The sequence below is a fragment of the Dasypus novemcinctus genome, chromosome 2 (assembly GCF_030445035.2).
Source record: "Dasypus novemcinctus isolate mDasNov1 chromosome 2, mDasNov1.1.hap2, whole genome shotgun sequence".
NCBI classification, from domain to species: domain Eukaryota; kingdom Metazoa; phylum Chordata; class Mammalia; order Cingulata; family Dasypodidae; genus Dasypus; species Dasypus novemcinctus.
This window is the reverse complement of record NC_080674.1, coordinates 157,996,502-158,068,590: the sequence shown is the minus strand read 5'-3', so window position 1 is coordinate 158,068,590 and position 72,089 is coordinate 157,996,502. Positions and strand designations below refer to the sequence as shown.

At 37.4% G+C, this 72,089-nt stretch overlaps 2 protein-coding genes, 1 long non-coding RNA gene and 1 pseudogene across 3 annotated transcripts; all 4 read right to left on the bottom strand.

Moving 5' to 3' along the window:
- Positions 1-2,120: 2,120 nt before the first annotated feature.
- On the bottom strand, positions 2,121-12,299 carry LOC131280209 (uncharacterized). Its single transcript, XR_011645303.1, has 4 exons — positions 12,214-12,299; positions 11,055-11,080; positions 8,940-9,070; positions 2,121-2,299 (listed from the first exon to the last, which is right to left on the bottom strand). It is a non-coding gene; the product is annotated as an uncharacterized lncRNA (long non-coding RNA).
- An 11,071-nt stretch (positions 12,300-23,370) lies between these two features.
- On the bottom strand, positions 23,371-23,830 carry LOC101434295 (ubiquitin-conjugating enzyme E2 D3 pseudogene; annotated as a pseudogene).
- An 18,289-nt stretch (positions 23,831-42,119) lies between these two features.
- Positions 42,120-46,814, bottom strand: SPINK9 (serine peptidase inhibitor Kazal type 9). The gene is made up of 5 exons (XM_004460682.4): positions 46,714-46,814; positions 45,435-45,628; positions 44,621-44,649; positions 43,311-43,438; positions 42,120-42,311 (listed from the first exon to the last, which is right to left on the bottom strand). Exons 2-5 carry the CDS (start codon positions 45,487-45,489, stop codon positions 42,266-42,268), a joined length of 258 nt encoding a protein of 85 aa, XP_004460739.1. The 5' UTR covers positions 45,490-45,628; positions 46,714-46,814; the 3' UTR covers positions 42,120-42,265.
- Positions 46,815-56,689: 9,875 nt separating this feature from the next.
- SPINK7 (serine peptidase inhibitor Kazal type 7) lies at positions 56,690-60,213 on the bottom strand. The gene is made up of 4 exons (XM_004460683.2): positions 60,153-60,213; positions 59,282-59,307; positions 58,415-58,539; positions 56,690-56,968 (listed from the first exon to the last, which is right to left on the bottom strand). The coding sequence occupies exons 1-4, from the start codon at positions 60,211-60,213 to the stop codon at positions 56,923-56,925; spliced, it is 258 nt and encodes an 85-aa protein (XP_004460740.1). The 3' UTR covers positions 56,690-56,922.
- Positions 60,214-72,089: the final 11,876 nt, after the last annotated feature.

Genomic DNA, 72,089 nt, shown 5'->3' with positions numbered 1-72,089 from the left:
GACTCAGTTTTTCACTGAGTGGGGCTCTAAATGTGCTATCATCAGTTGGAACAAATATTCCACACAAGTACAAGGTGTTGATGGTGGGAAGGTATATTGGAATCCTGTATTTTGTGCATGGTTCTTCTGTAAACCTGAAATTTCCCTAATAAAGAAAAATAATCAAGTCTTTACATATTTTTAAAGCCCTTCTGGGTATAGTGCTATTCCACTTGAAAAGCACCAGGTTAGATAAAGAGTGACTTGATTTGGAATCACCTGAGGATTGATCCAGAACTTCTTAAATTCTTCAAGAATAAGGGGAAAAAAAAGATTTATTCTAGATCCTGACCCTAGACTGTGCTTGCCAATAAGTTGGGGGCAGGGAAGAGGATGAAGTCATAGAATCAGGTAGAACCTGAAAGCAGGTAATAGAGCATCCCTGGTTGAGGAAAGGGAGTATTAAAATCAGTTTCACCTAGGATGCTCTGATCCCACTTTAGGGAACCGTTTTCTTTAGTGCCTCTTGGGTTAGGGTGTTGGCTCTATATGCAGATTCTCAGGTATCATCTTCCAGTCTGTATCTCTGAATCTACTACATAATATTATCTACTTTATTTTTGGAACAAGGTAGCATATGAATCAATGAATGAATGAATAAATAAATGAATACAATAGGCACTACCCTTTTGTTTAAGTCTCCAAGAATCATCTTTTTTCCATATTCTTCAAGCCTCAGTAAATGCCTCTAGAGAGAAAAGGGACAAAAAAAGAGATTGAGAGATAGGGATGATATTTTCGCCACTTTAAAGTTTCACATTTGCCAATGCCCTCCAGCCAAAGACCAACAAGAACATACCTGTAGTTGATGAAGTTGAGTTTTTTCCTCATTGTAACAAGGGAAAATATATGAGAATGATGGCCATTCAATGAGAGTCAGAAGAAAGGACTTAATAAGATTCAAGCTTGGTAGGTGATTAGGGACAGGAGGTTTACTCTGGATTGAATGCTTTTAGGAAATGGGGGTAATTCCATGATTGGATAGCTTAAAAGATTGTATTTAGAGGAAGAAAAAGTTAGTCTAAGGCTAAAGTTGTAACTGATGAAGTAGTGCTTAATTCATATTAGTCTAGATAGGTGAGTGCTTGATATTTTGTGGCCTTGATTGTGTTCATATTTTGCTCGCATTCAGTCATGATTGTGGAGTGGCGTTTTTCTGTCTTGATTCATTGTAGTCACAGAGGGAGTTTGTCGACTGTTTATATTCTGGAAATTTTTTGTTAAACACGAAAACACTAAGCCTAGCTGTGAGTTAACTGGTCAGCTTCTAGCAATAGAAAGGTCAGTTCCAGGATGTACTGGGTTGTTTTTCTCTTTCTCAGGGTTTTTCATTTACAATCTTGCTTCCTCAGTGCATTATAAGCTGCACCGTAGCATACATCTCTTTTGCTTACCACCAAGGATCCAGATTCTAGTAAAGTCTCTCAATGTCATAATACTCAAACAATATTTAATGGATAAATGAACCAGTTGTCCAATTAGCCTATCAGGCTATGAGGTGCTCAAAATCAGAGGTCGTGTGTCAGAGTTCTCCAGAAAAACATAACCCACAGGATAAAATGTTTGTATGTGTGTATATATAGATTTATTATGAGGAATTGACTCACATGACTGTGGGGGCTGGTAATTGCAAATTCCAGAGGGCAAGCCAGAAACTAGAAATTCTGAAAAGGGTAATGTTGAAGTCCTGAGTACAACTCTTTAGACTGGGAACTGAGAATGAAGTAGAGGGCATAGTCTTGTGGCAGAATTTCTTTTTCTCTCTGGAACCCCTAGTTTTCGCTCCTAAGACCTCCAAGTGATTGGATGAGGCCCACACTCATTAATGAGAGTAATCTCCTCTACTAAAAGTCACCTAATTATAGATGCTTATCCTGTTTGTGAAATAACTTCACAGCAGCAATAAGGTCAGTGTATGACCAAACAACTGGACACTGTAACCTATCCAAACTGACATACAATATTAACTATCACAGGTCACTTCCTATTCAACTCTGATTTTCTGGAACCAAGCACAGTTGTGGCACATCTCATTAAATATTTCTTGAATTAAAGAGGAGCTTTCTATAGAATATGATTTATTGAATTAAGTAAAACAACAAAGTAATGTAATATAACAAATTCTTCGTGAAGAAAAGATGACGTTTAATTCAAATGGATTCACTCATGATGAGTTGAAGGAAAACCATGTCATATTCAACATTTTTTGGTCTTTATGCATTTTCCGTGGTACTGAACTTTAAGAGTGAATTTCAGAGCTCTAAGAGAAATTGATAAAAATATTTAGAGAACAGTTGTACACAATATAACCTTTTCCCCTCCTAGCCTAATTGTACCACTCAACAGGGATTTTTTTTAAATTATCTTTTTTTTTCAAAGATACATAGATCACTTAAAATGTTACATTAAAAAATATGAGGTCCCCATATGCTCCCACTCCCCCCCACTCCTCCCACATCAACAACCTCGTTCATCGTTGTGGCACATTCATTGCATTTGATGAATACATGTTGGAGCACTGCTACATAGCATGGATTATAGTTTACATTGTAGTTTACACTCCTTCCTAATCCATTCAGTGAGTTAGGGCAGGATATATAATGTCCTGCATCTGTCCCTGCAATATCATTCAGGACAACTCCAAGTTCGGAAAACGCCCCCACATCACACCTCTTCTTCCCTCTCCCTGCCCTCAGCAAATCCCATGGCCACTGTCTCCACCTCAGTGATAAAGTTTCTTCCATTGCTAGAGTCACAGTAATTCTATAGTAGAATACCAGTAAGTCTACTCTAATCCATATTTTATTCCTCCATCCTGAGGACCCTGGGATGGCCATGTCCACTCCACCTCTAAATCAAGAGAGGGATTTTTGAGAGAGGAGAGACCTTGATTTGCAAGACCCTGACTTTCAAATAATCCATAATTACAAATACTTGCCTCTTTCCTCATTACTCCCTTCCACCCTGGAGATGCCTTGCCTTGTAGCCATGGTGAAAAGTCATCTAGGCTTTTAGCAAAATAAATCTGTGTGTCAGAAGTAAAGGGAAGGGAAAGCAAAGCAGCTTAAAATAGATATTGTATGAAAAGGATGCCAATAGGATGTCTCTCTTATCCCAAAACCTTTCTACAGACAGCCTGAATCTTCTCCTAGCTCTGTTATAATGCATGATAGCCCACTATTTAGAGAGTCATTGCAATTAATACACTTCATTTTAATTTATAGTTCTAATAGAATTATAAAGATTTCAGACATTTACATCTACAGTTAACTCTTTTATCTGTTTGCTTTCCTTTCCTAACTTCTGGCTTTCATTTATGACACTGATAGAACTTTTGTTGGAGGAGAAGCAAAGGTAGATAATTCTGAAATAATAAGTTCTTCAGATGTCAGGCAAGCCCTGGTGGAAGACCATAGAGTTATCTTTGGGACTCAGGAGGCTACTGGGAGCTTGGAGAGAGATGATAGGAAATAGTGGCGGGCTCCCAAGAGTAAGCTAGGAAGCAGTCAAAAACACACTTTAGTTGTTTCAAGATATTCTTAAGAATCACCTTGGTAGTCAGGAATTGGAGAAGAACCTCTCTATCACATAGCTTAACTATATCCTTCCAGATGTCAGGATGGCAGGTTGAGTTATATTACAGGTTAAATGGGTCTGAGGGTGTCGACAGTGTAACATCATAGTCAAGAACTTGGGAATTAGCCAGACCTTGGTTTGAATCCTGGATCCTCTTCCAAATTGCCTGTTGTGGAATTGGGTTAATCACTTAACCCCTTAAACTTCAAATTTCTCATGTGTAAAAGGGGATGAAATTCTACCTCATGATTTATTAGGGGGATTAGGTTAGAAAATGTGAATAAAGGACTTAGTACAGGTCATGGCCTACAGTTTCCACTTCAGCAAATGGTATGCTGCTAATGACTTCTGGTCATGGAACCCATTTCCATTAAGTTATATAGAGATTTTCCATTAAATTATATAGAATTCTCTAACACAGATTTGCAGGACAACTTGTTCTTAAACAGGGACTGTCTATGTTGGAAGGACATTTAACTTTTAATTTCCATCTTAGTTTATGAGCCAGTCTTATTTCAAAGTCTGTAGGAGAACTGTGTGGGATGAATAGGCCAGATTCTGTCTCATGAGATTGATCCAATGGCATTGTGATGTAGTAACCTCATAAGATGTGGTCATAGCAAAACTAAATTTAAAATCCTCGCTAAGGGACTGAGTGACCATGGAAATATCTTTTCACTTCTCTGAGCCCAAATTACTTGTAACATAGCCATAATTCTGGATACCTCTTGAGATAAGCTCTTCTGAGACTCAATGTGAAAGTGTCCTATGAACTGTACTTTTTCACTTCTTACTGTTGGGGCAAGAGCTATAATGGTAAAGAATAAGATAAACACTGGAGTGTGGAAAATGTAAGTGAAAATATGTCTTCAGCAAAAAAGGTGGTAACAGCAAAGCATTGACTACATTGTGTGCTAAATTATAGTCAATGGACTTTTCCCACATATTTCATAGAAATGGGATCTGTTTTTCTTTTTATTTAACAATAACCACATGTGAAATTGAAATGATAAGAACACTGTTCATCTTTTGTAAATACTTTCTATTTGACATTGGAAAGGCAGTTGACTTTGGACTCTCAATTTTTTCATTGTTACAAAGGGAATGATAATCTCTTCCCTGCCTATCATGCAGGATTGATATGGAGATCAGGGGGCCCTATGTGGAAAAGCACTTTCTAAGCTGTATAGCAGGTTTAAAATATATATTTTTTATTGTAATAACCTGAAAGAAATAATATCTTGTTCTTTTTTGTGACCTGTACTGGATCTGGAACTTCTAGGTGTGCAGTAAACATCCATGGGACAAATTGATAAACTAAGAAATTGTTTTGGAAAATCCTGAAAATGTTGTCCAATATAAGATTCTGATCACGAAACAACATCATGGATGGTTAAGCTTGTGAGCTCTGGAAGTCAGAATTTTGTACTATTGCAGTTTCACCTCTTTATGAGCTCTGCTGTCTTGGATAAGTCCCTAAAGCTATTTAAGCCTCATCTATAAAATGGAAGTAAAACAATAGATTGATTTGAATATTGAGTGAGATAATTCTTGTGTAGCACCTGGCACAGTGCCAAGCACTAAAGACAAATGAATTTATAGGTTTTCAAAGATTCCCCAATCCAGTATTCTCTTTAATATTTCATATTTTTGTATATATGTAACAAATATATTTTCAAAGTCTGATCATGCTCTCTGCATCATTTTATACCTTTTTAAGCTTAATGTATCATGAGACGTTTTAGAAAATTTGATATATAATGTCTAGGGGGTATTTTTTATCAGTTGCATCTAAAAAAGGATTTTAAAATATTGCCAGAAATCTTTGGTGTGCTCAAGCAAATCAAACTGATTATCACAGGGTGCAAAGCAAATATCCAGGCTGAACCTGAACTGGGCCTAGAGAATGAATGGGGAGGCATATGTGCATTTAACATAAATGTGTTCCTGCTCCCATTCCCCAATCGTGAACATGACCTGGCGCACATTTGGAATACCCTGATACTTTCAGGAGAAGGAAACTGTGGGCTAATGAAGGTAAGTATGAAAGTTGGGGACTCAGATAATTCTTCTGTGTGTACTCCCTCTGAAATGGTCAGGCATGAGAAGCAGAATGGATTTCTCAAATAACTTGGGGCAAAAAGAAGGTGGGCAGAAGGACCCAGGTAGTCTAAGCATCAGGAAATTGCATGGACCAGATCTTTAAGTGGCAGCACCACAATGGGTATAAGAGCAGTTTTTGTTTGACACAACTGTTTTCTCCTCCAGTCTCACTGTGGTACCTAGAAACGCTTAGAACTATTTAGGAAATGGAAACCTGGAACAATACTGAACTTCTTGCTAGTAAAGCCAGGACAGTGGGTATTGGAGCATTGATAGTTATAGTATTACAAAAAACAGTAAAAAAATTGCCCTTACCTAACTGCTTTAGACAATGACATATTAATTACAAATTTACTATAAATGATTGAACTTGATCCTCTATTATTTGATAATAGTTTTTTCAGGTATTCTACTCTTAGAACTATCATGCTGGACAGATTCATGTAATTATTTGACATCTTTAATATTTCCAAAATAAGCTAAGGAGAAAAAAACCCACTGAAGTTGGAGGTCTCACATTTCTTGATTCCAAATCTTACTGCAGCACTGCAGTAATCAAGAACTGGCATAAGGATAGACATATAGATCAATGGAGTAGAATTAAGAGTCCAAAAATAAGCCCTTATATTTATGGTCAATTGATTTTTGACAAGGATGCTAAGAAAATTTAATGGGGGAAGATTTTTTCCAATAATCAATGTTGGGACTACATGCAAAATATCCACATGTAAATGATGAAGTTGGACCCTTATCTCATACCATATACAAAAACTAACTCAAAATGGATCAAATAGTTAAGCATGAAAGCTAAAACTATGAAAGTCTTAGAAGATTTATGTTTTTTTAATGTAACATTCCTTGTGATCTATTAACTTTAATTTAAAAAAAACATCAAGAATCATGCTAAAAAAAAAAGAGTCTTAGAAGAAAGCATGGAACTACATCTTCATGACCTTGAATTTGGCTCTGTTTTCTTAGCATACAAAAGGCAAAAGACCAAAAAATAGATAAATTGAACTTCGTTAAAATTTAAAGTTTTATACCTCAAAGGACATCATCAATGAAGTGAAAGGACATTCCATAGAGCGGGAATAATAATATTTGCAAACCCCATTTCTGATAAGGAATACATTTCTAGCATATATAAAGGGTTCTCACTACTCAACAGTAAAAACAATCAAAAAGAAACTAATCCTTTTAAAAATTGGGCAAAGGATTTGAATAGACATTTCTTCAAAGAAGGCATAAATGGCCAATAAGCACATGAAAACATGCTCTATATTATTAGTCATTAGGAGAATGCAATTCAGATCCCCAGTGAGATACTTCATATCAACTAGGATGGCTAAAATAAAAAGGATAACCAAGGTATTGGCGAGAATGTGGAGAAATTGGAACCCTCACACATTACTGGTGGGATTGTAAGATTGTGCAGCTACTGTGGAAAAGACTTTGACAGTTCCTGTAAACGTTAAATATAGAGTTTGCCATATGGTCTAGCAATTCTGCTCTAAGTGTATATCCAAGAGAAAAGAAAATGTATGTCCACACAAAAACTTGAAAGTTTATAGCAGGATTATTCATAATAACCAAAAAGTGGAAACAACCTGGATGTCAACAAGAACCCAAATGTCCATGAAAACATTATGCTAAGTGAAAGAAGCCATCCATAATGGGCTATATATTATATGATTCCATATATATGGAATGTCCAGAAAGAAGAATTCATAGAGACAGAAAATATTAGTTGTTTCGCCATGCTGAGGGGATCAAAAACAAGTATGGGTTTCTTTCTGGGAAGATGAAAATATTCCAAAGTTAGATAGATCTTATGGTTGCACAATTCTTTAAATATTGCTAAAACCACTGAATAGTATACTTTAAACCAGTTAGTTTATTATTCACTGTTACTAAAAATTATTCCTAAATACAAATTCTTAGCACTGAGAATTTTTTTTTCATTTCCCTAAAACATTGGGATCCCAGGAAAAAAGAGTAGAATGTAGATTTTGAAGAAAGAACAAAAGGTAGAAAGCTGTCATAATATATGTGGTGCCATGTAATTTTCATGATGACCACTTTGGAAGCACATAAAATGAGATTTGAGATGTTTTGGAAGGTACTGCTGTACTGGTTGAATGTGTCTGTGATAGAGGTTATGTTATTCTAGTGAGAAAAAGAGTCGATAAATAAGGCAGAGTTCTAGGATCTAGGAATGAAAGCATATTGGTGGTAGGGTGGCCAGCCATTCTGGTGTGCCTGAATCCTGGTTTTAGCACTCAAAGTTTGTGTCCCTCAGTTCTGGGAAAACCAGGACAGTTGGTCCCCTAGTTGGTAGCGACACTATGACACTGATGGCTGTTGCTTACTAAGAGACTGCTCTGGGGCTGTCATTGATTATACTAAGTTCTTTTTACTCACATTTTTCATTCCTCACAACCAACCTCTGAGGTATTTACTGCAGCTAAGTTCCCTGTCCTAGGTCATATACTTTAGATAGCAGAGCTGAGATTCTAGTCTTCACTCTTAACCACACATTATTCTAAGAGACTGAGCTCATACAAGAGATAACATTTATAAAAAAATTACCTATAAAGGGTACTTTAAGTTTACAAGCACTTTTTATATCCATTATCACATTTATTATTACTATAATACCTTTGGTTCATTCATTCATTCACTTGACATTAAGTATTTATTCAGTGCATTCTAGGTGCCAGATACTGTCAAGTGCCAAGGATAAATTATGGAACAAACCTGTGTTCTGACCTCAGAGAGTTTTCCTTTGGGGGCAAGTAAAAAATAAGTAACCAGAAAAATGAAATATTTTGGAGTTATGATAAGCATTATAAAGAAAAGAGCAAGGGACTAACATGGAAAATATCAAGGATGAATCTATTTTAGATTGGAAGATCATAGAAGGCATCTGTAGGGGCCAGATATTTAGGTTAAGATCCAAATGATAAGATAGGCTTTCAAACAACTGAGGAACAGAACTTTCTTTCTATAAAATCTCATATAGAAACCTAATATTCAAAACAGGTGAAGGGAAGCTTCTCTGCTGAAGATGGGGGTGGCCCAGAGTCCCAGCTGTTTAACCCCTACAACCCGCACTACCCTCAGGTTCAGTAAGTGGAACTGAAACTCCAGTGACATCTTGAGGTGTCATGCTTTATATTCTCAAAAGCAGGTTCTGTATTTGGTTTTCTGTTTTTACTTACATGTTAGCGAAGCAGTACACGCAGGAGTTAGGATATGTAATGTTATTGGAAGCACATAATGGGGAGGTCCTTATGGAGCATATGTGTCTCTTGTGTTCAAACTTCTTTTGATAATGACTGCATACAGGGGCCTAAAACAAAACTCACAGGTCAAACCCTCTACCTTCAGTGATCTCTTGAGAGTTTCTAATATACATGCTCAGGTACTTTATTTTGTTCAAAGGGCAGATAATGATAAAAAGATGTTTTGTTTTAAATCCCAAACATCAAAACTATGTGATCTTAAACTCAGCAACCAGAACCTAGGGTTTCCACCTCAAAGGGCAGCTAAAGTCACTCAGCTCAGATCCTTGGCTGCATAATATATATCTGCAACTTATTGCAAGTTATTGGAAGAATATAAGACCATCTTGGGAAATGACAAAAATTACTAAAACCACTGTTCTGATGTTTGCTTCTGGAGACATTTTAGTTTATCCAAGCCTCACTTAACCTGCAGGCTGTGGTCCTATTCTGGCATTGGCGATAGTTCAGAGTCCTTTGAGAACTAGGAGACTGAGATACTAAGGAAAGAAATTACCAAGTTTAAAATTTCCCAATATTTCCCCAATTTATTTTTGCCTTTCTTAATACTGCTAGAGTTAGAGTAAGCTGTTCCTTAGAGCCTCAAGTGACAGGATAATTTGTCTCCAGATAGAAGGGAGCCTTGGGAAGATCATGAGCACAGTGTAATGAGCAGATTAGGAATGCGTTACTACAGTTTCCTACTCCATTGTTTTGGATGATAGTATATCCATATACCCAATACTGTCCCATCTATAAAACTTCAATGGCTCATGTTACTTATTGCAATATTTTCCAAACTTCAGTCATTTGGCCAATAAATCTTTCTGTAACCATATACTATTTTTCTTTAAATAGTTTTCTTTAAATAGGCTCATTTTAAAAACTTGACTATACAGTTTAGATTTTTCCTTAGCATGAATACCCATGGTATCTTGGCTTTGAAGTTGTAATTATAATTTTGCTAACACACATTAAAAGAAAAAGCTATAATTATTGAAATAAAATATATTGGAATACTATAGTCATCACTAATACTATTAGAAGGCACTCAAAGCACTCTTTGTGAAACATTCTTTATGTCTCTTATGTCCTTTGTTAATGATTAAGTTTACATGGTATGTTTGGAAAGTGTTTACTAAAGAATTGCTACTTTCCTGGGCTCTTAGAGTATGATTAGGATTTTGAAGTTGGATATGAGTATGGGAGTAGGATAGTTTAATTAAAGGGAATTATATACAAAAAGACACAAAACTGAAATAGCATGGACCCAAAACAGTTTAAGGTAATTTGACCCAAGAGTGAGAGAAGGGGAGGTCTCCCTAAAGGGAGAAATGGATTGACTTAAGGAGAATATTGTAGAGCATGCAAAAAAGTTTCTCCTGACTGTCCTGGGAACCACTGTTTTAATTAAGATGTCCAGTCAGATTTGCATTTTAGAAAGTCCACTCTCAAGGTGTAAAGAGTGGATTGAAGTAAGAGTTGCCAAAGTTTTCCTATAAACAGCCAGTTAATATTTTAGGATTTTTACACTCTGTATGGTCTGTTGCAGCTGCTCAACTCTGTTGTTATAACCTGAAAGCAGCCATAGACAATATGTAAACAAATAAGCATGGCTGTGTTCCAATAAAATTTTATTTCTAAAAACAGGTGGCAGGCTGGATTTGGCCCACAGGCCACAGTTTTCTAACCCCTGGATCAGAGGATATAAGACTAAAGGGAAGGAGATGGTAAGATTGGTAGTGCAATATTAGGGGCAAGAAATGAGAGGACTTAACTGAGGCAAAAGCAATGAAGTTGGAAGAAAAAAAAAAGAGTAGGAGCTTTAATTGTCAGTGGTCTTTAAGGGGATGGGGGAGTAGTAAGAGGGATGAGTCCTCTTTTTCCCCAAGATCTATTCTGACAGAAATATTTTGATTTAAACATATAAAATCGCCATTGTTTTAGAAAAAATATGGTCAAATATTAGTATTATATGGTTTAATATCATTCAACCCAAGATTGTAAAAATGGTAAAAGTAATTATTCTTATACAGGAAGTTGAAAACTTACCTTATGTGAAGTGGTAGCAAAAATATCTGAAACAAAAATGTTTGGAAAAAAGAATCAAATGAAACAATGTGGTATTGAAATGTGGACAGCTAATTGGTCTATTAAGTAACCAAATATAAATAAATAAAAGTTATAGGAAGCAAAGTGATTCCACATAAGGTTATCTGGCCATGTTGGACTCCTCAGTACTGTTTAACTTCCTCTCCTCATTCCTGGGACACTTAATGTCTCACCTGGGAACTTAGCCTTGGCCCTTTTGCAGGTTTAATGCTGACCTAGGCAGGAGAGATTTAAACCCAAACTTCCTCTGCTGGGACACAGCATCATCCACTGCTTTGCTGGTTCAGACCCCGCATAGACCCACTTTAGATACAGATCTAGTACTTTGCAGTCATCATGGCTGCCTACTGATAGAAATGTTAGATAACTGCCATTGTTTCTGATTTTTGCCTATTGTAGGGTATTCCTTTTTTCCAAACCCTACCTGCTTGTAAGGAAGCCTCTTCCTTTGTTTGGGATTTCTGTATCAACTGCTTATGTGAATTATTAATGGTTCCTATTACCTTCATATTTTCTCCCTGACCACCTGGATTTTTTTCAGCAGCTGCTGCTAAGCTTCTTCCTTGCCTCCCCCTGTACCTGAACAATTTAGCAGACAGTTAGTTCTATATCATAGGCTCCCCTTGTTAGTAACATTTCACTGGAGTTAATCAGAATGGTCTGGGCTTTTTCTTGAAATTTTATAACATCCAGTTATGCTCTACTGATAAACCATATCAGAAGCTGACATTGCTTTATATAGTGTGCATGTGTGTGAGAGAGAGAGTATGGTGGGAAAGAATTAGGAAGAAGAGGGAGGAGAGTTGTAATTCATTATTAACTCAGAAAGCCAAATTATTTGTCAGATGTTGACTACATCTCTCATAGATTAACTCTCAGAATATTTTGAATCTGAATCTGGCTCAACATTCTTGGAAAATAAAAAGTGTATTCAGCCACTGATATTCATTCTTGTTAATGTAATGAATTTTTCATTTCCAAGAGAAGCCTTGAAGTTTCAAAAATCCCTACATGTTGAAAATAGTTGTTAGCTTGTTCCATCCTCTGGTATCCTTTGATATGTTTGTTCCCTCCCCAAGGTTCTTTGGAAAATCCTTACATGAGAAATAGCCAATAGACAAGATAGCCATGAAGAAAGTTTTCATCTTTTCCATAAGGAATACCGTAATTCATCCACCTGAGTTCCTTCCATCAAATTTCCCAAGTAAATTCCCAATGGCTTAGATCTCTTGCCAGTGGAGGGCTCTTGCCCCATTATGAGAATCTCATTCCCCATTATGAAGTCATTTTGCAAATGATCTATTTACATGTGGCACCACAGACCAAGAAGGCTTCTAAGGGAAAATACTTCCTTCTTAACAGGCTGTACAGTCCATGGCATGACAGCATGGCTAACACAGTTTTGTTCATTTAGTTTTCAGTTTTATAGAAGTAAATTCTGTTGTTGTTATTTTTTTAATAGTGAGAAGAAACAAATATAGGAAAGATTAGCATAGAGTGAGTATTTCTGGAGTACTTTTTCAAAATTTGCATGTCTTCCCTTTATCGCTGCTCCCCTTAACCCAGATATTCTCATTCAGAAGGTCCAGGGTATTACATAAGAGAGTCTGATTCACCTCTTTAATTGATAATCAGTGGATTAGGGGACCACAATCTGACACTCAAGAGCTATTTATCCCAGTCCTTTCCTCCCCTAATCCCTAAAGGCAGTTGTTTTGTTTTATTGAGTAATCCCATTACCCCTTGTCGTTATCATACCCATTCCTAACTCTTTATCCATATACCACATAGTGTTTCATAGTTCACATGAAATATATTAAACAGATAGCCAGAGTGTCCTTATTATGTATGATTTCTGTTATAATGCCTGGTTTGCATAATAGGGTAGGGTTCTGCGGATCATATAAATCAGAAAGGGTGTGTTAAGACCAGTTGTAATGGGGCTCAGTTCATATTGCTGCAAAGACAAAAACATGAGAAAGCCAGGCCTAACTATTTATTTTGAAAGTCAGAATTAAATTTTATTTCATATTGATAGAAACTGTGAAAAAGATTTACATTTTCCTACACTACAACAGAACTTTTTGATGGAATAAGATATTTTACTATACATAAGATATTGCTGATTTTTATAACCGCATATAACTATTTTTCAAAGTAAAGGACAATATATTTGCTAATGTTTAAAATTGTTAAATCTGGACATAAATATATGGATTAAATTTAACATTTTATATTGTACACTGCCAAATTATTTCCATTATCAATTAGGATCCATATAAATTGCATATAAAGAGACAATTCCACCATTGTTTTGATCTGTTGCAGTACAGTCAAAAAATTAACAGTTCAAAATACCAAGCATGCATTGCAATTAAATATTGAACTATATGGTAATTATACCATATATATCAAGTTCTGTTTAAGCATTATTGTCCAGAAATTTGTTTTCAAATAATTTTTGCCAGCAATCTGAAAATTTTGACTATGTAAAATCAAAGGAATACTATTTTTATGTTTACATGAAAACTAAAAAATAATTTGACTAAACTCAAAATTTCAAAGCAAAATTTTCTAATGGAGTCTAACTTTTCATAATGTTGGTTTCAAATATGTACAAAATTAGTAAACAAATTCTAGGCTACTAGGAAAATCAACTGAGACCAAATCATCTTAGAAATTACAGTTTTTAAGATGAATTCTTAAATATTTCAGAACATATTAGAGTATGATCTAATTATTCTTCCAGTTGGTTACAGAAAATTGAAATCACAGGATTATTCCTGTTACCTGAACTAAAGAGTCTAATAATTGAAAAAGTCTAAATTTGAACTAAGATGCCATTGATAAAATAAATAGTGCTGAAGTTTTAAGTGATGATGTTTGGTTACATAATCAGTATACATACCATAAAGCTGTGATTCAGAATTTTAAATTACTGCATTTATGAACACTAGGTGTCTATGATAGGGACCAAAATTTGGCCCCCTATGAAAGGTAATAAAAGAAGAATACATCTCTTCTAGAGAGGAGAAAAGAACATTAAATGGAATGACAGCCAAAAAAAGTCTGGTCCGCAAAATAAAAGGGTCAGTAATTGAGGAGAGCAATAATATTACTCTTTCATTAACACTTAAAAGTATTATCCCTATTAGTAGGAATAATATTAATATAATGCCATCTAATTTGTATTTTGTATTACAATTACTAAATATATATGAATACATATATAAAAATATGAGCACTGTATGGTGACTAGGCAATTTTAGAATAAAGCCATAGTTTAAGTCACAAGGTACTTAGATCATTTATATAATAACTGCTCATTTATATCAGAACAAATTTTCATTAAGCAAATTAATATTTTCCAAGTGATGTATTAAAACTTCTGGTTACAGCATTTTATTATTTTTCTGAATTACATTTGAAAAAAGAAGCTAGTCTACTTCACCTCTTTTAATACTAGTATACTCTGGAATTATGTTTTACAAAAACATGTAAACTTAAATGACATAAATTTCCCATGAAGAGACATTATTTAGTCTATGTCTTTGGTATGTATGTATTTGCAAAACATTCTAACACTGCAACAAGTTTAAAGGTTTCTAGTCTACTACAGTGATGCTGGTGTACTTCTACACAAGGCCTATTTGTGATATCAGTTAACCGATGTTAGGAATTTATCAGTGAATTGTTTGGTATCAACCATTCCTTGGTTACATGAACTGGGTATCATGCCCTCATAGTTTTGAAGGTTACATGGACTGGATTTCCCAATGTTTTTAGCCTTTCAGCATTAAGAGAATGAAACGTTAGGGGAACTAAAGGGTCACAATCTCCATGGCTCTGGACAACAGAAATATCTTTATTAGAACCAATGATAGGACCCTGTGGAAATGAACCTTGAAGGGGAAGCCAGCAACTGAGTACAGCAACACTTCAGGTTCTCCTGTGTGTTAAGAGCAGTGTATTAAGATATAGCTCCTCCTTGAGAAAATCCTCCCAAAATAATCATGTTGGAAGGAATTCCATTCTTTTGGTCTAGCCAAGTGTTGACATTTTCTGCTGCCTGCTTAATTCCAGATTCAAAATAGGCTGCCTGTTTCCTGGTAGCACTTAATGATTTTACAAGCACAACAACAGTAAGAAATACTTCAAAATTTATACTTTATTAAGTAACTATATGTTCTGGGCACTTTCCTTCCATATGTTGTCTAAGTCTTAGACTAATTTTGTAATGTTGGCATCTCTGGTATGATCTTTAGTCCTATGCATGAGAGACCCTTTTTTCCTGGATCCCCAAAGTTTAGAGATCCTCCTTCTGTCTCTTCTTTAGTCCTCACTTTTTCCCATGGATCTAAGAGCTTGGAGGTAGAAGTCATCTTCACCACCCTCCAAGCTTGTAATGCCCTTTTAGACCACCCCTGAACCCTGAATTACTGAATTCCCTTTACTAGCAGCCTTGAGTCTGCTTATAGCGCCCATCTCCACTCTTACGCAGGTTCATTCCCCCGAGGCTGGTGATGTTGCTGCCAAGAGCGATATGGGATGCCTGTTACAGAAGTTGGATGAAGTTTGGACATTTAGGCTTTGATGAGCACAAGGCTCCTTATCATGTGTGTGATAGAACTGGGGTGGATACTGAGATGATTACAGGCCAGGACAGGGGACCAATACTTCAGGGCCAGCTTTCCCCATACATTCCAGCAGGGAACTATAAGATGCCTGAGAATTGTGTATTTTAACCTGGGCTTTCGTGTTGAAAGAAGTTTTACTTGCCAAGGTAAGGGGATAGAACTTTTTCTTCATTTTTAAAAATATTGGATAAGTAATAGATCTACAGGAAAATCATACAGAAAATAGAGAGTTCTCATATACCTCCCTCACACATGCAGTGTTTTCTCCTATCAACATTTTGCATTAGTGTGGGACCTTGTTAGACTTGGGGGGAGGAATATTATTTTAATTATGCTGTTAACTATAGTCCGTAGTTTACATTAGAGTTCACTGTGTTGTACAGTCCTATGGAGGGTTTTTTTTTTGTTTATTTTTTTATTTACTAGCAGAGAGGGAATAACTCAGTGGTTTAGCTCATACTTCATATGTATGAGGTCCTGGGTTCAATCCCCGGAACCTCCTTAAAAAAAAAAATGTTTGTATGTATGTATGTATGTGTGTGTGTGTGTGTGTGTATCCTAACAATACTCAGTAGGACACTGGAAAAATAAATAATATCCCTTCATTAAACATAATCATGTAGGTCACTATATATTGTTAAAACATTTTTATCCTAGTGGCATATATATAACAAAATTTCCTCTTTGAACCATATTCAGATGTATACTTCAGTGGTATTAATTATATTCACAATATTAGCATCATCCCTATCCATTACAAAAGCCTCTCCATCAACATGGATAGAAACTCTATCCATTAACACCCCATTTCTGACCCCATTGCAGGCCCCTGGTAAACTGTATTCCATGTAATGATTCTGAATTTGCTTATTCCAATTATTTCTTATCAAAGAGATCATATACTATTTGTCCTATTGTGTCTTGCTTATTTCATTCAACATGATGGTCTTCAAAGTTCACTCATTTTGTAGCATGTATCAGAACTTCATTCTTTTATGGTTGAATAATATCTAAGTAGTATTAATAATAATAAATAGTATCTAAATACCACATTTTATTTATACAGTCATCTGTTGATGGACTGCATGGGTGGCATCCATCTTTTGGCATTGTGAATAATGCATCTGGGTATATTCGTGTGCAAGAATCCCTTCTTTCAGGGGCATATACCTAGAAGTGAGATTGCTGGGTCATTTAGTAATCTTATACTTAACTTTCTAAGGAATCCCAAAACTGTTTTCTACAGTGGCTACACCATTTTACATTGGAACAAGTGTTCCTGTTTCTCCACATCCTCCCCAAAACTTATTTTCCATTTTTAGGATAGTAGCCATTCTAGTGCGTATCAAATGGTATCTTATTGTGGTTTTGATAATGCATTTCCCTAGTGGCCCAAGATGTTGAGCATCTTTTTATGTACTTTTTGGCTATTTGTATATCTTCGGAGAAATGCCTGTTCAAGTCTTTTGCCCAGTTTTAATTGAACTGTTTGTCTTTTTGTTCTTCCATTGAAGGATTTATTTATATATTCAGGATATTAAATCCTTATAGATACATGGTTTCCAAATATTTTCTCCCATTCTTGTAAGTTGTTTTTTTAATTTCACAGTGATATCCTTTGATGCACAAAACTCGCATTTATCAGTTCTTTTATTGTTGCTTATGCTTTTGGCATAAAATCGAAGAAACCGTTGCCTAACTCAAGGTCCTAAAGATGCTTCACTGTGTTTTCTTCTAGGATTTTTATAATTTTGCTTCTTATATTGGGGTCTTTGATTCATTTGGGGTTAATTTTTACATGTGGTGAGGTAAATATTTTAATTGCTGTTAAAAATGTAATTGGGTTGCATTGATTCTGAAAATCTTTTTGGGTAGAATTGATATCTTAGTAATTTAGTTTTCCAATCTTTGATTATGGAATGTCCTTTGACTTATTTTAGTACCATTTTGTAGTTTTCTGTGTATCAATAATTTACATTCTAGGTTAAATTTGATCCTAGATATTTGATTCTTGTAGTTGCTATTGTAATTGGATTTTTTCCCTTGTACTTCCTTCTTTCCAATTTGTATATATTTTATTCCTTTTTTCTTAACATATTGCACTGATTAGAGCTTCTAGAACAATGACGAGTAACAGTGGTGATAGTGGGCATCCTTGTCTTGTTTCTGATCATAGAGGGAAAGCTATTAATCTTTCACTATTAAATATGATGTTAGTTGTGGGTTTTTCCATCATGTTATGGAAATATCTTTCTGTTCCTAGTTTTCTAAGCATGTTTATTATGATGGGTGTTGGATTTTGTCACATGCCTTTTCTGCGTGAATTGAGATCAAGTGGTTTTTTATCCCTTTGTTCTATTATGTGGTGAATTAAATTAATTGATTTTCTTATGTTGCACCACCCTTGTATACTGGGAAAAATCCCACTTGAACATGGTATATAATTCTTGTAATACGATGTTGGATTCAGTTTGCTAATATTTTGTTGAAGATTTTTAAATTGATATTCAGAAGGAATTTTGGTCTGTGTCTTAGTCAACCCAAGGGGGTGCTGATGCAAAGTACCAGAACTCTGTTGACTTTTATAAAGGGTATTTAGGGTAGAAGCTTACAGTTACCAGACCCTATAGAGCCCAACTCAAGGTTCCATAAGAGGTACTTTCTCACCCAGAGTCTTCTGCGACATGTTGATGCAAGATGGCAGGTGAGGGTTCAGCCTTCCTCCTTCCTCTTTAAGGCTCCATGGTCCAAGCTTCTTTCGATCTCATCTGTAAGGCTTGTCTCTCTCCCTGGGCTGGACAAGCATAAGGCTTGTCTCTCTCCCTGGGCTGATTTTTTTTCTGGATTCAGCTTCTCTGTTGTCTCCACGAGGTCAGTTGTGGATTTTCAGGCTCATCTCTCTTTCCGGCCATGCCTATGGAGCAGTCTCTCTTACTGTATATCTGCTTCTGTTCTCCTCTGTGTGTTTAGTTCCATGTGAGCATGTTTTATCCTGAGGGGCCTGGAACTCTAATGATGTGGTTGGATCAGAACCCTAATTTTAATATAATCAGACATCTCAACTGAATCTAATACAATTAAAGGGTTATCATGCCAGAGGAATGACCAGTTTATAAACATAATCTATATTTCTTTTCATAATTCATAAATAATATCAAATTACTACAGTCTGTAATTTTCTTTTCTTGTTATAGCTTCATCTGATTTGGTATTAGGGTGATATTGGCTTTATAAATGAGTTAGGAAGTATTTGCTCCTCTTTAGTTTTTTGGAAGAATTTAACCAGGATAGGTTTTAATTCTTTTTGCAATGGTGGTATAATTCATAAGCGAAGCCATCTGGTCCTGGGTTTTTCTTTGTTGGGAGGGTTGTGATTATTGATTCAATCTCTTTACTTGAAACTGGTCTCTTGAAATGTTCTGTTTGTCCCAGTGTTGGTGTAGGTAGTTTCTGTATTTCAGGAATTTGTCCATTTCATCCAGGTAATGTAATTTGTTGTTATACAGTTGTTCATCATATTCTTATAATCCTTTTTATTTCTCTGTGGTTGCTAGTAATGTACCCTGTTTCATCTGATTTTAGTTATTTGCATTCTCTCTTTTGTCAGTCTAGCTGACGGTTTGTTGTTTTAATGATCTTTTCAAATAATTTTGATTTCCTATTGTTTTTGTTTTTTTTTACTTTTAATCAATTATTATTATTAATTTTTTTATAATAGTTTACTCTGTAGTTCACACTCTCCCCCAGTACATTCAGTGGGTTATGGCAGGATATATAATGTCCAGCATCTGGCCCTGCAGTATCATTTAGGACAACTCCAAAGTCCCAAAAATGCCCCCTCATCACATCTCTATTTCCCACTCCCTGCCCTCAGCAATTACTGTGGCGACTTTCTCCCTATCAATGATATAATTTCTTCTTTTAGTAGTCACAAAAGTTTTATAGTAGAATAGCAGTAAGTCCACTCTAATCCATATTTTATTCCTCCATTCTGTGGGCCCTGGGATGGTGATGTCCACTCTACCTCTATATTGAGAGGGAGCTTAGATGTTTTTGGTTCTTTATTTCATTTTTATCTATTTATCTTGACACGATTATTTCTTCCTTCGGCTTGTTTTGGGTTTATTTTCTTCTTCTTTTTCTAGTTCCTTCAGTTATGAGACTAGGTATCTGATTAGAAATTTTTCTTCTTTTTTAATGTAAGCAAACATTTAGAGCTATGAATTTCTCTCTCGCTGTTGTCTTCACTGCATCCCATAAGTATTGCTGTGCTGTGTTTTCATTTTCATTTGCCTCAACAAATTTCCTAATTTTCCTTGATATCTTCTTGACCCATTGGTTGAATGAGTGTATTGTTTAATTTTCACATATTTGTGATTTTATAGTCCTTCTCTGTTTTTGATTTCTAGGTTCATGCCATTGTGGTCACAGAATTTATATTGTATGATTTCAATAATTTTCTTTTTCCTTTTTGAGACTTGTTTTCTCACTTAACATATGGTATATGCTGGAAAATGATTCATGAGCACTACGAAGAATGTGTATTCTGCTGCTTTTGCTTTTAGGTAAAATATTTAGGTGAAGTGTCAGGTCTGATTGGTTTGTAGTCTGCAAGTCATTTATGTCCTCATTGGTCTACTGTCTAGATGTTCTATACATTATTGAAACTGATATATTGAAGCTTCCTATTATTTGGGTAGATTTGTCTGTTTCTTCCTTTAAATCTATTAATATTTGCTTCATATATTTTGGGGCTCTGCCTTTGGGTGCATATATATTTTTTAATAGTTAAGTAAGTCCGTCTTCTGGTTGAAGATAGTATGTAGTGACCTTCTTTGTCCTTCATAATAGGTTTTGACTAAAAGCCTATTTTATCTGAAATGAGTACAGCTACCCTAGTTCTATTTTGTTTACTATTTGCATGGTATATTTTTTTCCATCCTTTCACATTCAGTCTACTAGTGCCTTTGAATTGAAGGTGAATCTCTTGTATACAGCACATAGTTGGGTCATGCTTTTCTATCCATTCTACCAAGCTCTTTGTTTTAACTGGAGAATATAATCCATCAAACATTTGAAATAACTGCTGATAATGAAGGGCTTTCTTCTACCATTTTGGTTTATTTTCTCTGAAAGTCTTATACCTTTTTATTCCTTACTTCTTCTGTTAGTGCCTACTTCCTTATTTATTTTGTTCTGTTTTCATTTTTTGTAGTGAACCATTTTGAGTCCTTCCTCATTTTTTCTATATATTTTACATATTTTCTTTGTGATTACTTTATCATCCTAAATCTATTACAATCATGTTTAATTTAATAATGACTTCAATAGCATACCCAAACGCTGTTCCTATACCCCTCCATCCCATATCTTTTTGTTGTAATTGTTTCAGATTTTATCTTTATGCAATTTTATATTCAAAATCATAGATTTATCATTACTTTTTATGAATTTATCCAAAAATACAATACAATAATACTGACATTTATAATTACCCATATGATTACTGTGGTAGTTTGAGGCTTTTCTGGACCCCAGATGATGGCATGTCCTTAGAGTTAATCAATTCCAGTGGGTATGAACCTATTACAGATGGGACCTTTTAATTAGATCACTTCAGTTAAAGGACTTTGATTAGATTGCTTCAGTAGAGCATGACCCAGGGTGGGTCTTAATCATCTTATTGGAGTCCTTTATAAACAGAATGCGTACAGAGAGAAGGAGCCCTATATAGAGGCAGAGAAAAACACCCAGGAGCTAAGAGAGGAAGCCCTGGAAGCCAGAAGCTTAAATCAGAGGAGCTTTTAAGAAAGAAAGCCACAAGCTGAAATCTATGAGACCCAGAGAAGGGAGAGACAGCAGATGATGCCACTGTGACCTGCCATGTGACAGAAATCCAGGATCACTGGCAGCCAGTCTTTAGGGAGAAAAGCATCACCCAATGAAGCTTTGATTTGGACATTTTCATAGTCTCCGAGCTGTAAGCTTTGGTTAATAAATCCCTATTGTAAAAGCCAATCCATTTCTGGTATTTTGCCTTGGCAGCCTGTAGCAAAGTAAAAGAGGTACCTTTATCAGAGATATTTTTTCTTTATGCCATTTGGATCCACTGTGTAGTGCCTTTTCCTTGCAGTCTAAATAGCTCCCTGTAGTATTGCTTCAAGGTAAGTAGTGTCAATGAAGTCCCCCAGTGGTTTTTTTGTTTTGTTTTGTTTTGTTTTGAATATGGTAATGTTTTAATCTCTCTTATTTTTGAATGAAGGTCTCACCAGATATAAAATTCTTGGTGGCAATTGTTTACTTTCAGCCCTTTAAATATTTCTTCACACTGCCTTCTTGCCTATATGGTTGTTCATGGGAAATCAACCCTTATTCTTATTGGTCTTATTGGGGCTCACTTGTACATAATATGTTGTTTTTCTCTTACAGCTTTCAGAACTGTCTCCTTATTAAATAGGTTGAGTACTATGTGTCTTGCCTTGTTTTTTTCAAGTTAATCTTTTTTGGTGTTTGGGATTCTTGAATATGATATTCATGTCTTTAAATTTTGGAAATTCTCTGCCACTATTTCTTTGAATATTCCTTCTACCCCTTTCTCTCTTTCTTCTTCTGGTACTTCCATAATGCTTTTTGGTGTCCCACAGGTCTTTTAGGGTCTGGTCTTTTTTTTTTTTTAATTCTTTATTTTTTCATCTCAGCTTGTGTCATTTCAGTTGTCTCATCTTTAAATCTACTAATTATTTTGCCAGCTTCCATCTGTGTTTGAAGCCCTCTAGGGAATTTTTCATTTCATATTGTTTTTTCAATGGTTTATCCAACTTTAATGAAGAAAAACAAATCAATTACTAGCAGAGCTATTAGTTGATCACTCATCCATTGACAACTTGCTTCATTTATTCAATGCTATATTAAACAGTGTATTGGAAGATAGATTAACTAATAGCTCCAAGCTTCCTAACAATTTAAATGAAAAAGACAAAATGTTTTGTATTTTGGAATACAGAGGGTGATTGACTTCCTATTTCCATTCTCTGTAGAACAAGAACAGTTCATTCCTTTATTGACATGCATAAAATAATCACATTTTCTGTTGTGTTGATGCTATAAATTCAATACCAATTCTCCAGCCATATCAGTTATGAGCATAAAGTTTATCATGTAACCTTAAATCTCCAACAATGGAAGGCTTAAAAAATGGATGTTGCTATAGAGTAATGCTGCTTCCTTTGATGTGACAACGGAACATCCGTCTCCTTCCCCCTCAGATGACTTCTTCAGCATGTTAGAGCAGTGAGGAATGGTTTTAGTCTCATAACCAACTTAGAGTGAAGACACTGGCCACATAATGCACATGCTCCATTTTTTAAAAAAATTCTGAATCTTGGGCAACTTTTCTTATAACTACTTTATAGTTTCTAAAAGCAGTTATTGTCCAAAGCTGGAAGAACTTAAGTCTTCTCAGATGAGCATGTGAATGGATGGAGTGAGGTAAACAAAATAAAAAATAAAAAAAGATGAGCTCTGATAGGGGAGCAGCTGGATAAGAAAATTTAAAAAAGGAACAGTAATTTAAGGTTTATTCCAGCTATAATGCAGGTTATTTTGACTTTAAGGTAGCATCACATGGCATACTTCTGAGTCTATTCCCGAGATATTCTTACCAAGATGTACTTACCTCTTTCTGTTTTATGTATCCATGCAATCTCTGGCACTAAGGGGTCATCTGGGTTCAGATCACATAGCAGTGAACAGTTGGATAAAAGAACTTTAGAAATAGTTAAAGCAGAAGACCACTGTGATCTTAGAATATTGAGACAAATGCTGCCATTACTGTTAATATTTGGATGATAAATTCTTGTAAATGCAACCTTCGGTGGTCTGAAGGGGTAGTCTGTAGGAAAATGAATTGTCAAAAAGAATACACCGCCTTGATATGGACTTTCGTTAGGTCCATAATTGGCAAACCATAATTGTGGTTTGCCAATGAAACACATCATCCCCAACTGGACCTGCAAAACATTGTGCTGGGGGGATCCTGGCCACATCACTATGTTCCTTTTTAATCCGTTTCAGCACCATAATCTGTGCTTTTCGTCTGGCTCCGCACTAGCTCAGTGTGCACTCAGTGGTCTGGCCAAAACTTGATTATCAGGGCAGCAGGGAAGGATCCTATCTTCGTCTCACACAGGTTCTGCCAGACACAGGCACCTTTTGCAAAAACGGAGCAGATCAGCACTCGCACAGGCCCCAAAGAGACCCTGATGAATCCAGGTCCCTTAAAACGGTTGCGATCCGGGGTGGGTGGGTGGCAAAGCCACCCACAGCCTCTCTTCCGTGCTTCGGCCTCAAGTGGGAGCGAGGGTAACGGGAAGAGCAGAGGGGTGACTACAACTTTGACTTCCCGGCCTCTCGAGAGGAAGAGACCCGGGTGGGAGAGGAAAAGGCATAAGAGAAAAGGGACCATGCCCTGCAGCCCAGCAGAGGAGGAGCCCGGGCCTAGTCGGTGTCACTAGGGCAAAGAAAGGCAAGGGGGGGGGGGGAAATAGGAGACTCTCGGGAGCGATGCCGGGATGCTTTCCCTTTCTGCTTAAAGGTGTGGCCGGGAGAGGAAGGAAAGAAAGGAAGCCAGGCTTGATCTGTGTTGCTGTCCCGCATCTAAAGCTGTTCTCTAATTTCATATTGTGGTCTCCAACTTTAGTAATACTGTTTGTTTTTTAAGTTTCCATCTCTTTATTGAGATCTTCATATTTTTCATTCATCATTTTCCTGAAATCCTTTAGTGTTTTCTCCTGTGGTTTTTTTTTGTTTATTTTATTTCCTCAAACATGTTGAAGATCATTCTTTTGAAGTCTTTGGTAAATCTGAAGTCTGGTCTTTCTTGATGATTTCTGAATTTTTATCTTATACTGTTGGCTGGTCCATTGATTTCTGTTTGTCTTGTAGTCTTTTGTTGCATACTGTATATTTTATTATTTTTAAGAATGAACCTTGAATTTTGTTCCTGAGCTGTATTTTTCTTCCGTTTCTATATCTGTATCATAAATATAACAGAGATATCCTCAAGTTCCAGGAGTAAAATAAACAGACAAAACCATAAACCAACTTTCAAAGTCTTTGCAGAATGACTCTGCGTTGTTTGGTGTTCTCTGTCAGAGTTTATAAAGTGCAGGATCCTCTCCAACTTTTCTGAGCCTGCATCATCTTCTGTCCTTGTGCCTGCTCATTGCCTTAGGATTTCCCCATTTACAGGAATCTGAAAGTTTACTCTCTAAGAAGTAGACTTTTTCCTTATTCTGTGTCTCAAAGTCAATTATACTTTGCCCCAGGTCAATGTGAATCAATTGTTTCTTAACTGCTTTAGCTGTCTGCATGCTGCTTCTACCTGCAGGGCAAATTTTGAGAGGGCAAGCCAAAGATAAATTTGCCTGAATAGTCCTGCAGGCTTCCTTTTGATAGATTGCCACTGACATACAGGCACTGAAGTAAGTCGTAGGGGTTACTATGCTTACCCGGGAACAAAGCGGGGGCCCACAATAGGAGCACAGGCTGCTCCACACTGTGCCAGAAGGGGCTGGGGAGGTATCAGCAAGGGCACCTCAAGCTTCTTCTACTGTTTATTAAAACTGTGTTTTTTTTTTAATTTGGTACTCGCCTGGATGGTGCAATACTTAAACTGTCTTCCAGATTTTTGAGGAAGATGGTAATGCCAGCTTTTGCTGGTTATTCAACAGTTCTGTGGGGGATTGACACCCTGGAACATCAAATACTACCATCTTTGCCAACCCGAAGTCCAGATAGAATTTGATTTACAAGTTTGTTAGCTATAACTTTTAAATAGTTTTGCTAAATATATTGCATGCATATGATACATGAACTTCCATTTTAATTCTTGCCCCAAGATCAACAAATGATAGGGATATGCCTGAATATTACCCCCATTTAAAAACTGTGTTAAGCTGAGGTGACAGGTCACTTGCTTATTTTCATCTAATGACACTGTTTTGGAGGCCAGCAGTCTTTTCAAGAATACCTGTCTCCAACACATCTTGTTTCCTCTCACATACATTCTGACTTTTTCCTCTCACTTCAATCCTATGGAACGGGCTGTTGATTGCATAGCTGGTTTCTGTGAAGGCCTGTGATGGTTTCAGAGTATGTTTATAGAGCTAACATCTAACATTGGTTTAACAGGCTTTTATTTTATAACCTCCAGCTGCACTAGGCTGTATGTTAGGCCATTGTGGTAGAAGATGATTTAAGACATAATCCCACTCTCAAGAAGGGGATGATAAAGCCTTGCTTTTTAGCAGATAATTGTGTTTCAATGTGGAAAATAATATAGAAAACTATATAACATGTAGTGGTGCCGTTAAATATGCAACAGTAAATATTGTCGGTGAAGGGAAAACCATGAAATTATCAAAGAAGTGTCTTTTTTTGAAGGCTTTATATGAAATCGTTAGTCACATTATAGGCTAAAGGTCAGCTGCTCCAAATGCATTCACCCAGTGTTGCAGTATAGTTTCAGCCTCTGATAACCTGTGATATTTATTGTGTGTTCTTTAATATTTATCTCATGGGTTTTGTATTGTTTTTTTTTTCTGCAAATTCTGTTTAATATCTGTTTCCCAAGCCCAAACATAGGCTCCTTAAGGTAAAAAATCATTTCTCACGTTTCTTTGAATTCTCAGAGTATCCATTAGAGATATCCAAGTAGCGAAAACACTTGATGAAAGTACTCCTTAAACTCAATTATAGTTTATTTAAGAAGTACTTATGGAGTGTCATAGACAAGGTACTGAACTATGTACTTCACATCCTCCCAACAATGTCTATTGGTTTTTATTTTTGTACCCTCAGATATAATCACTAAGTGCCTGAGTACCAGTACCAGGTACTTAGGCATTCAATAGTTATTTGCTCAGTGAATGATATATGAAAGGATTACAAGGATGATCAAGGCACTCTCCTTGATGCCCTCAATCTAGGGCAGTTCTCAATGACTTTTACATCATGGCATGTCAACAGGTCCTGGTATTATAAAATATATTTTCTAATTATCAGAAATCAAGGTTGTAATCTTACGTCTCAAGTCTTTTCCTCTATTTTTTTTAGATTTCAGTGAAGAACAGACATGAACCAAATAAATCATCCTGTTTCTTTCCCTGACCTGGGGTAGATTAAAAAATATATATATGTTCTTTTTCCTTGGAGTTACTGATTCCTCCAGCTGGCTGAGAACAAAAAATCTAGTACAAAGAGGCTCTATAATGGCCTTTTAGCCATCAGGTAGAACAAAAGTAAACTTAAAAGGTTCAACTTCCATACTGAAAGTTTCAGGAAAATTTTCTTTAGGTCCATTTTAGTTTAAAAAGTAAATAAATGCATAGTGTTAGATAAGGTATGCAACGGGAGGTGACACTGGGAATGCTTTGCCTTTTGTGCATTATAAGTTATTTCTGAAACACTTCATTTTCCCAACCATAAAAATCTAAATTTATTATTGTTTTATGGAGAGAAAATAGACAAATGCCAAATACCAAGGCAGAGAGCATTTTCCTCTCATTAAGTTTCACCACTATGACTGAAAAACGTTGTTCCTACTGGAACAATTTTAAAGGTAGTGAGACAGCTCAAAGATATCTTAGGGACTGATGTTTATTAAAGACGAATACCTTTCAAATTTCAACATATTTGATTTATAGCACTTAAGTAATGCTTTTATTATTTTTCCCTTTAAAGAGAGTCAAAGTAAGTTAAACATCTCCTTTTTTATGGATTTGTATTCTTTTCCTAGTGAGGGCAGGGATACGAATAAACTGCTAGATATATCTTATACTTGTTTTTCTTTATAAATAATTCATTTCAGAAATAATTAAAATTAACCATATGTGTATTTTAAGGTTCAATGATAATTTTATTCTATATTTAGTACTATAGCACTAAGGTATTTTTGAACATAATCACTTTAAAACTATTAGAATATTTTTGTTTATATAATTCATTTTATCTTGCAGGCTCGTAGCACAACAGAACTGTCTTAGGTTTGTCAAAACACTTAAACCATTTTTAAATTTTTAACATAGATAACAAAAATTATGAATGGCCCTTTCTAACCATTAAAGTTGTCCCAGGATGTGTTGTGCAAACTGAAGTATCAATTTCCTGTCACTGGAAGTTTTCATTGTGACCTGGGTGACTTCTGGTTGCCTTCTTAGGGAGAGAACTTAAGCAGTGTGTTATTATTCTTTTCCTCATTAGCTACCAGCTTATGCTGTGAGAAAAATAACCTAATGAATCTGAAAATCTAATACACCACTGCTATTCCTTATAACACTTTAAATCCCAAACATAACTTTCAATTGACATTTACTTATAAAACTTAAATATACAATACAAAAATTTATATAATAAAGTATTTTGAGCAAGTTTTCCTCTGATGGCAGCTCCACAGGTATTTTTATATATATATATATTTATACATATTCATATATATGCATATTTATATGTGAATTTTTTAAATGTTCTGAGTTATTTTTCCTCCCAGGAATTTGGCTTTTTCAATTATATTTGATAGATTCCAAATACAAAAACCTATTCACTGGACCTCCACATCCTCACTCTGTAGGACCCCAGGTAGGATATTGCCAAAGTGCCAGCCAAGTGATAATGGACCACCAGGCTGGCAGACTGCATCATTGGCACAGATGGATGGACAGGGGAACCACAGGAAGAGAACATTGGGGGCTAGGGTCCGGTAAAAGACAATGAACTCTTGGATTATGCTCCTTACTTGGGGACCTCCTTCAGGAAATCTCCTTGAACTGACCCTACATACTTGGCATCCCATCACTTCACAGAAGAGAGAGGGCTCTACTTTCCAGTGGCAAGGGGCTGCATCCTGGGGAAGTTGCCTAGCCTATGAATTCCTTTCTATATGTCACTTTTGACTATGGCCTACACTATCAGATTATTTAAGATTGCAGCAAATATTTCCGACACGAAATTGAAAAGGATTTCTTCTAAAAATATGGTCATCCTTCTTAAATTAGAGTGTAGGTGGAACCTGTATTTTGGTAGACATCATTGCTTGTGTCTAACAGAGCCAGGAGGCGTGTTTGAAGGAAAATTTTGGTCTGCAAGATCCCTTAGCTTCCCTCAACCATTGTCCTTGCTCTCCCCTCATAGAAGCCTGCCTATGGTCCCAGAGAAAGAGGATTGATCAGCTGCTGGCTTTGGGCAGAGGGCTGGGAAGGTTGGGTACGGAAGATACACCTCTGAGTGTTCAGAAAGATGGTGACAATATAAAAATTCTAAGCAAAGTTTTAAATGATACAGGGAAGCATATATAAATATCCTGATTATAGAGGGAAGAGGGGCACACTTACTTACACACTCCTGAGAACTTGTAGAATTCTACAAAGTGAATGTATATCAGTCCCCTGATATATTAATTCAGGTAGAATAATTCCAGTGATGTGAGGCAAGAAAAAAAACACCTAGTCACATAGCTCCTGTAAGCTATATGAAAAGAGTAAACCTCTGTGAGTTACTTCATTTTTCAAAGCTGTTATTCTTTGTAAAATGTGCATAATCACATCCACCTTATGAATTTGTGAGGAATTACTAAAAGCAATGAAGTATACTAATTCCTTATATACTCTATAGTGTATTATGAATCATAAGATCCAAATATTTATTATTGTGTTTTAGCTTTGGCCTCAATTATACATTCAGATGAGTACAAAATCTTTATTGCTATCTTTTTCTATCTCAGAGTTCCGATCCTGAATTTGTACTTGTTTGTTTAACTCCTATACCTGAATATTCAGTGGTGCCTTTGGCCTTAGGGTGTCCAAAATTAAACTCGTCTTCTTCTCAACCTGCTTCTCTCATTTGTGAATTCTGCTTCCACATGTTGTGGCCCTGCTATTTTTCAGGCATCAAATGGCTGGAGTAATATGAGACATGATACCCACCAAGGAGAATTACAGACTATAGCGGAAACAGAATTACCATATTTCCTGAAAAATGTAAGAAACATAAAGTGCAAATAGCTGGAACACATTGAGGTCACCTAATTTTACACCCAGCATTAGACTGTGACTGAGATGGAATAACATCATCATATATACAATTGCCCAAACTGCAAATGTTGGCAGCACCCTAAATATCTGACTCTTTCTCATCATTCATATCAGTTGGGTTGCCAATTCTTTTCAATTCTATTGCTGAAATTTACCTGCGATCTTTCCTTGCCTGACTTTATCTTCCCACTTACTAATCGTGTGCAAGTCCTCACTGTAGTTCCCAAATGTGTCCTAACTTTTCTCCTTTCCTCTCTCTTCCCATCTTACCCATCCTCCATCCTCCACAGTTCAGCAGAGAATAACACTCTCCCTTCTTTCCTCTTCTTATTTCTCAGCTGTCTCTTAACTTTTCAGCCAGACAAAGGCAATGGAGTGGTCAAGAGTAGCCTCTTCTAGAGTTAGTGTGTTTAAATCTCTTGTCTGCTACTTAGTGATATGTAATATTGGGCAAGTTAATTAACCTTTCTGTGACTTTTTCCATCTATAAAATTTATAGTAGTACCAACCTCATATACTTGTTTTGAACCTTAACTGAGTTAGTATACACAAAGTACTTAGAATGGTAGCTGGGATGTAGAAAGGGCTACCTGTATTCTTTTGCTATAACTGTTTTACTAGTTTTGACATTCTTGTTTAGTGAGGAATTTTTTGGTATTACAGATATACTCAGCAATTGTTTGCCTATGATGATATGCCACTGTCTAAGGGATGGAGGAGAGATGTCTCAATACTGTACACATTAGCCTTCACTACCCCCAGGCTACCTTAAGGCTCTTATAACTGTAGGATAGCTCTTGAGGCCCAGGGTCCAACCCTTTCCTCAGTTAAATATTCTTTTTTTTGGTCCCAGGGAAATTCTCACTGGTCTCAGATTAGGGCCATGTAGTTTAATGCTTATTATTCACTGCCTTTCCTTGCCTGCTTAGAAAAACCTTGGTCACCTCTTGAAAATAGCTTACCCATTTATTCCACTCTCCTTTTTAGAGTCTGCATGCTTCTTAGGAAAGCAAAATGCTAAGAGCTGACATTTATGAAACACTCTCTAATTGCCGGGACCCCTGCTAAGAATGCTGCATGTGGTATACCTTTTTAATCCTTGAAAACCTTGGAGCTTTATACTATTAATATTTCCTAAAGAAAAGGAAGCTGAAACAAAGAAGAACTAGGTACGTTTTCCAAGAACATAGAGCTAGTAATTGTTAAACCTATTATTTGAACCTGGGCCTCTGACTTCAAAATCCATATTCATAACCACTACAGTAATTCATTCTCTTTTATTTATGAGGCACATAACTCAATAAAAATTAAAGGTGTGACCTTAGATTGCCTGGAAATAGCAAAGCCTGGGAAAAATCCTGGTTGCATGCTTACTAGTTGAAAGTTTTGTTTATTCTAAAATATTTAAGACATTTTCACACTGAGGGAAATGAAAATGTTAAATAATGCTCTTAATCCTTGGATGAAGTAAAGGGACATATTACAATTTCATTATAATAACTAGCCAGCATTGAATTCTTACTATATGCAAAGGACTATATTGAGCCTTTTGCAAGAATTATGGCATTTAAGCTCACAGCAGTTCAGTGAGGTAGGTATTATAATTATCCTCATGGTATAAATGAGGAAACTGAGTTGCAGACAATTAAAAGTTATTTGGGCTAGTCACATACTGACAAAGCTGGGACCCAACAAAGTTCTGTTTCACATTAAAGCCAATGCACTGGCCATTATGCTCTATTGTCTCCATTTAATAATGTTTTGAACCTGAAATCTTTTGATAGAATCTGCTTTGACATTTAAAGGAGTAAATACTCAGCTATATAATAAAATGTGATTCTGGATAAATGATTCTACATCTTCTTATATATTAAGTATGTATAGAAGGGCTTTTGATTTTGAGATAGTGAATCAAATTCACCTCAACTTTGAGATCACATAAAATTCTGTAACTCATGTTGTTTAGTGACCACTGCATCTAGAATAAAAACAAAACCATTATTTTTGGGGGAAAAATCTGATTGTTTGCTTAAATTCTTGGCCTATGTTAGTTGACATGGATTCTCTCAGGGTTTTGAATCAGAATAATGATTAGATTGGATTTGCACAGCAATGGTGGGAATCCTTAGATTACTCTTTTGAAATGGGAATGGAATTTAGGAATAAAGGACCTTAGGCTAAGAAAGTGATCCTAGTAATAAGGAATTAGTTTAGTAAATTGATGCCATGTTATATTCAGTGCTCAATAAATGTGGAATGGACAAATGAATAATATATTTTTAAACTCTTATAATCTTAGGCCAGTCATAGATGACAAGTTGAATCAGTGTTGATTTCAACTCAGTAAACTAAGAATATTCTATTAACTCAATGTGGTGGATTAAATCATTCCTTTCACAATGTATGTTTAAATCCTCATCCCTAGTCCTGTAGGTGTGAACTCGTTTGTAAATAGGACCTTTGAAGATCCTATTGGGATAAGGCCAAATTGAATCAGGGTGAGCCTTCATCCAATAAGGCAGAAGTACTTATAAGCAGCGGAAATTCAGATGCAATTAGTCAGTAGAAGTCAGATGTCATTAGAAAACAGAAGAACAGGCACAAGGAGAGAGAGATTGTCATGTGATGGGCATAAAGATGCAGGCCAAGGAACTCCAATGACTGGGCAAGCCAGCACAAGAATAATACAGGGAAAAGACATGGCCCATCAAGCTTCAAAACTGTGAGAAAATAAATTCCTGTTGTTTAAGCCAAGCCCTTTGTGATATTTTTCACAACTGCCTTGTCAAACTAAGACACTCAGGTCATAATGGGCTGTTTTTTCAGTGAGAACTTTGCACCAAAGCAAAGGCTAGATGATGGCCCCTTAGGGATCTCAAATAATGCTTTGTAATATATAGTAGTTAGGCAATTCGATTAGGTGAGTTTTATGGTCCATTCCAACCGTGAAAGAATGCGATTGAGCAATTTTTGACTGGACAGAGGAAAAGGCCATTATAACAAAGACAAAACAGATTTGCTCATCTTTGAGGTGAAAGAATCTCGGAATTTCCTGGACACAAGTTCACAGTTGAGATGCTGAAGATGAATGAAAGTACTTAAACCAAGAGGGGCTTTTGCTCCCATGATGCTCAAGGTGGCTGTGATGGTTAGTTTTATGTGTCAACTTGGCTAAGCTATAGTACCCAGTTATTCAGTTAAACACTAATCTGATTATTGCTGTGAAGGTGTTTTGTAGATGTGGTTAACATTTGCGATCAGTTGACTTTATGTAAAAGAAGTTATTCTCAATATTATGGGTAAGTCTCATCAATCAGGTAAAAGGCCTTAAAAGCAAAACTGAAATTTCCATGAAGAAGAAATTCTGCCTGTGGACTGCCCCTTTGGTTCCTGCCTGAGAGTTTTACAGCCTACCAGACTGCTTTATGGATTTTGAGCTTGCTAGCCCCCAGTGTAAACCAATTCCTTGAAATAAATCTCTATAACCATGAGGATTTTGTTTTGTTTTTAAATTCTTTATTAGAACTCTTTAAATTCCATTTGCAAACATTTAACATGGCAGGGAAGCATACACATACAAATCTCCATCTTTCTCCCAGCTTCTGGGACAGAAGCAGGATATAGAATAACTGGTCTCAAGAAAAGGCTTCTACTTTAACCCTTGCCTGGCTTCCACCCTAGGGCCTTGGAGCTGCTATTACAAACTGATAATGGGTCTTTGGGCAGCTGCATCAGGGATCTGCTGCTTCCCAGTCTCCTAGAGAGGGCCCTTCTCTGAGCTTTGCACCCAGAGCTGGTGACTGTAGTCTGCTAAATCCTGGTCAGCCTGGCTTTGTCATACTGTACTGTTATTAAGGCCACCCAAATATCAAAATCTCAGCCTTGCCTTCAGGATCCCCCCGATTCACATGAAGCAGAGTGGGCTCACACACACTATGTATGGGAGGCACTTTTTGCTTTGACTGAATATCTCTTCCACCCACCAGCCATGCCTGGAGGTGAAATGCTGGCAGATTCTTCAGGAACTTGGAGCATAACCAGTAGGGCAGGTTGCTGAAGTTACCCAGCTGCTCTAATAGCTGCCTTTCTCCCTGCTCCACCTGAGTCAGAATTGGGAGTAGACATGCAATTATAGAGATACTATGCTACTGGTTCTGTTTCTCTGGTAGAACCATGACTGTTACAGTGGCCAAGGGCAGTAAGGTGGAGGTGAGAAAAATGACCTGCAATTATCAGCTTAGTCCATTAATTGAGGCTGGCAATATATTCTGGCCATATGTGTCATGTCTATTAAGAAATGACTCCTTCCCAGAATAGGACCCTGAAACAGTTTTAAAAGACTCAATGAATCATGGGAAAGTTTTTCCTGTTAAAGATGATTACATATTATGACCCAAATTAATGATTCTTTACATTTGGATGGTGCATAAACAGTTCATTGTGCCTTCACACATTACATGTCATTGGATTCACACACAAGTCTGTGGTGGGTATTACCATCAACTATATTTTACAGAGGAAGACACTGGGTCTTAGAGAAGTTGGTGAATTGTCCAGGATCTCTGAACTAGTTAATGTGCAATCTAAGTCTTAAAGACATGTTCCTTGATTCAGGGCTCATTTTCTGCAAGAGTGCCATTGATCAGTATGGCATCAGCACCAGTTGTCTTAGTTCCTTTATCCAGACCATCCTTCTACTGTGGACCTGCCAGGTCAGGCTCCAGACTGGACAAAGCCAGAGAAAATTATTCACCTGTCTTAATCAAAAAGACTTAAGCAGGACCATGTCCTAGTAATGTAATACTAGGAAATTACTTTCTTGAGAACCTTAAATTTGATGGTGCAGCAGGTTGGGCTAGTGAAAGAGCAAGCCAAGCATCTGTTGGGAATATACCTGGTCTCTGTTGGAAGTTGATTTTTCAAGGTTTCTAGGGGGAAGCTCACTGGCATCCTGAAGGATAGGATTGAAGGAACCTATGGATATCTTAAGTATCCAGTGATGCAGAAGCTGGGCTATACTTGAGACATTGGCCATGATTCCAAGTCCAGTTTGATGGGTCAATAACTAGAGATATCCATGTCTAGGGGCAAACTTAGCTAGTGGTATTATCAGCTGCATTGTAGTTGTCCAAAGAAAAAGCAGCATATTGTACTTCTCATTATGCCAAATATTAATAATCAGCTTATCTTGAATCAAGATTTCAGCAAAACATTCTTCATTTATGCCCTTTAATAAAGGCTACAAAAATTTGTGAAATGATAATTTCTGATAGAGCTATTCCATAACTCTATGGCAAGACCACTGGCAGTGCCTCTTGATTTTGGGGTTCATGGGCTGGAAAGTACTATCTATACCAATAATCAATATAGAGCCCATGACCCAGAAAGGCCGGGTGACAGAGAACTCAACATTTATTGTAATGAATAAACAGAAGCTGTGGTGATGAGTGGTCAGAGATAGAGATTATGATGTTTCCTAGGGTGCACAGTGCAGAAAGTGTTTTTAAGAACTTGAACTCTGCAGACAAGCAGAGCTCTTAGTCAATCATAGCTCTACCATATCCTACTCATTTGGATGACATATTTGTACTCATTAAGCCTCGTTTTTCTTCAGTGAGAAGAAAGCATATTCATTCATTTACTTATCAATTTTTTTTTTTGAGCTCTTAGGTTTCAGAACACCTTCTTCAAGCAGTTTACTAAAGTAATGTTATTAAAAGTCCCATATTCATAGAATGGTTTTGTGAATTAAGTGAAAACATGCTTAAAGCATTTAGTGTAGGACCTAGTATAAGGTTTTTTTTCAGTTATTATTAGTGAACTCAGTAAGTACATAAGAACTTCCTTAAAAATTACCAAAGGGTTCTTAATTAGACTGTTGCCCTAAGAGCTGTATCTAGGACAATTGAAGGCATAACTAATATGGGCATCAATCTAAGCTTGATAAAGATAATAAATTTTTGAAAGAGTTCCCCACTAATGACTACCTTAGGAAGCAGTGAGTTTCTTATCTTTCAAGGGGTCCAAGAAGAAACTTCATAATATCTCTTAGATATTCTGTAAAGACAATTCCTGCGGTGAGTTCATTGATGAGGATTGTAACCAACAATCCTCTAATTTTTTTAAACAATATTTATTGAATACTTCTGTACTATGAATATTTTAAGCAATCATGTATTAACTCATTTAAAACTTACAAAAATTCTATGAAGTAGGTACAAATAGAATACCGGTGAACCTGGTAAGGAAGAAATCTGAACCTAGGAAATTAATAATATGCCCATGTTCACACAGCTGGCCACTGGTGGAACTGATAAATCTTACAGTAACCCAATATAAAAAATAAATAAAAGGAGAACTTCTCTGAATTGAAGTGGAGTAGAGGATTCTGATTCGTTGGGTGCTCTTTTTCTTCCTATGCTATTGTGACAACCCCAGAGAATTCCTAGAATTTTCTAGAATACCATTTTGAAGATCGCTGGTCTTCATAAGTGGTTCTTCAATGCCAGTATCTGGTTCAGGTGAGAATTTTAGTCATTCCAAGGCAATATGAGAAAAATAAGAACCATTACTAAGAAGAATGGTATAAGCCTGCAACTATTTCATGAGAAATCTTATTATAAATATTTCCTCTCTTTTTGATCATAAAATGTCTTTTATGAAATAAATTATGAAAGGAGATAATTTTATCAATGTATTTATTTAAAAAAATTGCAACATTATATTGATCTTTCAGTGTTTAAATTATTTTTAGTTTTCTCATTAGTCCCTGTTTTAGGGAAGTCATTGAGAAGAGTAGAAGAAAGGATTTGGGAAGAGAGAAAAAAAGACAGAAGCTAAATGGATACATCCGTATGGCTTAACATTAAGTAAAATGGTATAAGAAATTATATTTATTACATTACTGCCAGTATGTGAAAACTGTATCTATATATATGGGTAAGAGATAACATGACATGACAATTCCTAAAGATTGTGATTTTTATCTTGTATTTCTATCATTTTTACTCTATTTTGCAATAAATAAGTATAAAAAAGAAATTGAATTGGCCTGTGAAACCCAATAATCTGTGAAGTGGGTGAGGTCCCTTTTTTGACCAAAAGTTTCTTCAAGAAGATATTCTTGATTCTTTGGCTTGCTTTTTATGGAAACTTTCAGAAGGAAAGTGGAAGTATTCAGATTGTGTTAACTGGCAACACAATGCCCTCCTCCAGCCTACTGCAGTCACACTTTTCTCTGTAGAGTGGGTACATTCAATATGAGCTGGGTTCCTGGTCAATTTAGGACTGTTTTAGAAAAGTAAGTTCTTGTCCTTATTAAAGAAAAGTGTCCAAGAGGTCTTTGGATGTTGGATAAGAAAGAAAATGCCTCAAAGGCTAATGTATTCATGCTTTTTCACTTGGTAATTTTCCCAAATTAAGACCCCATTTATACTTGAGAACACTGACTTCTGTTTTCCTTATCGCCCTCTTTTCTTTATTTTGTTATATACCATACATACAAAAGAGCATATGCAATACATATATACAGTTAAACAATAACTATCATCCAATTGAAGAAATAGCACAAGAGCTATTTGAAACCTTTTATTATATATGCCCCTTCCCTGATTTTCATTCTTTTCTGCTACTCAGGCTGCCAGTTCCCACCAAATTCTCCCTGGATCTTCCTCTACTCTAGCAAGGATACTAAGGCAACCACAGACTCTAGAAATATTTCTCCATATATGGAGGAACTAAGTTGGTTCTCCTGTTCCCTACCCTTTGTTATACAATATTGGTCCCTTCTGTTAATTTCAGGCAATGCAGAATTCTGTGTGGGGATCTTTGTGCCATTAAGATCTTTAACACATGGCTGTAATCAGTTTGAATTCATGCATTTCATTTAGAGTCTGTTTTGATGTTTTATGCCTTGATAATTTAAAAGTTAAATGCACCTACTATGTGTCAGACAGGGAAGAAACAAATACCCAATCATGCAAAAGAGCAAAGCTCCTGCTCTTGGAACTTAAAACTATGTTTTTCCTTTTTACCTAAAATGAAGAGAATTTTTAAAGTATCCACCAAAGGGTGTAATTGGGGAAGCGTGGGGGTGGGGGTGGATATTTTCCTTTCATTTCAGTGAAACCACTTTGCTTAAGTCTGTCCCTGTAACAGTGATGATCTGTTTTAATAGGGAGGTTCATGATATTGTATCTCAGGTCAGGCAGGACTTGGTTGTGGTAGGCTGAAGTTGGGGAGAAGATCAAGAATGGCCAAAACCTAAATTAGAACCCCTCAGTGTGCCTTAGGAACACACTTATAGTCACAGATTTCTGTTATTATTTTTTTAAATTACCATTTATTGCTTTCTTCTTATGTGCCAGGCACAATACCATGTACTCTATATACATTAATTTGTTCCTATTGGCAAATCAATAAGAAACTGCTAGTGTCCCTTTTGAGAAGCAGGGACTGAAACTGAGGTTGTGGCATTTGCCCAAGGTTTCTCAGAAATGGAAAACCTAAATTTGGCCCCAGTGTTCTCTGTCTCCAAGGCCTTTTCTTAACCACTATATTATACAGCCTTAATGAATAATTTCCATCCGACAGGGAGGACAAATTACCTAAACGGCATGACCACAAGCCTACGGTCATTCAGACAACGTGTGGATCTCATAGATCAATAAAAAATAAACCATGCCCAATCAGGCAGCCAAAACAATGTAGGGAGACCGGGAAGGCAAGCGCCATAGAGACACTGCCCAGTGCTTTTTGGTGTCTGACCCTGGACTTCATTTCTAGAGGTGGTGAAGAGGGAGGGAGGAATGACGCAAGGAGAGCGACCTAGAGGTGTAGAGGTACCGGAGGGGCGGGCCTCTGGGCTGACAACCAAGGCAGGGACTTCAGGCTGGGAATGCAGCAGACCCGAGCTTCATGCGCATGCGCAGTAACGTTCGGGAACTGGGTGCAAGGATAGAATGAAATTCAGAACCCTGGCTTCCTCACTGATGAATCACACAGGGCTCTGAACCTGTTGGTGAGCTTTACAAACCTCACGTCCTGGGAGAAGGCGTGCCAAGGGGTCTGGCAACTGGGAGTGATCGGACAGTTTATTGAATTGTATAGAATTAGAACTCCAGTAGTCCTTTCCCTGTGTTTAAACAGGAGCGCTTAAAAAACTTTATTTTATATTGATGTACTTTAATGGTTATCTTTAGGATTTAAGGTTTCTTTTCTTAAGAAATTCTGAAAACTTAAGCATGTGTCCACGTGGATGTGTTTTGTTAAATGTATTTATAGGTCTGGCTTCCATTTCCTTGATGTGTACTCTTCCTGTTAATTAACATTCCAACGTTGTTACTTTAACTTAACTTTGTTCTTTGAGAACAATATGAGTTACTTGTTCTTGAAGGACAGCTTTATTGGGTTTGGTCATGTTTGCTTCACTTGAATATGAGAAAGAACTAACAATGAAACATACAGGGAGGTTTCTTATTTGAATAGGCTTCAGTTCTAACAGACAAGTTTTGGCAGTATATTCAATTGCTTTTATCTTATTTGTGTATCTTTGATTTTTTATTATTTTTGCAATTCTGTTTTCATGTTACAAATGACAAGGATTTTTCAAGGCAGTCTTGTAACCGATGAGGTTAGAGAACTGGAATGTAGTGAGGACTTTCAGGCTGTGGGATGTGCCAACTGGGTAATTCCCCTCCCCCGTCTCTTGAAAAGTATTTATTACCCTCTATTTTTGATGTATCTGTGGATTTTAAAATTGTAATCAGACTTCGGGTTGTACAAGCAGTTGCTAACATTTTAATGACAGATCTGGATAAGGTGTTGGCACTTAACTTCGGGGTTATCTGGGGTAATACACCATGTTTTCCTTGTTTATCTGTAGATACAACCCAGATTCGTTTTAATTAAATTTAATTCAGCCAGTTCATAGAACATTAACTGAACACCTGTGCCAACTGTGAACTCATAATACAGCAGAGGAGAAAATAGTTATAGGCTTACTGAGAATATAATATGATGCGTGCTGATTTAGGAGGAACAGATAGATAGCAGAAGCTTTTTAGAGATGATGACATTAGGACTGAAGCTTTTAATGATGAGCAGAAATTGGTGAGCTAGAAAATTGGGAAAATAATTGCAGGAAGCGATACCAGCATATGCACAAGCATAGAGTGCATGGAAGGTTCTGAGAGTGGCGACCAACTTGGGGCTAAGGGGAATTGAGAGTAATAAGAAGGGAGAGAGAAGTCCAGTTCTGATGGTGTTGTAGGTGGTGAGAATAACTAAAGCAGTTTTAGCAGGGGAATGATGAGACTAGAAACACCACTCTGGAGGCAGTTTGACAAGGGATTGCAGGGACTGGGTGGTTTTTAAAAAGGATAGGGAAGAGGAGTGGTTGACAACCGGCAGACAAATATCTGATCTGGGTCACTACATTGCAGCCTCCTGCTATTCTCTTTTAGAAATAGTGCTTTTCACCTCTTACTCTGTGACCGTGCCTTCCCCAGCCCCACCCCAAGACACACACTATTTTCCTTTGCCTATCTTCTACCCATCATTCAGGTTTCTGCTTATAAGTCCCTCCCCAGGACAGTCCTTCCTGATCCCCCAGTGACACTGCGTGGTAATATGTCAATATCATTCTTCCTCCCTGGGCTTAAAGTCCCATGAGGAAGGACTTTTTAAATTTTTTTGCTCCTGGATATATTTCTAATATCTAGCAGAGAGTGGACATTTAATAAATATTTGGTGAAAAGATGAATGAATGAAGTCATAGTCGATATTTTCAATTTCTTTTAAGAGTCTCTTCAAGGAGTGTTTTTAAGTGGTCTTATTGATTGCCTTGTATCTTTCAGAAAATAAAGAAAGAAGAGAATAAAAGGTAATAAACAATGACAACAAAACACATACCTACTTGAAATCTTTGGAAACTGGTATAGGTCACTGTAGTGAGAATTGTGATTCTTGAATCTCTGATTAAGTTGAGACCAGAACACAGTTCAGAAGGGCATGAATCTATTTTCTCTCTTTCCCTTTTTGCAGAGAACATATAATTAGGTTTTCATGTGTTTCATGCGTGAATAATGTGACTCCAATATAATGCAATGGAAATGTTGCTTAATTTTAATTCAGCATTCAGTTACATTAAACATATTTGTATAATGTTAGTTCTACCCAAGATGTTGAACCAAGTGTGGCAAATTTCCTCCACAGAATATAAGCTCCAAGAGCATAGGGCCAAGTCTACTCTATTAATACAGATTGATTGAATAGATGCACAACTGGATTACAAAGATAGCAAGGCATATGCTTTGCTCTTTAAAGAACTTGTGATATAACTGTGGAATAAGATAAGTTTCAGGTCCTAGATCTGGGGACAAACCCAAAGGAAAGAAAAACATGGGAAACAGCAACTAACTTGTATGTTATAGGTTGAATTGTGCCATACCACCCAACAGTTATGTCTGAATCAAGTTCTAGTTACTGGTACCTGTGAATGTGACCTTATTTGGAAAGAGATTCATTATAAACACATATAGCTATGTTAAATGAGGTCACACTGGCGTAGGCTGGGCTCTTTATCCTATATGACTGGCATCCTTATAAGAAGAGGAGCAGAGACACAGTGGAGAGAAGACCCTGTGATGACAGCAAAAGAGACTAGCTATGCCACTAGCCAAGGAATGCCAAGGATTGCTGATCCTCACCAGAGAGCAGGAGGGAGACATGAAAAAGAATCTTTCCTACAGACCTTAGAGGGAGCATGGCCCTTCTGTCTCCTTGATTTCAGACTTCTAGCCTCCGGAATTGTGAGACGATAGATTTCTGGTTTTTTAAGGCACTCAATTGTGGTACTTCTGTAAAGCAGCCCTAGCAAATGAAGACTTTGGATAACTTTACCAGCCATGTTCTACCAGTCATTTTTAGAGACTGGCCTTCTGGTAAGGAAGTCAGAGAGCAGACTTCATCCTTTACAGCTCTCAGTGTCTTAGCCACGGAGGACATCTAGTGAAACTGTATTTCCGAATTCTTGTTCCTGAAATCTCACTCTTATCTGCTTCCATTTCAGGAATACCTAAGAACTAAATAATGACTAGAGCATGTTTTCCTAGCCTAGATAAGAGGAAGGTCTCATCATTAGGGCTTTTGATTGTCTGGTTCCCAACTCTTGGTTATCAAAGACTCTTCCCTCCCCCATGATGTGGCACCAAGGTGGACTCTTAGTCATCAACTAAAATTGAAGGAAATCTAAAAGATTCAACTCCCAAACAAGATTTGGACATATTTCACTTAGGTCTACTTTATTCTACAAGCAGATTAAGATGGGCTAATAAGATTAGATAATGTGGCTTAGATTATATGGGAAAAGGAAGATTTCTCTTGTGAATAGATGCTTTAAAAGATATTTCAGAATCACAAGATAGCTTCAACACTTTCCAAAACGTACAAATTTAAGTGTGCTGTTATTTTTCCTGTGGAGAGAAAATAGCAAGAAATGAAAACTCTTAGGCCATAGGCATTTCATTAGCATCCAAACTTCACCAATGAACTCAAAAAATGTATCAAGCCTCTCCAATTTTTGACGTTTTTAAAAAGAATGACTGTAATTTAGGAGTATTTTAGTTACTGGTGTTAATTACATCACAATCATCTTATTTCCCTGAAAACGTGATTTTTAATTTTTTTTTTATTTAAAGGAGGTATACATTTAGAAGCTACTTTTCCTAACAGATGGTAATTTTTCCTCTTAGGAAAAGAACTGGAACTATTTGTTGTATGAAATATATGCTTGTTTTCATGTCTTTGTATTTTGGAAAAACTTAAAAGGAACTCTGTTTCTTTATATTCTAGTATATCATTCAAAATTTCATGGTTTTTGAGCTGATATTTTATCTTAGGACTACTTTTGGCCATTTAATTTTTTAATTTAAGTTTTACTGTATCTCTACTGTATATCTTGTTGAGAAATCATACTCTGAAATAGAACAAGGACTTTGGATTTTTCAGTCTTGCCCCTTTGTACCGATCATTATGGAGCTCCACCTTATCAACCTGTGCTGAAGGTGAACACTACACAACATGGCTGATTCTAGCAGATGTGGGCAGGCATATTAGGGGTGGATTTCATTATCCCTAGAAATGATGGGGCATGTGCTGCAAGACTTCCTGGTGACTTTTGTAGTGGGAGTTTAAGCACTGGATTAGTAGATGGACATAGAAGTACACCCTTAAGGTTCCTTTCCTCTTGAATATTCTAGGGTTGGTCTTATTCTTTCCTGCTGCCAGGATATATAAGGGTAAAATGACAGCAGGGACTCCCCAATCCTATAAATTTGGTGAGTTCTATCCCGTAGAGTCAATGTCTGATGATTCATATATTCCTTATGCTTCAAACCATGTCTAATTGAGGTATATTTGTCCTACCACATCATTTGAACATAATATAAGAAATAAAATATTTCAATACTTACGTAACTGCAGAACAAAAGGAGCATTCATTGCCATAAGTTTTACCGTCAGAGCCACAAATTGGGTCATGTATTTCAGGACAAACTCTTTCTTCTCCTGGTGGTAACTTTTTATAATTACTGCAGTCAACCTGAAGAAAACATATTTAAAACCTCAAATCCTTCATCCAAATCTTTATTCCAGGGATTTAGGATTTTCCACTCAAGTTTGAAGGGATCAGAATTCATGTTTCTTGCTCTAGTTCTCTATGTTCTCATATATCCCATATGAGATATATAAGGTATAAAGGATTTCTGTGTCAGGTATAAACTCATGAGTGATAAAATTCTTTATGGTAGCTGGTTAAAGATTCATAATTTATTATAAAAATAGAATTTTTTCCACAATACTGTGTTGATAAAACAGTTCTCAAAACATGTGACACATTCACAGCTATAATTACTACCCTCATGAGAGCACATGGAGGTGTGATCAATTTGATGCATGAATTATCCCTCTTTATTTCTCTCTTTCAGTCAAAAAGTTGTACCTGAACTCAAGTGTGAGATACAGTATAGGGATGGCTACTGACCAGCATCTTTGTAATACAATGTCTGTGGGAAACTGCCAAATGTGTAACATTCATTAACTCTTTTAATTCTTAGGTAGCTACAAAAGCATGAAAGATGGCTTGAACTCAAGCCTGATTCCAAAGTTCATATTCTTAACCCTGTTATTTTCCTTAATAGATTTAAAAGAAGACTCAAAGAGGTGAAGAGAGTTGCCCAGACCCCAGTATCACACAGCTAATTAACAGTATAGCTTGGGCTAGTACCCAAATTACCTGAATGCTGGTTTAAAGGTTTTGCTACTATACTAGATTTTCTCAAGAATAGTCATTTTTACTCTGAGTCATAAAGAAAAGGTTAGATCAAAATCCTCATTCTCTAAGATAAAGAACACAAATATATATGAGCCATTTGAAAATTAAAGAATCATGGCTTGCCTTTATTGAGCTTCACTAGGTGCACAGGTTTAATCCCTGTCAAACACCATACCTTAATCCTTGCAATAATAGAAATTAAATGCTGTTGCCAAGGCCAAACAATTGCAGTGCTGCAATTTGAACACAGAACTTTATAATCCAATGCTTTTTTCTACCACCTGCATTTTAGAAAATTATAAGTTTTTAAAATATACCAATTTTGATACTCAAAAAAGAACCTACATATGAACATATTTAGTTAATTTACAGTATCAAATATTTCCCTGCTAATACTGGCTTAGAAATTCCATGAAAGTAGAAATTTTAAACAAGGATGGGTGTACTGACCGCTTTCCTCTGTTTGACACATTCTGCGTCTGAAGGAAAAAGAAAGATGAGAAAATTGAATTAAAATCTGGAAGTAATAAATCCAGTTAGGAAAAATATCTGTGACATATGTTTCAATTCTTAGCTTATATTAAAAATATGAGGCTCTTTACTAAATTGTGTGTCAGAGTAATGTCAATTGTGGAATATTTTAATGCAGATCTTTGTTTCTGTTTGTTTGTTGTTTTTTTTTCCTTCTTTGAAGGGGGATTATAATGTACCCAAAAGGATGAAAAAGTTTTCATAGCAATATTTGTCTTATTCTTTCTTACCTCATAATCAGGGCTCAGCAGATATTGAAAAAAAGTTTTGTGTTTTTAAAAAAATATATGGCGTTTTTGCTATTATATAGTAGAAATGAGAGACATTTAACCATTTGTTAAAAATTCTGGGGCGATAGATTTCAATTCAATAATGGAAGAAGAATATTACCTAATAACTAATCCTGCCAAACAATGGATTGGGCTTGTAGAAGTAAGGTTCCCATAAAAACTGATATCAGGTGAAAGTGTAGACCCGATGCTCACTTCTCAAGGATCTTACCACTCAAGAAAGTGGTAAGAAGAGAAGAATCTGGCCTTAGGTAACTATTAAGGTCCAGTCAACTCTGGAGATCATATAACTTAGAAATTTCTTAGTTGAGATAGAAAAATGCACTTCAAAAAACTACCCCCTAATGTCTATGTGATAAGAGTATCCCAGAATTATATGAGCAGAATATGCTATGGAGCTGATGGTATCAGGTCAGGGACAAAGAAAGGAGGGAGATACTCACTGAAGATGGTTGCAAGTGCCAGGGCCAAGAGTAGGACAAAGGCTGTTGCTCTCATGGTGCTGGAGTGGCTTATGGCAGGCAGGTGCAGGCAACAAAGTGACTTTGTGGTGTCTGTGCAGCCCAATTGGGTCCTGCCTTATATATTTCAAGAATTGCTGCCTCCAGTGTGAAACAGCTTTTTATAAGAACAGGCCCTAGGGAAAAGGTCAGAAACATCTGCTGAGCCATGAGAATCTTTCCTTGTAAAAGACAGTTGATTGTATATGCCATTTCAATGGCTAATGCGACCCAATAAAGTTGACATTACTTTCCTGTATTGCTGCCTTACCTCTTTATATGCTTCAGTCTTTATGGGTGCTGTCACATTTGTTATACAATTTGAACTCATAACAAATCCATCAGTTATAACCGTTTTATTTTACAGATGAGGAAGCTGAGTCTCCCTGAAGGTAAGCAGTTGCACTAGGCTTACTGCATGTTCTCTACCATACTACCTTTTCTAGCAATACTGAGTATCAACACTCAAGTACTGACACAGAGGAAACAAGTAGTGAGTGATCCATGCTCTTTACAAGGGGACTAAATTTTCTAAGAAACCATCTCTGGGAAGGTGGTGTAATAGGAGGGAAAATGTAAAAAGAGTTCCTCAGTAGCTTATTTTGAATTAAGGTAGACTCTTCATCATTCTCCCTAAAGTCTACCAGATAGAGAACATTTATTGAGCTAATACCTATTATGTTCTGCTAGTGTTGAAGGAGTCCCTGATGTCAATGTATTATATTTATATTTAGAATATAAAAATGAAGACTGATAGTAGAACTAATTAGGCCATAATATGATGAATGCTAAGTAGGAATATGTAGATATTGCTATAGAAACACAGCAGGAGTGTTGGAAGGCTTTCTTAAAAATTTTTTCTTTGAGTTGGACTTTAAAGTAAAATAAGATAATTTCTGGTGAAAATGGAGGGAAAAGGCATTTCAAATGGAGGCACAAACATATCCACAAACAGATGTTTGGAGAATCGTGGATCCTCAGTTCATGTGCAAAATGGAGAATGAGAGAGTATAGGATTGGTAGGTTAGGCAGGGCCTGATTAGATAAGTCACATTTGCCGTATAAAATGGGGGTCCACTAATGGACTCTTTATGGGGAGTAAAATATTGAAACTTGTATTTAGAAAAGCCTCTTTGTGGTTTCTTGGAGGATAGATTTAGAATTGGTGGAGATACCACAGAAGAAAGATAAGTTAGAAAAGCTTGTTCTTGCTTCTACTTACCTCTGAATTAAGGGCCACGGTGAGGGGTTTTGGGGCTTCTCTGGAATCTTGCACATAAAACACAACAGGCTACTTCCCACTGCTGTTGGACATGCTCTTCTCCCCCTAGCTATGTCCACTCCTGACACAGGTCTCAGCTTCTAGGCAGGGTGACCACAGGCTTCCCAGGATGCACTAAAAACCAAGAAGTCCTAGGCAAACATAGACGAGTTGGTTTTTCTATATCAACACATCAGAGTGGCCTTCTATGACAAGCCCATGGAATGTAACATTTCACCACCTGGTTATTGTAAATTGACCACAGTATGTAAGAAGAAATATAGTTATTTGAGTGAATTAAGAAATGAATAGGCTTCAGTTTGTTTAGAAAGCTCCTTGGATGCATTCTTTTAGGAGGTTCAGGTTCACAAAGAACAATCTTTTCTTGGTGATTCATGTCCAGCAACTACAATATATCATTGTTGGGGAGTGGGCTAGAGGTTCTGACTTGAGTCAAAGTAATTCTATTGTAATTTTCATATCTATAATTAGTGGGAAAATTATGGGTTGGTAAGTTTCTTCTCTGGAAGCAATAGAGAAATAACAGTTGCAGATCAAGGAAATAGCAATGCCTTATTTCAAGAAGAAATCACCTATTGAGAATTTTCCATTTGGTAATAGTGTGAAGAAATAGTAATTATATCATGAAAATATAAAATATACTTAATAAAATTGCTTCTAATGGACCCATCTTGGAATCATTACTGACCTACGTGATTTTGGCATCAGAAAGTAGTAATTCATTGAACAAGGTGTACTGAGCGCCTACTATGATCCTGGCACTTTTCTAGGCACCTCATGGGGTTTGCATTCTATTTATTTAGCAAGTCTCCATAGACTTACACTAAAGGGACACTCCACAGGTGGTTAAGAACTTGGGTGCTAAAGCTAGACTATTTGGGTCCAAATCTCACCTTTGCCACCTCATCACTATATGACCTTGAACAAGTTACTTTTCTGTGCCTCAATTTCTTCATCAGTAAATTGGAATTGAGGAAAAAAATACCTCCAAAGTTTTTTCATGAAAATTAAACTAATTAATATATGTAAAATATTTAGAAAACAAGGTAACAAATATACTTTTTCTAACTAATAACTGTGACATATGATCTAAAAGGCATTATTTAATTTATAATACATAAATATTGTTTTTTAATCATCATAGATCATACATCAATTGATATTGTGTTCAGGCTGCTTTACTAAGAAAAGAAAGTTATTCTTAAACCTTGATTAATGGGAGGTTTTTGTTTTGTTTTGTTTTAAGATGTGTAGCTTTGGGAACTTTGGAACAGGAAAGCAGAAGCAATTGCACCTTTCTGTCGTTAATGAGATCCTGCCTCTTGACCCATATCTGCTTTTTTCTCTCTCTTCCATGTGGCTTCCTCAACCTCTTCTGCATAATCTACTCATAGTTTTTGCTCTCATTTATCTTCAACTTTTCCATGACTTCTGCAGTCTCTCCTCTGCCTGACAACCTTTCAACTTCATTTCCCAATGTTCTTCACTTCATTTCACATTATTTCCTGGACTGAGAGTATTTAGTTCTCTAAGATTCCCAAAGAGGAAAACTTTACAGATAATATCATAGATTGATGACAGGCTGACAGGCTGTCCTTCAGTTAGGTCCTACTCCTTTAATGATCAGCCTGGATAAGATGGAAAGTTCGTGGCAAGGAGTTAGGACACACCTGAGTCTGGTTTAGACAGTCTCAGTTTAGACTGTGTTGACAGTAAGATGGGAGTTAATCATAGGACTAATAACATAAACAGCAAAAATAAAATACCAGTAAAATGGGACCTCACTGCTGTCCAGACACTGTGTTAATGTGGTATACATATTATTTATCAATTTCTCACAATAACCCAGGCTAGGAGATATTATCTCTGTTTTACAAGTGAGATTGTGCTTTGAGACGTTCAGGAACTTGGCCACCTGGTAAGAGCTCTGAGAACTGAAAGCCATGTAACTCCAACGCAATGATGATTTTAAGGCAATTATGGTCATCTCAGTTCTTTAGACAGTGGTTGGTGAAAGAGGAGTTTGCGATCTCATACTGGCTAATGTAATATGAAGAAAAATCTGCTTGGCAGTTCAGGTTAGGATCCTCCTCATGTAGGAAGAATTCCTCATCTTCAAGTGGACTGTGACTGCTGGAAATAACACCAGTAATTCTGTGCCCTGTAGCATGTCTAACACAGAGCAACACATGGAGCCTGGAGTAGAAAGGTGGAACCATCTGGGTTGTGAATGACATTGAATTAACTGACTAAGGGGACCCCTACCTTGGACCTTCCTAATGTATGAGGTAATACCTCATTCTTTTTTTCATCTGTTTAGAGTTGACTTTTCTATCACTTGGACTGAAAAGATTCCAACAAAATGACATCCTTTGCTCATTTTTCTATTGGTTGTTCATCTTTTATTTTTGATTCATAAGATGTCTTCATATGCTGAATTTTAGAATATCAATCCTTTGTCTTCCAAACATATTGCAAATATGTGCCCCAGTTTTCATCTATCTGCAGCATACTTGTTTGTAATTTTTATTTTAGTCATATAGAATGTGTATATTTTATGTGTTCAAATACTTTTACCTTCTGAGTTTGACTTATTTTTCTGACTTTCCGTTTAGAGAAACTTTTCCTACCCAATAATTTTCTATATTTTCTTCTGTTTTTTTCATTATTTCAATTTATTGAAACTCAGAATTTGGAAATAACTCCCCAGTAGTAAATGTCTTTCAACAATGTTCAATTTTTTCAAAGCTAAAACATAGTATTATTATGGCCAGGAAATACCAGACACTGAGAAAGAAGTTCAAATTTCTAATTTCCCATAATACAGTTGATTATATTGAGAAGCCTGGCAATGTATCTTAAAGGTAATGGAAGCATGAGTGGCCATAATAATAACTGTGACATTTGAATTCTAGCATACTCAAAATACTGACATAGCTGGTTAAGTTAAATTTTCAGCTCTTCTCACTGACTTGAGTATTAACTTCAGTCAAGTCATGGGAGGTGCCCTTAAAGATTATCTTACTGTGGGACTTCATTTTACACATGAGGAAATTGAAATCCAGAGAAGACAGGGACTTGCCCAAGGTCTGTTTGTGACAGATCCAGTAGAAGAATCCTGGTCTCCTGATTCCAAGTGCCATTCTGACTTCTTATTCCAAGAATCAAGCAACATTTCTCTTACCTATCATGATGATTTCGTTTTGTACCCTTTATTTTGCTCCCTGATCTTTGTCCACAGAGAATTTTTCCATCTCAGAGCATTTGAGGTGTTCCACCTGGAACATTTTCCTGCTTGTCTTCACACATATGGTTCTCTTTCATCTCCAATGTCATTTATCAAGAGATGCTTTCCTTGCTCACCCAATTTAAAATAACTCCCATTTTCCTCACTGTCATATGACCTTGTTTTATTTATTCTCATCACAGCACTGATTACCAATGATTATATACTTATTTGTATATAGTCTACCTCCCATTTCTGGAAGGCAGACCTCAGGAGAAAGGAGCCTTCCTTTTCCGGTTTCCTACCATATCCTGTGTACCTAGCACATTTCATTGCAGGGAGTAAAACAGAACTAATCCAGTATTTAGGATAAATGAGTGGTTCCACATTAGTGAATTTAAACAACAACAGTCATTTAAGTATGCCTCACTGCCATTAAAATAATTTATGGATGAAGTAAGCAATGGAAACTAAGCAATGTTTAACAATTCCATGCCCCTCTCATCTTATTGTTTTCTGAATGACTCAAGGTCATCTTTCAGTAAAAATTCCTGTATTCACTGAGGCTATGAGGACTGCCTTTGCAGAATTCCCTTCAGTGGAGAAGGAGAAGTGATGCCACTTAGAGCTAAAAGAAAACCTTTATCTGCTCCTCCTTAGATGCTGCCAATTTATTCTAAAAATATGCTTTTAAAACCTTTTGATTAACATTTCATTGTTTTTTTTAAATAATGCTTGCTGTAATATTATTACCATAAAATTATTTCTGAAATGAATTTGTAGTTATGGAAACATATCATTCCTTAAAAACATTTATGAGGAATATTCTAGGTGTTATACATTTTTCGCTTTGTACTATTTAAAATGGTTTTTCCTCTGTTAAGCTATTAAAATTACATGCTTGATGGTTTTTTTAAATAAACATAATTATTCAGCAATGAATTGTTAGAAATTAATTGTACTTTTTTACTTGCCTTGTTATTTTTGTATTTTTACATTACTTTAGATTTTTAAAGAGAAAAGGTTAATATATCTAGTTATGAAGAAGAAAGAACTCTTATTGCTATTAAAGTTAAAGGAAAGCCTTATATGTTGATATGAGGTTAAACAGTTTGTCATTCCCAAGAATCTGGATTGCTTGCTTGCCATTGAATGATATTTTTGCTTAAAATAATCGTAGCTATTTAAATAAACATTTTAAATTGCCATAAAAGTGAGATTTTTTTCCTCTTGTATAAAAATAAATAGTAACATTTGAGATGAGACAGACTCTGAGCTGGAACCATGATCCAGGAGAAGCTTAATGGAATAGTTTGTGGAGATAAACAGATAGAATAGAAGGAAGGAAGCAAGTGTTATGGAAATACAGAGAATAAACTAAATCAAGAGGTATCACAACAGAAGATGAATTATGTAATTTTCAAAATGAAAGAAAACACATAGGAAAGTATAGTAGTATATACTTATAATTATTTTGGACATCCTAGATATTACCTCCATTCCAGTCTCACATGGGAGGAGGACAAAACCACTAGAAGAAGCATCTGCGAAAGGTGAAAATTTTGGAGCATTTTATGAGATCAAAAGAAAAGATGGGAGAAAGAGCTAAAATCTAGGATATGCTAGGTTGGAGAAGAAAGTATTGTAGCAGTTTGATATTGTTTATGAATTCCAAAAAGAAATATTGGATTATGTTTGTAAACTGGTCTGTTCCTTTGGACATACTATATTGCGTTAACTTCTGAGGTTTCACTTCTGCTTGATTAGATTATGATTAAGACTTTGGTTGGGTCACATCAGTAGATTGTTGCATCCTTGCCCCCTTGGTGGGCAGAGACTCATGGAGAAACCACATAGCAGGGGAGATAGGTTAGGGTTTTGGGTGCTGGAGCCCCTGGAATTAAACACACAGGAGTAAAACACAGAGGAATAAAGATGCTCTATAGACAGCACAGAGGCCCCAGGAAGAGAGAGAGACTGATAGTGTATAGCTGACTTTGTGGAAAGAACAGAGCAGCTGAGCCCAGAGAGGAATGAGCCCCAGGAGAGAGACAAGGTTTATCCCAGCCTACAGCTAATGGAAGAAGCTGAGACTACGGAGCCTTAAGAGGAAGAGGGAGGATAAACCCTTGCAGACATTGGCAGCCATCTTGCTCCAACATGCAGCAACAGACTTTGGTGAGAGAAGTAACTTAAGCTTTATGACCTGGTAACTGTAAGTTTCTACCCCAAATAAATACCCGTTATGAAAGCCAACAGTTCTGGTATCCCTTTGGCTAACTAATGCAAGTACTAATAGCATACACACTGAATAAGGGAGAAAAATCTCAGGAGACGAGAGCATCAGAGAATATGCAGTTATACAAGATATGAGAATAATATGGGATAAGGGCACAGCTGAGGAAATAGAAAGCTGGGTAATTTAAGCATCCACCAGAAACAAAACAACAACTACATAAAAAACAAAAACTGATTAGAAGTAGACAGCAGAGAAACAAGCTTCTGAGTATCAAGGATAGCTAAAGAGATGGCAGTCGGAGAAGGGCTGAGGTACAAATTCAGCCAAAAGTTTGAAGGAAGTAAAGGAGAAAGTGGGAAGTTAGGCGACTGGAACAACATGGAAATCAAATTTCCTTAGAAGATAGAAACATCTGATAATGTATGAAAGATTGGTTGGGTGCACCAGAAAAGTTTAAAATAGAGATAGAAGAGGAAATACAGATGAAGGTGAAATATAAGAGGATGAGAGGGACTGAAATGATCAGAAGAACATAACAGATCGGAAGAGTCATGCAGATGTGAAAAATTCAGGATGGGGAAATGGTTACACATACAGGAGCAGTTGTGAGCAATAAGAGGGAAGAACTGATGAAAAAAAACAGTTGTGTGGGTGGGAGCTCAGAGCTGAGAAGTGGAGTGCAACCTAAGAGAACCAAAACTCCAAGGCCAGAAGAATCACAGGCTATGAGCAAATATCTGGAAAAGAATCCTTTAGAAAAATGAAAGTGTTTGGAAAGAGGAGCAGGTGATGAACTGAGGACAGCAGAGAGACCAGATATCAGTTGACAGGGTATAAAAACAGAAAAAACAGAGGAGAAACAATGTGTATATTTTATTTAAATTTATTTCAGGAGATCTGTGCCTTCAAAGGGAGGCAGTGGGTGCAGATGAGTCAACAAAAGCAGCTAAAGGAAAGGAGTTGTTCAACTAAGCAGAAACATAGAGAAAACAATGAGGACATAGCTGATGGAGCAGGAAAGAGGAGAAAATGTTTAGGCCACAGAGGACAGAGGGAGAAGAAAGATGAGAGAAAGAGCTGAGAAGTTGTGAGTTTGAGAACATGGGAGTGGAAAACTGTGAGGTAGCCCAGGTGATGAGAGACAGTGGTGAAGTCATTTGGTTCAGGGGAGCAGAAAAAGTAGCAGACAGAGCTGAGAAGGAAGAAGGTACAGACAAGAGGCCATTGGGAAAGGGAGGAGTCACTAGGGAAGAGGCTGAAAATCATGGAGGTGGGCATGGGTGTGTCTCTCCCAGGAATAAATCAGAGAAGAAGAAATAACTAGGTAGAGTGGAACAATTCATAGGAGTCAAGAGAGTTAGGCTGATGCAACTCTGAGAACAAGAATGGCAGCATTTGAAGGCTGAGCAGTTCTAAGGATGTAGGAAGAGCCAAAGGGTCGGGCAGCAGTGGAGCCTGCGGGCACAGGGCAATGGGGGCTTCTACATTCTCTTGAGAGCAGAAGTGATGGAAAGATTGGAATCTGTAAATAATTATTAAAAGCTGCAAAAGTAGGAAAGTGAAAGGAATCAATAGTTTGATGAGATGACTGCTATAGAGAGAAACTCATGAGGAAACAAACAGCTGCAGAGTATTCCAGAATATTATGAAACGGGGGGGGGGGGGGGGGGGGAGGGGGGGCGGTGGGTGGGTGGAGATGCAGCAGGAATGGCAAAAGATGAGAGGGATGTTGAGCATATGGTGATTATTAAGGATGAAACAGCATTAAGAACCTTGGGCCATTCAAGAAAGGAGCAAGGAAGGGGAAGCAGATAATCTTGACAAGTTGGGAAAATTAGAAGATCTGCCCAAACTATTATTATAACTACTATAAATAAATTCAAAGGGTCATTGACTCAGCTGCCCCACAGTATGCTGCTATCTCCCCTCTGTACCTACAGTCTAACTCCTAGAGAATAAACATCTCCCAGTAGTTCAGGTTGCATAGCTATAGTCACATGTAAACTAACCACTTTTCAAGTTTCTCCTCTTGTAGAACCCATTCTTCTCTGGTTGCCTCTGCTTAGCCCTTACTTGTTAACTTCTGGGGGAGTTAATTGCTTTCCTGTCTCTCTCTTTGGCCTAGTTCCTCACTTTCTTTCAATGCTTCTCTTGCTCCTATTTCCTTTTTCACTCCTCTTGCTATGCCCCTTTGCTATTCCATTTGACCACCTGGCCCAGGCTCGTTCAGTTCCCAGATCACAGTATCTCCTTTCTACCTCCTCTTTAACTGCTCCCTCTGCCTCAGATTCTTCCTTATCCTTCTTTTCTTCTTTACAGTTTTCCGTAGTTGACTTGACCATAATCTTACTTGAGATTGTCTTTGAATTTGACCTTTACTGAACTTGACCTTGACTTTTACTCTGATTCAGACTCACGTTTTGTCTCTATTGTCCTGACCGTGTTAGGTGTGTCATGATCTTGGGGACTGTCTGGTACTATGTGGTTTATATAGTTCTCAAACAATAGAATATTTAATAAAGGCATGAGCCAGTGGTGTGTGAGTCCCTTTTCAGGTCAGTTTACTTTTGTGCAGATGGGGAAGCAGCAGCCACCAAAACCACGGATTCCTTCTATCTCCTGGAAGAATCTGTGTGGAGGTAAGTTTTTTCCAGACCTCCTTGTACCTTAGGAGCAGCCCTGTAGAGGCTAGACCATCCTTTGTTAATCTCTGGGTCAAGGCTGTATCTGAGCAAGTGAAGGGAGAGGTAAATGTGGGGAGGAGAAAATGGGGCCACAAAAGTAAACCAGGGCCCAATCTGAGTTACTTATTTCTTGGGTGCTGTGCTCTTTGATAGAGAGTTCTCCAGGGCATTGTGGTCACATAAGCATCCTCCATAGAAATCTAGAACTCTAAGTCCCTCACTAAGAAATACATTTCTGTATTTAAAATAAAAATATATAAAATGATTTTACCATTTATCAATATTGTCAATATTTTCTTGACCCCTAAGCAGTAAGTAGTGGTATCTACATTTTACAGAGATGGAATTATAATCTGAGAGAGCATGTCAAGCAATCTTTTCAGGGCTATAGCAAGAAGGATAGCTGAGAGAGGTAAGAAGAGAACAATTGTGGAATGCTTCTATGAGGAAATGGGCATGAAAATCTCCCTTCTGGGGTTTATTGGTTAGAATGAAGGAACTTTGGGAATGGGACGGGTATAAGAATCTGGTGTGGTCTATGGACTAGTTCCAGATGTGATTGCTGACTAGTAAAGTCTCAGGGAGGGGGTGATGTGTTCACTGGTATTTGTGTATATGTATGGGTGTTTTTTGAGTGTGTGTTTCATTAAAGCCACTTGAGAATTTTTGTACAAAATTTTCTTTTATTTTTAAAGAAGATTTAGATTACAGAAATATTATGTCAAAAATATAAAGGATTCCCATATACCCCACCTCCTGCCCCTCCTACACTTTCCCCCTTAACAAAATCTTTCATTCGTCTGGTACGTTTGTCACAATAGATGAACACACATTGAAGCATTACTTCTAACTATGGTCTGTGGTTTACATTATTGTTTACACTTTACATCAAACAATTTTATATGTTTTGACTATATGTATAATGGCATGTATCCATCATAGCAATATCATGCAGAACAATTCTCATGTCCCTAAAATGCCCCATATTACACCTATTCTTCCCTCTCCCTCCCCTCAGAATCTCAGAACCACTGTCTTTATATCAATGTTACAAGTTCTTCCATTACTAGAATAATTATAAGTCGACTTTAGTCCATAGTTGCATTCCCCTTATGTTTATTCATTACTCAATATGGAGGATTTTAATATGGTGATGCCTACCCTGTATCCGATTGAGAGGGTGCTTAGATCCCATGGGGCAGGTGGATGTCATTGTCTTACTTGCAGTTGTAGATAGTATCAGTTTTTTGGGATGGGCATTGTCCATCATCATCCTTTTGTTAGCTGTCCTCAGTGAGTCCAAAGAATCTGAGAGTCGGTGTTGGCTGCAACTCCACTGAGATTCATAGATTCAGGGCTTGACCAGCATGTGCACAGCCAGAAGACCTATGACTCTGGGACACATATTTAATGGGTATAGTGCTAATTATAGGTTCAGATAAAAGAGGTGTAAGAACCATGTGGAAGAAAATTATAAATGGGCCTTACCTTGGAATATTACTCAGCTCTAAGAAGGAATGAAGTATTGACACACAACAATGTGAATGATTCTTGAAGACCATATTTTGAGTGAAGTAAGCAAGTCACTGAGGACAAATATCGCATGACCTCACTGATATGAACTAAGCAAGTTAAACAGACTCACAGAGCAAACATTTCTCTTGAGCAACAAACTTTGTAAGTTTGTTAGCTTTTTTTTTCCCCCCTAACCTAAGATTTTACATCCTGATTTAAGAAACAAAGAGCAACAGAAGTAAAAATAAACTTAGGGGATTTTTTTATTGAGTTACAAAAAAATAGCTATTCAGTCAGTGAAACGTAAGTTTGAAAAGGAAGCACAACAGTTTTCTTTACCCAAAAATGATGACTCTGAATGGTGCTCTGATGCTCACTCAGCACCTCAACTAAAATGAGGGAAAGGCGGTTAGAGTCTGAGGATTATGTAGGTGACAATGAGGATTTCATCGTTCTGTTCCTATTTCCGTGAAGAAGTGAAGAAGTTAGCATGCTCCTTCATGAAGAAATTGAACTTTTCCATAATTTTTCCTAAGAGACAGATAATAAGATTCATTAATACAAAAAGGAATTTTATAGAATATTAGAACTGAAAGGAGGTATAAGGATCATGAGGTAAAACCTCATTTTACAAATGAGGAAACTGAGTCCTATGATGGAAAGCTCTTGTTAAATGGAGATTCCTACAGAGGCAGGGGCAGAATATGCCAAGTGCAGTGAGGCTCCCACCCACGTGGCTGACTCCACTAATCCCAGAGCCCAGGGTGAACACCCAGTGTCTTAAAACAACAAAGCCAACGGGTGATGATGAAAGGTGAGGTGGCTCGCCCCTCAGCCTCTCCTGGATTTGGCATTACAGAGGAATTCAACCACATTTCCTTTTCAGTGACCCTTAAACATGAGTTAATTTCTAGGTCAGGGGTCCAGACTGTAGACCTGTTGAAGAATCTTCCTTTTTTTGAAATAAAATTTCCTGAACTGGAAAGAAATGTGTAGGCCTGTCCTTCTGGACTGAAGACCTAATTTGATATTCTAACTTGCTAAGATATTCACAATAGTGAAGTAAAAAAACACACAAGATCTAAAATAAGTGGCCAAAATTTGGTGGCCTAAAAGGATCAGGAAATCAACAATGAGCAAAGTGACCTTGATGTAAGACAGTAGTGCTGAATTGGATGTCCTGCAAAAAGGAAGTGACATTTCCCTAGTTAATTACATTGCCCTCAAAAACACAGTGCAGGCCAAATGAAATGCTTAAGCTGAACATGCCTGTGGGATTCTCATCTAAGTTCTAACTATTTTCATTCCCTATTTTAGATGAAAGTAAAATCACCTTTGTGGTAGCTTTATTCCACTTAGAGTTCAGATGTTTAAAACCACTAGGAAATTGGATAAGATAAAGGACCTTCAGCCAAACTTTGCCCAAGAATCAAGCTCAATTGAGGCTATTAAGGTATCATAGAACTCATATAGAATGCTTGTTTTAATTTTTGGGGTGTGCACAGTTAAAAAAAATTGAAAACCAATATATTACATGAATTTTGGGGGAATTCTGCTCATGCCCCTTTCTTTAAACAAGATATAGTGTGGAGCTCCATTACTTAAAGCAGTCAAAAGCTGAAGTAGGGGTTGCAGGCCACCCTACAGTTTCTCCCTTAACTTTTTTAGTGCCTCTGACTCATGACATGTCTCTACAGGACCTCTGGATTGTAGGAAAAACAGTTTGAAAATTCATGGTCTTGTTGACAGACAGGACTGAGAGGTTCTGTGACAGGATGGGACCCACCCAAGCTGGTAGAGGACATGACCCAACCCTGGGCTGACTGTGAGGCAGTCAGTTTTCAATTCCCATCAGCTGCTTCTGGGTGGGAATGAAGCACAGCTTATGGAGAGTTAAGTAGGCTCCTGGAAGGAGGAGGGGTTTGCAATGGAGGACACTGGAAACAAACTTCCCTTTTCTTCCTGGGAAGTACTCACAAGCTCTCAGTACACAAGAGGCATTCATTCCCATAGGTGATGTAGTCAGAGCCACAAACAGGCAAGTACGTGATGGGGCACGGGATGGCCACCACTGGGTATTTCTTATAAATGCTGCAGTCCACCTGTGACAGAAACGAAGAAGTTGCTGATTTTTCTCCCAGCCCCAAGGTAAGCTATGCTCTATTGGACAGACATCACGCATGTCATCCTGGAAGTCCCAGGTCAATTATTCTGAGGCTTTAGCTCCTTGTATTAGTGCTGTCATTAGCATGATGACAAATAATAGCATTACCACCAGCACTTTGATTACTACCACTACACCCATTTAGCAACTGCTGCACATTTCTGTTGCAGGCAGTAAATCTGCATTTTATCTGAATTTTATTTTTTATATTTGCACAACATCTGAATAGGGTAGACACTACTGGGTTCCCTATTTAGAGAGCAGGAAATTAAAGCTTAGCAGGAGAAAGACAACTTGAATAAGATGTGTGCTGCTCAATAGTAGAGTTGAGAATTGACTCCAGAGCTTCTGTAATTAACCATAAGAAACCTGACCTGCCTCTCACAGGTTGCACCTTCCATGAAGAATTTACCAACCTCTCAGATGGCAGCTATCCCTCTCTCTCTCCTTTATATCTGGAATAGGTGTACCGTATATGGTTATTTATATGTATGACGTGTTCCTGCAACTGTGTTTTGGAGAACAGACTCCATTTTTTTTGTTTTTGTCTATCCTCTCGCAGAGGCTCCCTAAACACACTGCATTAATCCTACATATATGCTCCATAAATATTTGTTGAGTAAATGAGAGCCAATAGGAATGGAAATGAAAATTTTGTGCAATGTCCATACTGTACTTACCGTTCTTAAAGACAGACTTGCAGCTTCTGAAAGAGAAATGCAGATTGAAATGTTAAAATAAAGCCAAGCCTTGAAACCTTATTATTTAATATAAGTTTGGTCTTATAGGTTAACAATCAGCCTTAGCACATATCCCATTCTAAATACAAAATTCTAGCTATTCAGTTATTCACTAAAGAAGATGAATGACCAATGGGCCATTGTGTCAGGAAAGCCCTGGGTTCAGACACGAGAGCTATCCAAATTTTTTCCCTTGATTTGCCACTGGATGTTTTCTAGACCTCATTGTGTCTTTAATTCAAACTCAGGTAACAATAATATAAGCAGTATTGCAGTCACAGTTCTAAGAGCTTAAAGCCTCATCTTTAATACACTCTCCCTCCTAATTAAGATAAAGGAAGGTATTGAATACCTTAAAAGTGCTAGATCCTTACCTTAATGAATTTTGTGCCATATAAAAGTTTAATGGAGGACTCCTGGCCTATGGAGATTTGTGTTTTATTTTGATTCTCCTGGATTGATCTAGAAAGACATCCAAGTTCTATATCATTTCACAGAAGAATAGTATCTAATACTACTTAGCATTTCCAGTGTCATTATGGAGTGGTAGAATTACGGAGAAATTAGTTCACTTTTTTCTTCCATAAATGGAAATCAGAATCCTTGAAAGGCAAAAACATTAGCCCAAGTCTGCTAACAACTACATGGGGCCTAAGAGCCTCCCTTCCCAGACTAGGGCCATTTTTATTGCCAACCAGTACACCTTAAAGCCCTACAACCACACGTTTCTCTCAGATGCTCACACCCAATGATGGGTTTTGTGGAAAAAAAGCTGAGTGGCTGCATGGGGCACTGTTCACCCATCACTCACCTGCCCTGCTGCAGAAATGGGCCACCGTACAGAGCAGAAGGAGACCCCCAACAGCCTTCATGGTGGAGACAGCCATGTTGCAGAGGCTGGTCAGAGAAGACACCACGGCTGTGTCGACCATGCTTGAGAGGAGAGGTCCTATATATATGTGAAGGCAGCCTCTCCACCTTTCCTATGAGGTCATCCAGAGCCAGTTCTGACCCTGAGAGGATTTCTGAGCAGATGTCACACCCTGGGTGGTGTTGCAGTCCTTGTCGCTCAATTGCTACTTCCTTTCTGGCTAAATTGATTTGAGGTGAGAAGTATTTTTCTGCCTACCCCATAGGTGGAGGCTATTACTTAGATTCTAAACTTCATAGAATAAAAGAGAGTAAGTATGAGCTGCTTGGCCTAGTTATCACATAAAGGGAAATATCAAATTTTGTTTATTTCACCAAAATGGAGGATATTAACCCGTATTATACAGATTGTTCCTGTGTTTATATTTTACCTCTTGGGAAAATGTTGTTTTATTTCTTGAGACAATAAGAAAATAAGGAAACAAGTGGAAGGAACAGTGACCTCAGTGTCTGTGAGACTTAGAGAAGGGCATTGACATGTCATGATCGACATTTTCTAGCTGTGTTTTCTTAGGTAAGTCATTAAGTCATTTATATGTATGAATCTGTCTCAGTCAGGAAGACCTGGTTATGTTGTGGTAGCACATAACCCCAAGATTTCTGTGACTTAAAACTATACGGGTTTATTTCTTACTTAAACTATACATTTATGGTGATCAGCTGAAGATGCCACATTGCTTTCACCCTGGATCACAAGGGGACAGAATTGTCGCTATTTGGAATATTATCAGTTGTCAGGGTGAAGTGAAAATGCTTTCTTGAGGGCTTCCCTTTATAGCAATTAAAGGTTTTTGCCCAGAAGTGGCACCACTGTCACATCCCCTCATTGTCAGAACTGTCACATGTCCTCACTCAATCTTAGAAATTAAGAAGTGTGGTCTTATTTTTCCCCTGAAATCCAGAAAGGGGACCCCTGGAAATAATTGGCAGACAGTACAGAGACCATCCCAGGTTCATTGCCTGTACAGGGGGATCTAACCTTAGCCACAATAAAGTTCACATAGTTGGAGTCATGTGAAAGTTAATTCAAAGCACAGTGCATGTAATGTATCTTGTTTTTATTTTAATTATTATTGATGAGCCAAGAGATTCCATTATAGATTGTTGACATTAGATTGTAAAGTGCATTGTCCACAGAAGTACAACTGTCCAAATTACAGGTGCGGACATATTTATGAAAACCTTGAGAGAGGCAGTATATTCTGTTCCACGATTTGACTGTCTTGCAGTTTTATTTTAGTGCATTCTGAAACACAGCATTACATAGAATATTAAGCTACTAATATACCCTAAAATGTTGATTCTTATGTCTGTGCAGGAGGAAATATAATTTAGTAGTTAATAACATAGTCATTTGAGTCCAGTGGATCTCATTTGCCTTGTTGCTTTTGATAAATGCTATCTATGGAATTTTGAATATGTAGGTTCACCTCTGAATTTTTTAGTTTCTTTATCTCTAAAGCAGAAATATTTACTTCACAGGGTGTTTTTGAGCATTAAATGAGTTTTTATACATATATACATAAATATATGTAAATTATGTATGTGAATATATATGCATGTGTGTGTTATGTGTATGGATATAGAGAAATATATCAGAGTACCATATATATGTATGGTAGCTAATGATAGGGAATGTGATTTTCCATGTCACTATGGAGAAAGTTATCAGGATAGGTCATTAAGGAAGGAATATTTATTTCCCTTATTTTACCAATGAGGAAATTGAAGCTCAGGGGATTTAAATAATTTTCTCAGGAAAAATGGTTGGAGATGAGTGTGTTGATTTTCATTTCCAGTAATGGAAATGAAGGGAAGTGAGAACAACAATAAACAGAGGTACTTGTAACTTATATTGTTTGCTATGAAAGTTTGAAGAGAATGAAGACTGAGAAAAGCCATTGTGTTTCACAAGAGGTGTCTTGTTGAAGTTGGAAAATACAGTGTTAACAAAGAAAAGGAGTAAGAATGGGATCAAAGAGTGACAAGCGTGATATGAACTATCAAAGAAAAGTCTGATAGTCATAAAGAGAGGAGAGAATTGGAAGACATTTCAGTCTACAGCCAGGGCTAGGAAGACTTAGCATGTCTTAAAGCCTAGGGAAGAGGAGGACATTTAAAATATATGCAGTGGGTGGCTAATTAGAGAAATACAGAAGGTATGAAATAAGGTTAAGAGCACAGGTGAAATACCTTCCTCTCTGACACAGCAGACAGAAAAGTTGAACATAGAGGCAGAGTTAGCAAGACAAGACAGGGAGGAAAGGTGACTGAGGGTCCTATTGCAAGGCAGGCTCTGTTTATTAAGTGCAGCCGTTGCTTTTTGGAGTGGGGTAAGTGTGTTGGTCTGAAAGCATGAGAAGCACTGAACAGGCCTGGCACATACATTAAGAGGAGTATGTACTACAAAGCAACAGTGGCCAAAACTGCATGGTATTGGCACAAGGATAGACATACTAGCCATTGGAACCAAACTGAGGTTTATGATATAGACCCTATAAAATGGGGCAGTACAAAATGCAAACCATAATGTAAACCATGAAAAAAAATTTCACCAAAAAAAGAGTAGTATATCAGAGAGTCAACAGCAGATATAGAGAATAATGGCCAGTTGACAAAGTTAGCACTAGACTTTAGCAGGCTCAGACAATAATACTATTCCACATATCTCTGAGTGAGTAACAGTGAAAAATTCCATTATGGGGAGGGAGTGGGTACATCAGAGACCTGCTGGGGATCATACAGAGTATGTTAGGAGGTGGAAGACTGGGATAGTGGTCAAATATTCCAGAAGTTTCTGGTGCACTGTGAAGATTTGAGAACTTTAAGGTTTGGAGGTCAAGGTTCAGGCAAAATGTGAACTTAGTAGGTGTGGGGAACACAAACAATTATTTATGTAGGATGTAGCTGGACACAACTCCTGTATGTAATCTGTATGTATGTATGTATGTTTGTATGTATGCCTCAAATCCTATATGTAATCTGGAGGCTTATGTTATTCCTTTGACTGGACCATAGCTTCCTGTTTCTTGGGATGGATCATAATTTTTGTTGGTGTCTTGGCATAGGCTTACTAGATGTATATATTCTGGGTGCAGTTTTTCTCTTTAGTTTAGGGCTTTTTTGCCCATTCTTCCTTGCTGGTTGTGTAGTAGGAGCCAAGCTTGGTACTGTAAGCTATGTAGGCTGAAGATGCCTGCCTTGCCCTAGGAACTGAGAAGCTTCTCTCACCTTTCTCCTCGGCCAGGGATAAGGACACAGCCATAGCTGTGTGTAGTAATCAACGCCATGCAGGCCAAGACGCTCTGTAATTACTCCAAGAGACTGATGGAGATTCATGTTCCTTCCTCCCCTGTCTTGGTGGGGATGGAGCTGTAGGGGTGGCAGCAAACTAAGTCATGCAGGTCAGAACTGACCTCAGTTGACCAGGTAGACTAACATAGCTCTGGTCTCCTACCCTGCCAGGGGTTGGGATTGACTTTCTTGCATGCCCCCAAAATTCTAATCCTTGAGGGCTGAAAGTGCCTGCATTGCCTTGACAGACTGAGGAAATATTTTCCCTTCAACCCATTAAGGGGTGAGGATGTAACCACAGACACCCAACAAACTGATTTAGTGATTTAGTCCACGTGAACCTAAATCACCTCTGTTGCACAGAGAGGTTGAGGAAACACTGTCCCCTCTCCTCCTATTGGGGGTGATGGTAGAACCAGCAGTCCAGTTGGTGAAGGCCAGAAGCACCTGCAGTTTCCCAGAGAAGATGGGGAAATACAACCCCCCTCTATTCCTATTGGGGGGTGGGGGAGGAGCCATGGATGCCCAACAGTCCAGTTGGTACAGTCCAGAAGTATCTACAGTGGCCCAGAAAGGCTGAGGAAACTCCAGCCTTGTCTTATCCTATGAGGAGGGTAGGGGTGGAGCCCCAGAGTCTCAACAAACTATCGTTGTGGGCCAAAAGCATCTGCAGTTACCCAGAGAGTCTGAGGAAACACAGCTCCCCTCATATTCTATTGGGGGGGGGGAGGGATGGAGCAACAGGTGTCTGACTATCCAGTCTGCGTGACTGAAAGCACCCGCAGTTGCCCAGAGAGGCTGAAGAAACACCAGCCTCCCTCCTATCCTATGGGGTGAGGGGAGCAAGTCTGGAATGGAATCAAAGGTGCTCAACAAGCCAGTCAGTCCATGCAGACTGAAAGTACTTGCATTTGCTCAGAGGGTTCAAGGAAACACATCTCCCCTCCTATCCAATTGGAGTTTGGGGATGGTGCCCCAAGTGTCTGACTTTCTACTCTGTGCCAGCTGAAAGCACCTGCAGCTTGCCCAAAAAGGCTGGTGCAGTGCATGTTCATCCATTTTCCTCCCTGCTGGAGGTGGGGATGGGGTCTAGGCTAGAGCTGCAATCTGACTTGGATGGTAAGAAGCTGATCCCTAAATCAGCCCTGCTTACCTTCAAGACAGGGGTGGAGTTAAAGTAGTGCCTACCTGCTTTTTTCCAGATTGGACAGGTTCAAACTTTAGCTGTGCTTAGGATTATACTCTACCCAGCTGAGTTTACTAATCAGTAGCTGAAATCAGTGTCCTCATTTTTTTGGGAAATGGGACTTCCAACTCAGGCCACAGAATAGCTTCTGGGTTGGCTTATGCCGCCAGTGGAGGATGGGCACTGGCCTTTGCCAGGTGGAGTGCTCTATTTTGAATCTCCATTCAAGATGATCAGTCTCCACCTTATATTCTTTCCTGGAGGTTGCAGGATGATCTTCTGGATTCCTGGGCCCCCCAAACAGGTGCTTTGGATAGCTCTGTTTAGAATACTAACTGCCCTGTAGGACCTGCTGACTTTTGGTGCTCCTTACTCTTCTGCTGTCCTTCCCCTCCACCCTGATTTATTTTTGTTTCAAACAAAATGACAAACACATCTGAAATATTCTGGAGTGGTTATGCAAATTAAAGTGTTTGCAAAATGTAAATCGCATCTTCCTTCATGGATAAAATCCCACTGTGAAAAAATATATCAGTTGAACTAAATAATGTTCTTAATGACATGGTAAAAATTGTGAATTACGTAAAGTCTCAATGCATTATTTTTTGACATTCATTTAGTAAGTGGTGATATGGATGTTCATCTTAACAACGGTGACTCTATTTGTGATTTGCAAGCGGAAAGTTTTTATTGAATATTTGAACTACAGAGTAAATGTATACTGTTTATCCCAGATATGAAAGCAGCCTGATCTTAAAATTTTAAATATATGTATTAGCTAGACATACTTAGTTTTCTGATACTTTGGTATTTTTCATTGATTTCAAGACTTCTAGTCAGGAAGCAGATTTGGCTCAACTGATAGAGCATCTGCCTACCACATGGGAGGTCCAGGGTTCAAACCCAGGGCCTCCTGACCCATGTGGTGAGCTGGCCCACTCGCAGTGCTGATGTGTGCAAGGAGTGCTGCACCACGCCGGAGTGTCCCCTGTGTAGGGGAGCCCCATGTGCAAGGAGTGCGCCCTGTAAGTAGAGCCACCCCACATGAAAAAAGTGTAGCCTGCCTAGGAGTGGCATCACACACACAAAGAGCTGACACAGCAAAATGACACAACAAAAAAGAGATGCAGTTTCCCAGTGCCACTGACAAGAATACAAGTGGACACAGAAGAACACACAGTGAATGGACACAGCAGACAACTGGGGTGGGGAGGAAATGGAGAGAAAGAAATAAAAAATAAATCTTTAGAATAAATAAATAATAAAAGGAACTACTTGTTTGGAAAAAAAGACTTCTAGCCAAGGAAGGATTACAGAATATTTTTCATGAACAAAGGGAAATATAAAAATTGGAAACTTGAATGAACAGAGTTTCTATGAATTGTTTTGATATAAAACATAATTTATCATGAGTTATCATGACATATATATATCATGATTTAGCAATAAGTCAGTTTTGGGAAAGCAGACTTGGCCCAATGGATAGGGCATCTGCCTACCACATGGGAGGTCCATGGTTCAAACCCTGGGCCTCCTTGACCTGTGTGGAGCTGGCCCATGCACAGTGCTGATGCATGCAAGGAGTGCTGTGCCACTCAGGGGTGTCCCCTGCATAGCAGAGCCCCATTCACAAGGAGTGCCCCCCACAAGGAGAGCTACCCAGCACGATAGAAAATGCATCCTGCCCAAGAATGGCGCTGCACACACAGAGAGCTGACACAGCAAGATGATGCAACAAAAAGAAACACAGATTCCTGGTATCGTTGATGAGGATAGAAGCAGTCATAGAACAACACACAGTGAATGGACACAGAGAGCAGACAACTGGGGGTGGGGGGAAGTGGAGAGAAATAAATAAAAAATAAATCTTTAAAATAAAAATGTCAGTTTTGATAGTGAACATCTGTAATAATTATTGTCAAATCCTTAAATATTCATTTCTAATTTAAATTTTATTTTCCTTTAAAAAAATTTATGCATAGGAATTCATGGACCCAAAATCCATTTCTTTCCTCAAATATAATTTAATTGTAAAATCACAGAGTAAATTGTTGGAACTTGCTACTGATGAAAGATCAAGGATTAATTTTGAAAATAGAGCCTCACTTTCTTTAATTAGTATAAAATTAAACCTGAATATACCTAGCTTGCTGTAAAATCGCTTTAAAAAATTCCTCTCAATATGCTGTGTAAGATGGGCTTTTCAAAAATGAGTGCTATTTAAATAAAACAAAAACAAAGAAACAGTTTAGATATACATTGTCCTCTGGAAAGCAGCTTTGCTGTCAATAGATTAGATGAGTTACTAAGCTAGAGGCAAGTCTATCTGTCACATTAAAACTTTTATTAGTTATAAGAGCAGCCTTCCTTTAAAGTTTTCATATAGGTGTTTATTATGGGAATTGCTATTTTACTCAATTGTCACAATTGTAGGAAATAAAAAGTTATAAATTAATAACAATTAACTTATATACACTTTCAATAAATGAGTAGTTTAAAATTTTTTCTTTCCCTCTGTTACATTTGAACTCATTTAATTCATTAAACTTAATTTTGTAACTGAATTTAAAATAAATGTTGGGCTTGTTTGTACTTTTCATAACTTTTTAATTATTTCATTTGCATAAAAGGGATAGTTTCATGAAATGGTAATCCTTTCAAAGAAAGGAATGCTCTGAGTCAAAGGGCTTATATTTTATCATACAGGAGCTTTCAGCAACATGGGCTTTCACTTTCCATTAATGTTGTTATCCTCCCAACAAATTTCACCATTTCTAACAATGGGCAGGAGAAAGAAATAGTGTTGTTGGTAGTGATGATGATGCTAAATAATGATGATATAATTATAGACAAGGATAATAAAAACAAGTACTCATTGAGTTCTTAGGTGTCAAATGCAGTTTTTATTACATAAGAAAGTTAAGGCACAGATGGGTTAGGTAACTTGCTATAGGTCACTTAATATGTAGTCAAACAGTGAACTCTATTATAAATGATGGGCTGCAGTTAATAGCACAATTATAAAAATGTTCATTCATGAATTGTAACAAATGTACCACACTAATGCAAGTGTTAATAATAGGGTGCTATATGGCTACTCTATATTATATGCATGATTTTTTTTGTGAACTTACACTTCCTTCTCTAACAAAACGAAAAAGAAAGAAAGAAAGAAAAAGATATGGTAGAGTTGAGATTTGAATTCAGAAAGTTGATTTTAAAGCTTTTATTCCTAACCATTAACCCATTAACCACTAACCACCAACAAAGCTGAGGTGACTATTGCTCAGAATCATTACCAAAGTCATGCAAGAAAATTACGGTTGTCTCCAAGAGAAAAAAAGAAAAAAAGAAAATGAAAGAAAGAAAATACTGCTTGTCTTTCTCAAAGTCTCCTCTAAAGCATCCAAACCAATGCTTCTCAAACTGTCCTGTGCATTAGAAATCCCTTGGGGATGTTGTAAAAAAGCAGAATTTGCCTCACAGGTCTGAGGTGAGATCTGTAATTTGACATTTCTAACAAACACCCTGGGCTATTGCTCCTGTTGCTCCATGGGTTCTGAGGAGCAAGAGTCTGGAGAGTAGGGGCTGGCCGTGTGTGTGTGTGTGTGTGTGTGTGTGTGTGTGTGTGTGTATCTCTGAGACAGAGGAAGACCTAAGACTCTTAGTGTTCACAGGCAAGTAATGCTCAGGACTTGTGTCTGGAGCAGGCAGGCTCTAGCTCATGTTTGCAGTGCTGGAAATGACCCTTTTAATGACTTTTCATCTCACGTAGAATAAGACCGAGACTTTCATCCTGGCCTGTAGGGTCCCCAGGTCCCTCTGATCTCACTCCGGCTTTGAGCCTCTCAGGAGCCTTCTGGCCCTCTCTCTGCCTAGGGCAGGCACAGCTCATTCCTGACCTTGCGGTCCCTGTGCCTGGAGCTCTTTCCCGCTTTGCACATGGCCACCCCTTCTCATGACCCTGCCGCAGCCAAAGTCAGCTGCCCCGGGAGGTCTTCCCTGACACCATGGCACCCTCTAGTCATCACATTACATTTTATGTTCGAGAAAACAATGACTCTTATTTGCCTGTATTCTAAATTTTTTTCTTGTTGTTTTCTGGAGAAATAATGGGTTTGGAGATCATAAAAATAGAAGAATGGCAGATCAGACCTAAAAAGCTGACAGATAAGAAGCGTCACCTATTTCTAAGAGCAGAAAAGTAAGCAGGAAAATAGACTTCTGTCTGAATACTGCATTTATAATTTTGAGGATAAAATTTTAATTTTGATACATTGTTCATCAATTAGTGAGTCTAGGCAAAACATTTTCTTCAAAAAGCATTTGCTATTTTTAAGAACACGTTTGTTTGTAACGTTTTGAAAATCTCTCACAAATATCTCTTCTTGCCCTCCCTTTTCTAGTCTCATTTGCATTCACAGACAATGTAAGATTGTAAGAGCAGAATGATTTGAGTTCAATCTCAGTACTCCTTTAAAAGCACAGTTTACTGCGCTTGTCTGACTTTAATTTCCACATCCGTACTAAGGGGTGACAGTAGTATCGGGCGCATAGGATTATGAGGAGGGTTAACTTAGACAAAGCAAATAAAAGACTCATTACGGCACTTAGAGTGGATGTGCTCACTGAAGGTGGGTTCATTATTGCTGGGACTCTGCCTCCGCCCATAAGGCTGGGCTGAGGTGGCAAACAGCCCCTTCCTGCATTGGAACACCTGTGTTCTTTCTTTTTCTAGAGAACTTGTAGGTTTACAGAAAAACCATGTAAAAAATACACTATTTCCATATAATCCCCTTTGTTAACTCTTTGCATTAGTGTGGTACCTTTGTTACAAATGATGAAAGCACACTGAAATTGTACAATTATGTACAATAGTTTACATTGTGCCTCTCCCCCCATGTACCAGCCTGTTATTAACACTTTGCAATAGGGGGGTACAATTATTATATGTCATTAAAGAACATTTAAAAATATATACTGTTAACTATAGCTAGTGGTCAAGAACACCTATGTACTTATTGGAAAGCTCAGACGGGAATTTCCATATTCAGTTAACAACCAGTACCCTCTTTTCATGCCTCCCTCAATTTCATTTAAACTTCACATCTGTGCCTGTATTCATGTCAGTTTCCCAACCTGCACAGGATTTTCACAACTGTGGAAGTACTTAAAAATCAGGAATTTCTAGGCTCTGCCTGTTTGTTCCCCTGCAGAAAGAAAATCATAGACCCTGTCTTTTTTGAAGGGAAATAAAAATAAAGGACAGAATTTTTGTTCATGTCCCCTTTTGACTCTGTTGTCAGGTAGGTTTTCCCCTTCCCTCCACTCCTCTCTTTGGGAGAGGAATTTGTTTTTGTTTTTCTTAATTTTGGTAAGGCAGAGAAAAGAGATGGAAAGACTTAATAATGAAATAGACAGTCAATATTTATAGGAGAAGGTCCTATTTTAACAGATGCTTTATTTTCAAAGACCTGAAGCTCTGTCTCCCCTGCTCCAAAGAGGGGAAAGGACATGGAAACTACCACCAGGGGCAAAAGGGAAAGGAGGGAGAAAGATGTAAGAGAATGAGACTCCCTGGTGCCAGCAGAGGTGGACTGTATTATTAGCTTGCAAATGATGGTGAAAGTAAAGGAAAGTTATGCTCCGTCTCTGGACACTTCTGTATGGATAACTGTTGGTTAAATAAAGAAGTGGATAACTGTTGGTTAAATAAAGAAGTAGGCACATAAAACTTAGAAAAAAGAGTGCGGCTGGCATCTAGTGGCAACAGCAGGTAATGACACAAAGAGCACAGAGGCCAAACATGGCAGATTTTCACCTTGTGTCTTCTCAGTCTTCAAACATAATGATGACTTCATCCTTTTGCATTAGTCAAGATTCTTTGAGATATAAGTGACAGGACAAGAATACAAATGAAATCTTAGAGAAAAATTTATTGATTGATGGAATAGAAAGGATGGGATAGAGGAATCATTAGGATGGCTGAGTCCCTTGCAAAACCATGCCTGCCGCTCCTTCCCCTTTCACAATCTTGGCTTTATTCCTCCTTGCTTCTATTTGCATGGGAATATTATTGTCTCCTAATGTACATGGTCTTCATCCATAAGACTGAAGTAGAAGTCCACAAGGAGCTGAGTGTATGTATGCATGTGTGTGTATGTGTGAGGGGATATGTTAGTTTTTCTTTTCTGCTCCAGTATCAACACATAGATGACTTCCAAACATTTTGTCAGCCTCCATTGACATTCCAGTGTCCAGATCTAAATATTTAAAGGGCATCTTTGTCTGGATTTTCCATAAATCACTCAACCACAAATCAAAATAGAATATAACTACTTCTCCTATATTCTCATTATTGATTATTTGCATTTCTCTCCTATGTGGATAGTAAATCTATATATAATTTCCCTTTGCATCTGTCTGTATCAGAGACAAGAACCTATTAGGGGTTTAATACATATCCGTTAGACAAATGAATAAATGTATATTGATTAGGCCAAATGGAGATGAATTTATTCATCCCATAATTTTACATAGGTAAAATATTCAATACCATGCTTAGCATTATGTAATTTCCCAACCAATGACTGAGGAGGATACAAAGTATACTATTGTTTAACCTGGTGTCTTCAGTACCCACAGTTTCTCAAGTGAATTTCATAAGCTGGAGGAATCGGAGAGTGTCTATACCCAGGGGCAGCGAGCTCATCGTCAATACATCCTTTAAACTACTTCCAGCCATCCTTTTCTATTTGGGAGTTGAGGCTGGGTTTATTTGCATTGCAAGTACAAGAAAGAAAAGAGTAGAACACTTTCTCCACCTGGAAAGGATGGCAATTTTCAGGATCAGGTCTTCTTTTCTGTTTGGGGGAGTATTTCCTGCAGAAGTGGGATTTATCCATTGACCTTGAGGTGTTGAGTGCCTTGCAGTCTCATTGTGTCATGAAATCCTGGACAGGAACAAATCTCAAATTTTAGTTGCACAATTGTGTATCACCAATGTATAAATACACTGAAAAACATTACACTTGACATTTTTAATGTCTAGTCTGGGATGTCCATACTACCTTTATAACCAGAGAAAAAGTTGATTCCCAGTATGAATAGACTGTGGAAAAGGATCTTTGCAAAAGCTAAATACCCAGGGATTTCTTTTTATTCTAGATCCTTTGTTCTTTAATTCATTATTTGGTTTATCTCAATAAATTGACAGCATGACATGAACTAAGTTAAGGAAAGAAATTTATTAGTAAATGTAAAGAAAACATCAAAGAGTAGACCTGATTTAGACATGGCTGGAGACAGAAAGTCAGTGTCATCAGATTAAAGTTTCTT

Excerpts from the sequence above, each read along its gene's own strand:
- SPINK9 (XM_004460682.4), bottom strand. The coding sequence starts at position 45,489 with ATGAGAGCAACAGCCTTTGTCCTACTCTTGGCCCTGGCACTTGCAACC. Across the intron at positions 43,439-44,620 it reads GTGTCAAACAGAGGAAAGCG|GTTGACTGCAGTAATTATAA; the intron begins GTCAGTACACCC and ends TGTTTTCTTCAG. Across the intron at positions 42,312-43,310 it reads TCCTTTTGTTCTGCAGTTAC|GAAAAATAACAGCACACTTA; the intron begins GTAAGTATTGAA and ends TTCTCTCCACAG.
- SPINK7 (XM_004460683.2), bottom strand. The coding sequence starts at position 60,213 with ATGAAGGCTGTTGGGGGTCTCCTTCTGCTCTGTACGGTGGCCCATTTC. Across the intron at positions 59,308-60,152 it reads CCATTTCTGCAGCAGGGCAG|AAGCTGCAAGTCTGTCTTTA; the intron begins GTGAGTGATGGG and ends TTTCTCTTTCAG. Across the intron at positions 58,540-59,281 it reads CAAGTCTGTCTTTAAGAACG|GTGGACTGCAGCATTTATAA; the intron begins GTAAGTACAGTA and ends TTTCTGTCACAG.